The 72089-nt window shown below is 44.7% G+C and overlaps 1 long non-coding RNA gene across 1 annotated transcript; it reads left to right on the forward strand.

The window, feature by feature from the left end:
* Nucleotides 1-12473: 12473 nt before the first annotated feature.
* LOC130356377 (uncharacterized) lies at nucleotides 12474-44527 on the forward strand. Its single transcript, XR_008888869.1, has 3 exons — nucleotides 12474-12576; nucleotides 42861-42904; nucleotides 44382-44527. It is a non-coding gene; the product is annotated as an uncharacterized LOC130356377 (long non-coding RNA).
* The last annotated feature ends 27562 nt before the right edge of the window (nucleotides 44528-72089 follow it).

Genomic DNA, 72089 nt, shown 5'->3' on the forward strand with positions numbered 1-72089 from the left:
TTGGGGGGCCACCCCTAAAGGTTGTTGATACTCAAGCTCACTTCAAGCTCAGGGGTTGATGCAGTACCCCTTGCCCGCTAGTACTTTGCAGATATCTAGTATGGCCTTCTTCATGCTCTTGCTCCTCATTGCAGCTGTTACTTAACACTATCATGTCATACTTAGCTGGCGAGTAACAACACTTTGCAATTTGGGGACTCTCTTTGTTTAAGTGCCATTCAGTTAGGGCCATACAGAAGAGCGACATGAGTATCACTTCTTCCCGGATTCGAGAGTCCATTTATTTGTCATTTTTGGATGCCATGGGAATTTGGGGGGGGGGGAGTCATGATTTAATGGTGCTAAGGGTCAAATATCTGGGCATGACCAGTAGGGTTTCTTCTTAAATAAACAGGAGACTATATATATATATATATATATATATATATATATATATATATATATAGAAGAGAATATAGCGGAGGGTAGCACAACTTGTAAAAAATCTCTGGTGCAGGCAGCCAAAATGGACCCCGGTCCCTTGTCCCCAATGTAGAGATCAAAAAGCGGTTTCAGCACACAAAATAGGTGAAAAAAATGGCGGTAGCTTTAATCCATTATAAATACAGATGCAACGTTTCAGCTGCCAGTGCAGCCTTTATCAAGCATACAGAGTGACTGAACACAAGATATATATATATGGTAGCCAATTACAATTAATACAAATCAGTGTCAAAAATTTATAAATATAAACGTGATAAAAACAAACAATCCATAAGTGTAAGTGCATAACAATATAAGGCATAGGGACAATACACATATTGTCAAGTTAATACAGTGTTACAAATAAAAGTGTTATTAAAGACAAGTGGTAAAAACCACAAATATAGCTTGATTACAAATATAAATACATTAATATCACCTGGAGGACAAGTAATAGCGGCGGGCGCTCACCTGTACATGCTGTAAACATGGAGATAGTACGCCAGAACGGCGTGTGTGTAGGATAGAGGCTGCACAGCAGCCCTAACAGAGGAGACAAGAGTGCACCAATCAGGGGGAAGGATGGAGTCACATGAGTTGCATCGCAGTTGCCGAACGGCGCGTGCGTGCTACGACAGAACGAGTCCCAGTTTGTCATATCTGAAAAGGGCAATTGAAAGACAACAATGTGAATGTGAAAGGGGCAATTGAGAGACCGCAGTGTGAATGCGTGATAATTAGCATGTGTGTAGTGCATATGTGAAGGGAACAGTAAAGCTGTTGCCCATGGTAACTAATAGTGAAAAATCAATATTGATAAAAAACAAAAGTAAAGATGTGTGTGTAATGGTGAAGATGAATGAAAAAAAATATATATATATTTTTTGTATATATTTTTTTCATTCATCTTCACCATTACACACACTCTTGTCTCCTCTGTTAGGGCTGTTGCGCAGCCTCTATCCTACACACACGCCGTTCTGGCGAACTATCGCCATGTTTACAGCATGTACAGGTGAGCGCCCGCCGCTATTACTTGTCCTTCAGGTGCTATTAATGTATTTATATTTGTAATCAAGCTATATTTGTGGTTTTTACCACTTGTTTTTAATAACACTTTTATTTGTAACACTGTATTAACTTGACAATATGTGTATTGTCCCTATGCCTTATATTGTTATGCACTTACACTTATGGATTGTTTGTTTTTATCACGTTTATATTTATGAATTTTTGACACTGATTTGTATTAATTGTAATTGGCTACCATATATATATATATCTTGTGTTCAGTCACTCTGTATGCTTGATAAAGGCTGCACTGGCAGCTGAAACGTTGCATCTGTATTTATAATGGATTAAAGCTACCACCATTTTTTTTCACCTATTTTGTGTGCTGCAACCGCTTTTTGCGGTTGATGCACAAACCTCTCAGCACTACAGAAAGCATGACTAATCAGTGCATGGCAGAAACCACATGGTCTGTGTCTCTCAGGAGGGTGGGGCGGCTTTCAGAGAGGGACTTGGACAGAGACACAGTAGAAGGCAGGATGACATCTTTTTCTTACTTTCTGCATGTAAGTGACAACTTAAACTGCTCTATGTAGCTAATATATGATATCTAGAATAAATAAAATAAGTTGCTGAGAGGTAAATGGGTTTAGTTCCCCAGAGTACTCCTTTAAAGTTATGGTGCCTAGTTAAGGCATTTATTAAACTATAATTCTCTCACATATGTTTTTTTACAGTTTTTTTTTTGCCCCCTTTCAGGCATAACTTATGGCAAGACCAGGGCACACCTCAGGTCGAATAGGTTAGGTATGGATACTGTGCCAGGTATGATACAACCATAAATATATATGCTTAACCCCTTAAGGACGCAGCCCATTTGGGCCTTAAGGGGGTACTCCCACCCTAGACATCTTATCCCCTTATCCCCTATCCATTGCTGAGGACCCCAGCAATGTTGCATGCGGCACCCACCTGTTTCTTGTCCGGAAGCGCTGGAGGGTCTCGGTTGCAACCACTGGAACGGAAGTCTGTGACGTCAGGACTTCACCTCCGTGTGACGTCACGCCCGTCCCCTCAAGCGCTTCCGGACAAGAAACAGGTGGGTGCCGCATGCAACATTGTGGGGGTCCCCAGCAGCGGGACCCCCGCGGTCAGACATCTTATCCCCTATACTTTGGATAGGGGATAAAATGTCTAGGGTGGGAGTACCCCTTTAAGGACGCAGACAATTTAATTTTAACTTTTTCATTTTTTCCTCCTTACCTTCAAAAAATTATAACTTTTAGATTTTCATCCACAGACTAGTATGAGGGCTTGTTTTTTGCACGACCAGTTGTCCGTTGAAATGCCATCACTTTACCATAAAATGTATGGAGCAACCCAAAAAATACTATTGGTGTAGTGAAATTAAAAAGAAAACCGCAATTTTGCTAATTTTGGAAGGTTTCGTTTTCACGCCGTACAATTTACGGTAAAAATGACATGTGTTCTTTATTCTTTGGGTCAATACAATTAAAATGATACCCATGATAACATAGTTTTCTATTACTGTTGCGCTTAAAAAAAATCGCAAACTTTTTAACCAAATTTGTACGTTTAAAATCCCCCTATTTTGAAGACCTATAACTTTTTCATTTTTCCATATACGCGGCAGTATGAGAGCAAATTTTTTGCGTGTGATCTGTACTTTTTATTGATACCATATTTGCTTATATAGAACTTATAATCTATTTTTGCTTTTTTTTTTTTTATAAAATGCTATAAAAAAGCATCTATTTTGGACTTTTTTATTTTATTTTTACGTTCACGCCATTCACCGTACGGTATCATTAACATTTAATTTTAATAGTTCAGATATTTACGCACGCGTCGATACCAAATATGTATATAAAATATTTTTTTAACACTTTTTGAGGGTGAAATAGGGAAAATGGGACAATTTATGTTTTTATTGAGGGAGGGGGTTTTTCACATTTTCTTTACTTTATTTTTTTACTTTTTTTACTTTTATTTTTACACTTTAATAGTCCCCATAGGGGACTTTTTATAGCAATCACTCAATTGCTAATACTGTTCAGTGCTATGTATAGGACATAGCACTGATCAGCATTATCGGTCATCTTCTGCTCTGGTCTGTGGGAAGGCAGATCAGAGCAGAAGATGCCGGGAAGGCAGCGAAGCAAGGTGAGGGGACCTCTGGCTGCCGTGCTGGATGATCGGATCGCCGCGGCAGCGCTGCGAGCGATCCGATAATCCATTTTAGTGACCGCGATTCTGCAGATGCCGTGATCTGTATTGATCACGGCATCTGATGGGTTAATGGCGGACATCCGCGGGATCGGGGGTTTCTGCCATTATGGGCGGGTCCCTGGCTGCGATCAGCAGCCGGGACCTGCCGCGCATGATCCGGGCATCGCTCCGATGCTCGCAGTTATGCTTAGGACGTAAATGTACGTCCTGGTGCGTTAAGTACCACCTCACCAGAACATACATTTACGTCCTACGTCATTAAGGGGTTAAAGTTGGTAAGATAATTTTCCATTACTAATATCTGTATACAGGGAGGAATATTGTCACTAGAGATGACCGAACTTTTGAAAAATTTGATTTGGCCGAAATTTGGTTTGATCCAAATTTATTTGCGGTAAATCTACAGGGTGGGCCATTTATATGGATACACCTTAATAAAATGGGAATGGTTGGTGATATTAACTTCCTGTTTGTGGCACATTAGTATATGTGAGGGGGGAAACTTTTCAAGAGGGGTGGTGACTATGGCGGACATTTTGAAGTCGGCCATTTTGAATCCAACTTTTGTTTTTTCAATAGGAAGAGGGTCATGTGACACATCAAACCTATTGGGAGCATATAGGTAGAAGGGAACAGAAAAAGAAAAGCGCTCTCTAAATGCAGCAGTTTCCCAGTAAATAAATAAATAAATAAATAAATAAAATAAAAGGGTATATAGAAAACACAGGTGGGATTGCTCACGATCCTTGTAGCAGCCTTGCGTCCTGGTCCCGAACATCAGTGATGGCGGTCGTGCAGATTCAAGTAATGGAGAGGTATGTACCTTTCCTTGGTGAGGATCGCACAGCGGTGCTAGCAGGAGGCTGTATTGTCAATTATGCACAGGAACAGCAGTAGTAAAACCAAACAGGTTTATTGGTAGGTATAAAATAAAATAAAAACAGGTACAGAGACAACGCGTTTCGCAATGATCACCTTGCTTCGTCAGGTCTGGGGGGTCATAGGAGTGAGGGGATTTAAATATACATAGCGCGCGGGAAACTTAACAGGACGGAGGTGACGTCACTGATACATCTTGAGACATGCGCATTGCCACAATGGGTTAAACACATGTGTATTTCTTAAAGTTTGAAAACAGATATAATAACAGATAGCTGACATTAAGGGAGTGTGCTTATATTCTGTTCCTTGTAGAAATAGAGTAGTTAGTACTATTATTCATTCAGCTCCGGTGCTCGGAGCTGTACAGCGCACAGCTGTCAGTGCTTCATTCAGCTCCGATACTCGGAGTCTGTATAGCGCTAAGCTGTCAGCGCTTCATAGCAGACAGCAGTAGTAATTAGCTTAGTAGATTATATCTCCGGGATGACCGGCAAGGAGATGGACTGCGCGACCGTAGATAATGTCAGCAGAAAGAGGAAATGTTTACACAGTGGCCCTCATTTACTTGGTTGTAAGTCTATCTTGCTTTCTTACCCGACTGCTTTTTTCCCCTGGTATTTATTATTATGTCGCATCCTGTTTGTCGCATGCGGTTTTTGTAGGTTTTGGTTTCCAACTCCTCTGAGTTGTCAGGAAAAAATCCGCAACAATTCAACAAATTCGGGTTGGAAACCTTTATAAATACGTGGGAAAGCTCAGAAATGTTGGGTTACGCCCCTTTTTCGGGTTTGGGAGAATCCACATCGGGTCCGTCGGGAAAAAATGTCGCATCGTGTCGCAGACTGGCGCACCATGTCTGCGACATGTCGCAGACAAAGATGCGCCAAAAAAACCCGACAAAACAAGTCGGGTTTAGAATAGTAAATGAGGGCCAGTGAGTTCTCTTTGTTATTTTTCTTCCGAGGAGTAATGTAATTGTTCTTGTTCACAGAGGGCTCTGATGTGTTCGTTTTCCGGAGTTCTTCATCTGCATGGTGCAAAGCTATTTGTTTCATCCTTATCAAAGCAGTGATAGTGCACTGCACAGCTGTGGTTCCTGTGGGCAACAGGAAGTGACATTTGTTTAGTTTAATTTATTCAGATTCATTTGTTCCATTTTTAGAGAAGGAGAAGGAGAATACTGCTTCTGTTGCATAGGGCTCAGATACTCAAGGCTCTGCGCTGTATAGCACATAGCTATAGTTAGTTTCATTATTGTCATAATTGTATCTCTAGAGCAGGGGTCCTCACATTTTTTAAACGGGGGGCCAGTTCACGGTCCCTCAGACCGTTGGAGGGCCGGACTATAGATAACAAAACATGATCAAATTCCTATGCACACATATATCTTATTAGTGGACTACCCCTTTAAGTACGCAGCACAGTTCCCCCCACATTAGGTTGTAGTTCCCACACATTAGGGTTGGCAGTACAGTTCCCCCACAATAGGTGCCATACAATTTCCCCACATTAGGTGCAGTACAGTTCCCCCCACATTAGGTGCAGTACAGTTCTCCCCACATTAGGTGCAGTATAGTTCTCCTCACATTAGGTGCAGTATAGTTCTCCCCACATTAGGTGCAGTATAGTTCTCCCCACATTAGGTGCAGTATAGTTCTCCCCACATTAGGTGCAGTATAGTTCCCCCCACATTAGGTGCAGTATAGATCCCCACATTAGGTGCAGTATAGCTCCCCCAAATTAGGTGCAGTATAGCTCCCCACATTAGGTGCAGTATTTTCCCCCACATTAGGTGCAGTATTTTCCCCCACATTAGGTGCAGTATAGTCCCCCACATTAGGTGCAGTATAGTCCCCCACATTAGGTGCAGTATAGATCTCACACATTAGGTGCAGTATAGTTCTCCCCACATTAGGTGCAGTATAGTTCTCCCCACATTAGGTGCAGTATAGTTCTCCCCACATTAGGTGCAGTATTTCCCCCCACATTAGGTGCAGTATAGTCCCCCACATTAGGTGCAGTATAGTTCCCCACATTAGGTGCAGTATAGTTCCCCACATTAGGTGCAGTATAATGTTCCTCCACATTAGGTGCAGTATTTTCCCCCTCATTAGGTGCAGTATAGTCCCCCACATTAGGTGCAGTATAGTTCCCCCACATTAGGTGCAGTATTTTCCCCCACATTAGGTGCAGTATAGTTCCCCCACATTAGGTGCAGTATTTTCCCCCACATTAGGTGAAGTATTTTCCCCCACATTAGGTGCAGTATAGTTCCCCATATTAGGTGCAGTATTTTCCCCCACAGACATACAGCCTCCAGTCAGTGTATGGCTGGAGGCTGTATGCCTGTGTTCTGCCCCACTTCAGTGCTCCGACCACCGCTCCTCCGGTCCGGACATAGCAGTAAGTCCCGGGACCGAAGGAGCGGGGTGGTCGGAGCACCGAAGCCGACCTGCCGCTGGTAACACTTACCTAGCTGGCCAGCGCACGTCCTCATCGCTGCCCCGCTCCTCCGCGCCCCGTTGCTATGGGCGCACGCACGGCGTCAGTGACATCCATGCGTGCGCCACCTTCCCGGCGGCCCCTGCATTTTTAAAGTAAACGTGGGGTTTCCGAAAGCACATCCCTGTGTCCCGAAAACATCTTTCGGGACACAGGGATGTCCTAGGCAGCGGCGGGCCGGAAAAATGTGTTCGGCGGGCCGCATGTGGCCCGCGGGCCGTAGTTTGAGGACCCCTGCTCTAGAGTATCAGTACCAGTAAACTGTGTGGCAATGATTTACATCGGACCTTTGATGCATTCTCTGCTCCGGAGTGTCGTGGCATTGACAGTGGAATGTGTAGCCGGGGTTTGTGATGGCAGTAGAGGGGACTGCTCATGCTGTAAGTTCTCTTTGTTGTTGTTCCATTTATGGGAAAGTGTTTCAATATTATTAGTATTAATATTATGCTATGCATGTGTCAATATTAGAGATGAGCGAACTTTTCAAAAATTTGATTCGGCCGATTCGCCGAATTTTCCGGAAAAGTTTGTTTCGATCCAAATTTTTTTGCGGCAAATCTATATTAAAAAAGGCTATTTCTAGCCTACATACAGCCTCTATAGGGGTATAGAACACTTTGCTGTGTTCTAAAACGCATATGGAGTGTGCTGGGTTAGTGAAATAATACTGTTATTCAGAATAACATGCATATTACCGGCATCGCTTTTAGAATCACTGCCGCACAGCAGCACAATGACAGAGCCTTGTCACGATGCCGGCTGGCAGGTAGTGGATCCTCTGTGCCAGAGAGGGATTGGCGTGGACCGTGCTAGTGGATCGGTTCTAAGTCACTACTGGTTTTCACCAGAGCCCGCCGCAAAGCGGGATGGTCTTGCTGCGGCGGTAGTGACCAGGTCGTATCCACTAGCAACGGCTCAACCTCTCTGACTGCTGAAGATAGGCGAGGTACAAGGGAGTAGACAGAAGCGAGGTCGGACGTAGCAGAAGGTCGGGGGCAGGCGGCAAGGTTCGTAGTCAGGGTGGATAGCAGAAGTTCTGGTACACAGGCTTTAGACACACAAAACGCTTTCACTAGGCACAAGGGCAACAAGATCCGGCAAGGAAGGAAAGGGGAAGTGAGGTTATATGGACAGGGAGCAGGTGGAAGCCAATTAGCTAATTGGGCCAGGCACCAATCATTGGTGCACTGGCCCTTTAAGTCTCAGGGAGCTGGCGCGCGCGCGCCCTAGAGAGCGGAGCCGCGCGCGCCAGCACATGACAGCAGGAGACGGGAACGGGTAAGTGACCTGGGATGCGATTCGCGAGCGGGCGCGTCCCGCTGTGCGAATCGCATCCCCAACGGCCATGACAGGGCAGCGCTCCCGGTCAGCGGGACCGACCGGGGCGCTGCGGAGAGAGAGACGCCGTACGCGCTCCGGGGAGGAGCGGGGACCCGGAGCGCTAGGCGTAACAGTACCCCCCCCCCTTAGGTCTCCCCTTCTCTTTGTCCGGTAACTGCCTCCCCTGGGATGAGGGCACCGGGAAAGGATGGAGGGATTCCTCAACGGCAGGCAGAACAGCAGGAGTAGGAATGGGGAGGGAGGGCAGAGGGCGAGACCTGGCACGGGGCAGTGTGACACCAGGACGAGGGCCATGAGGGGACACAGAGGCTTGCCTGATGGGACTGGGAGGGGGGGAGAGGCATTTCCTGTGGCAGGCAGAGTCCCTAACGACCTTAGGGGGACCGGGTACAGGAGGAACCACAGGGTCACGGCAGGGAGTACTGGGAACCGGTTTAAGGCAGTCCTTGGAACAAGAGGGACCCCAACTCTTGATCTCCCCAGTGGACCAATCCAGGGTTGGGGAATGGTGTTGAAGCCAGGGTAGTCCAAGGAGAATTTCGGAAGTGCAATTGGGAAGGACAAAAAATTCAATTTTCTCGTGGTGAGGTCCGATGCACATTAGGAGGGGCTCCGTGCGGTAACGCACGGTGCAATCCAACCTGGCTCCGTTGACCGCGGAAATGTGGAGTGGCTTGACAAGACGGGTCACCGGAATGCGGAATTTATTCACCAAGGACTCCCGAATAAAATTCCCAGAGGCACCAGAGTCCAGGCAGGCCACGGCTGAGAGGGAAGAGCTGGCTGAAGTAGAAATCCGAACAGGCACCGTGAGACGTGGAGAAGCCGACTTAGCATCAAGAGACGCCACACCCACGAGAGCTGGGTGCGAGCGTGCGTTTCCCAGACGTGGAGGACGGATTGGGCAATCCACCAAAAAATGTTCGGTACTGGCACAGTACAGACAAAGATTCTCTTCCTTACGGCGATTCCTCTCTTCCAGGGTCAGGCGAGACCGATCCACTTGCATGGCCTCCTCGGCGGGAGGCCTAGGCGCAGATTGCAATGGAGACTGTGGGAGAGGTGTCCAGAGATCTAAGTCTTTTTCCTGGCGGAGCTCTTGATGCCTCTCAGAAAAACGCATGTCAATGCGAGTGGCAAGATGAATGAGTTCATGCAGGTTAGCAGGAGTTTCTCGTGCGGCCAGAACATCTTTAATGTTGCTGGATAGGCCTTTTTTAAAGGTCGCGCAGAGGGCCTCATTATTCCAGGATAGTTCTGAAGCAAGAGTACGGAATTGTATGGCGTACTCGCCAACGGAAGAATTACCCTGGACCAGGTTCAGCAGGGCAGTCTCAGCAGAAGAGGCTCGGGCAGGTTCCTCAAAGACACTTCGAATTTCCGAGAAGAAGGAGTGTACAGAGGCAGTGACGGGGTCATTGCGGTCCCAGAGCGGTGTGGCCCATGACAGGGCTTTTCCAGACAGAAGGCTGACTACGAAAGCCACCTTAGACCTTTCAGTAGGAAACTGGTCCGACATCATCTCCAAGTGCAGAGAACATTGCGAAAGAAAGCCACGGCAAAACTTAGAGTCCCCATTAAATTTGTCCGGCAAGGACAGGCGGAGGCTAGGAGTGGCCACTCGCTGCGGAAGGGGTGCAGGAGCTGGCGGAGGAGATGGTTGTTGCTGCTGTAGCTGAGACTGAACTTGCTGTAGCTGTGACTGTTGCTGCTGTAGCTGCGACTGGAGTTGCTGTGTCATGGTGGTCAAGTACGACAGCTGGTGCTCTTGTCGGGCGACCAAAGTAGGGAGGTCGGCGGCAACTGGCAGAGGAACTTCAGCGGGATCCATGGCCGGATCTACTGTCACGATGCCGGCTGGCAGGTAGTGGATCCTCTGTGCCAGAGAGGGATTGGCGTGGACCGTGCTAGTGGATCGGTTCTAAGTCACTACTGGTTTTCACCAGAGCCCGCCGCAAAGCGGGATGGTCTTGCTGCGGCGGTAGTGACCAGGTCGTATCCACTAGCAACGGCTCAACCTCTCTGACTGCTGAAGATAGGCGAGGTACAAGGGAGTAGACAGAAGCGAGGTCGGACGTAGCAGAAGGTCGGGGGCAGGCGGCAAGGTTCGTAGTCAGGGTGGATAGCAGAAGTTCTGGTACACAGGCTTTAGACACACAAAACGCTTTCACTAGGCACAAGGGCAACAAGATCCGGCAAGGAAGGAAAGGGGAAGTGAGGTTATATGGACAGGGAGCAGGTGGAAGCCAATTAGCTAATTGGGCCAGGCACCAATCATTGGTGCACTGGCCCTTTAAGTCTCAGGGAGCTGGCGCGCGCGCGCCCTAGAGAGCGGAGCCGCGCGCGCCAGCACATGACAGCAGGAGACGGGAACGGGTAAGTGACCTGGGATGCGATTCGCGAGCGGGCGCGTCCCGCTGTGCGAATCGCATCCCCAACGGCCATGACAGGGCAGCGCTCCCGGTCAGCGGGACCGACCGGGGCGCTGCGGAGAGAGAGACGCCGTACGCGCTCCGGGGAGGAGCGGGGACCCGGAGCGCTAGGCGTAACAAGCCTGGTGGTGGCATCAGTGTCAGGAGACCATATAGTGACTGAATGACAGTGTGGAGGTGTTGGCAACACGAGGAGACCATTTAGTGGCTGAATGACACAGTGTTGATGTGTTGGCAGCATGAGGACACCATATAGTGGCTGAATGACACAACTTGGATGAGGCTGAAGCATGAGGACACCATATAGTGGCTCAATGACACAGAATGGAGGTGTTGGCAGCATGAGGACATCATATAGTGGCTGAATGGCACAGTGTGGAGGTGTTGTCAGGATGAGGACACCATTTAGTGGCTGAATGACACAGCTTGGATGAAGCTTAAGCATGAGGACACCATATAGTGGCTGAATGGCACAGTGTGGAGGTGTTGTCAGCATGAGGACACCATATAGTGGCTGAATGGCACAGCGTCGAGGTGTTGGCTGCATGAGGACACCATATAGTGGCTGAATGACACAGCGTGGACATGTTGGCAGCAAGAGGATACCATTTAGTGGCTGAATGGCACAGCGTGGAGTTGGCTGATGCACTAGTACACTACACGCCAGGGCTTCACAATCCCCCCCCCCCCCCCCCCAAAAAAGAAAAAAAAACAACACATTATGAGAAGTTTTTGACAAAGATTTCTCATAGGTAGCACTCGCTATCCAAGAATTTGAAATTCCCAGACCCAGGCCCCACTTCTGCAGCATCAGTAACCCATATATTGCCTGAAGGACACAGCCTGGAGTTGGCTGATGCACCAGAACACACCAGGGCTTCACAATCCCCCCCAAAAGACAAGACATTGAGACATTTTTCACAAAGATTTCTCATAGGTAGCACCCGCTATCCAAAATTTTGAAATTCACAGACCCAGGCCACACCTCTGCGGCATCAGTAACCCATATATTGCCTGAAGGACACAGCGTGGAGTTGGCTGATGCACCAGTACACACCAGGGCTTCACAATCCCCCCTCCAAAAAGAACACAATGAGACATTTTTGTCTAAGATTTCTCATTGGTAGCACCCGCTATCGAAAAATTTTAAATTTCCAGAACCAGGCCCCACCCCTGCGGCATCAGTAACCCATATATTGCCTGAATGACACAGCCTGGAGTTGGCTGATGCAAGAGTACACACCAGGGATTCACAATCCCCACCAAAAAACAACACAATTAGAAATTTATGACCAAGATTTCTCATAGGTAGTACCCGCTATCCAAAAAAATCGAAATTCACAGACCCAGGCCCCACCACAGCCAGTGGCGGATCCAGGGGGGGAGCAACGAGGCAATTGACCCCCCACCCCCCCGAGATTGCTGCCCCTATTATTGAGGAGCAGGAGCTGTCCCCGGCTCCACTGTCCCCTCACCTTTCACACGCTGCTCCAGCTCCTGCTGCCCCTTTAAGAGAGGGAGCTGACGGCTGCTACAACTTAGTCCCTGCTCGTCCGACCCCTCCCCCGGCTGCTCACCGCAGAGCTGAGGAGAAGACACTGCCTGCCAGCTGTACAGCCTCTGCGGCCTGTATCCTCCATACCAGCGGAGCTCCGTCCAGTCTGACAGTCTCCGATCTGCAGGGCGGCCATCAGAGGTGAGGAGGTTTGTAGTTAGGTCCCAGTGTCCGGGCATGTCAGTCACTACCTGTATACCAGTGACTGCTGTGCCCTCTCTGGCCTACTACATATAGTATATGCAGTATGGGCCAGTCATTGATATACAGTGATGTGTTTCTCAAACAGGGTGCCTCCAGCTGTTGCAAAACTACAACTACCAGCATGCCCAGACAGCCAACCAGAGTTGTAGTTTTGCAACAGCTGGAGGCACCCTAGTTGGGAAACACTGTGGGGCTATATACATCAGCTGTGCTGTACCACTGCCCTGGCTGCTATAAATATATGCATGTATATAGTAGTCAAGGCTACAATTAATGTATATAGCCCCTCAGTGTTATGTCACTGTATACCAATGTCTGTGCTGTGTTCTCTGCCCTGCCTGGCCCATATTACGTATATAATATATGTATTACGGGCTAGCCAGTTCAGAGGACACACAGCACGTATATAGGGACATAATACTGCAGGACTATATACATCAGCTTATCTGTGCTGTACCCACTGCCCTGGCAGCTATATATATATATATATATATATATATATATATATATATATATATATATATATAGTAGCCAGGGCAGTGGGTACAGCACAGCTGATGTATATAGCCCCGCAGTATTATGTCAGTATATGTCACTGTATGCCAATGTCTGTGCTGTGTTCTCTGCCCTGCCTGACCCATATTACGTATATAATATATGTAGTATGTGTTAGCCAGTCCAGCACAGACATTCGTATATAGGGACATAATACTGTTGGGCTATATACATCAGCTTCCCTGTGCTGTACCCACTGCCCTGGCAGCTATATTTATGCACATAAACATATACATATAGATATAGTAGCCAGGGCAGTGGGTACAGCATAGCTTATGTATATAGTCCCGCAGTATTATGTCCCTTTTCTCACTGGCCTATACCAGCCTATACATGGGGACCAAAAAAAAGTGTAAAAAAAATAAAAAAATACATTTAAAAAGTAATAAATGTGATTTACCCCTTGCCTAATAAAAGTTTGAATCACCCTTTGTTCCCATTTTTTAAATGAAATCATGTAAGGAAAACCCTATACACAAATGTCTGAACTAATAAAATATAATAGTTAAGTTGCACACTGAAAGGTGAAAGCATGAAAAAATATCAAAGTCCAGAAGTGCGTATTTTTGGTGTCTTCAATAACTAAAAAAAAAATGTAATCTAAATAAAAATGGCCCTGACAAAAACTTCAGATCACATCACAAAAAATAAGCCCTCATATAGTACTGTATGCAGAAAAATAAAAGGGTTATAGGGGTGAGAAGAGGACACTTTAAAGCATACTCATTTAATGCCCCCCTGTCATGTGCCACTCACTTATAATGCCCTCCCTGTCTTGTGCCCCTTACTTAAAATGCCCCCTGAGGGTGCAGGACAGGGTGCATTATAACATTACAGGGGCATTATATGTGAGGGGAACATTACAGGGACATAATATGTGAGGGGCACAGCACAGGGGGGCATTATATGCTAGGGGAACAGGACAGAGGGCATTATTATTATGAGGGAGAACAGGGTGGGTCATAGTTATATGTGGGGGCACAGGATGGGGCATTATTATTATATATGAGGGGCAGAGAGTATAAGGAATTTCTGGGGTAGTACGGTTTTCATTAGCCACAATACATCACGGTATTGTATTCAGAGGGCTATTTAGAGCGTACAGTGTGTTGCAGTAATATATTCAGAGGTTACAGTGTGTGTCAGTATTATATTCAGGGGGTACAGTGTGTGTCAGTATTATATTCAGGTGGTACAGTGTGAGGCAGTATCATATTCAGGGGGTACAGTGAGTTGTAGTAATATATTCAGAGGTTACAGTGTGTGGCAGTATTATATTCAGGGGTGCAGTGTGTGGCAGTATTATATTCAGGGGGTACAGTGTGTGGCAGTATTATATTCAGGGGGTACAGTGTGTGGCAGTATTATATTCAGGGGGTACAGTGTGTTGTAATATATTCAGAGGTTACAGTGTGTGGCAGTATTATATTCAGGGGGTACAGTGTGAGGCAGTATTATATTCAGGGGGTACAGTGTTTGGCAGTATTATATTCAGGGGGTACAGTGTGAGGCAGTATTATATTCAGGGGGTACAGTGTGTGGCAGTATTATATTCAGGGGGTACAGTGTGTTGTAGTAATATATTCAGGGGGTACAGTGTGAGGCAGTATCATATTCAGGGGGTACAGTGTGTGGCAGTATTATATTCAGGGGGTACAGTGTGTTGTAGTAATATATTCAGAGGTTACAGTGTGTGGCAGTATTATATTCAGGGGGTACAGTGTGAGGCAGTATCATATTCAGGGGGTACAGTGTGTGACAGTATTATATTCAGGGGGTACAGTGTGTTGTAGTAATATATTCAGAGGTTACAGTGTGTGACAGTATTATATTCAGGGGGTACAGTGTGTGACAGTATTATATTCAGGGGGTACAGTGTGAGGCAGTATTATATTCAGGGGGTACAGTGTGTGGCAGTATTATATTCAGGGGTACAGTGTGTGGCTGTATTATATTCAAGGGTACAGTGTGTGGCAGTATTATATTCAGGGGTACAGTGTGAGGCAGTATTATATTCAGGGGTACAGTGTGAGGCAGTATTATATTCAGGGGTACAGTGTGTGGCAGTATTATATTCAGGGGTACGTTGTGTGGCAGTATTATATTCAGGGGTACAGTGTGTGGCAGTATTATATTTAGTGGGTACAGTGTGTGGCAGTAATATATTCAGGGGTACAGTGTGAGGCAGTAATATATTCAGTGGGTACAGTGTGTGACAGTAATATATTCAGGGGTACAGTGTGTGGCAGTATTATATTCAGTGGGTACAGTGTGTCAGAATTATATTCAGAGGGTACAGTGTGCCAGAATTATATTCAGAGGGTGTGTGCCAGTATTATATTTAGAGGATACAGTGTTTGGAAGGCTTCTAATAATAATTGTTTTCATATAGAGGATGAGAATGCGCTGACATAGTGAGGAGACATCTGGGCAGATTCTGCAGAGAGAAGTTTTAGCTGGACCAGGCGGTATGTACCATCTGAATTAGATAAGGAAAGACTATAGAGAAGACGTCACCTGCAGTCACTGATATCATTATGTAGTGTCCTGACTGTCCCATCACTGGTAAGTTTTGCAGTAATGATGGGTGAAACAACAACTCCCAGCATCCCCTCACCACTACTTAGGTCATACTGGGAGTTGTAGTTTTAAATGGTAAAAACTTCTCTAGCGCTTTCCCATTCTGTGGCAATTGGTGTATTTGATTATTATACTGGATACATTTAATAATATTGTAAGTTCCTTAAGCAACACCTTATTTTCTGTCCGCCAACACAAAATTCTCTAATAGTGCCCATCCCGAGACTAGGCTCTGGATCCGCCCCTGACCACAGCGGCATCAGTAACCCATATATTGGCTCAAGGACACAGCCTGGAGTTGGCTGATGCACCAGTACACACCAGGGCTTCACAATCCCCCCCAAAAAACAAGACCTTGAGAAATGTTTCACAAAGATTTCTCATAGGTTGCACCCGCTATCCCAAATTTTGAAATTCACAGACTCAGTCCCCACCACTGCGGCATCAGTAACCCATATATTGCATGAAGGACACAGCCTGGAGTTGGCTGATTCATGAGTACACACCAAGGCTTCACAACTCCCCCCCCCCCCAAGAACAACATAATGATAATTTTTTGACAAAGATTTTTTAATTTTTTGTGATAAAAACAATCTCAAATGAACGAGTTGATGAGGCCCCAAAATTAAAGACGGTGGACCACCAAAAATCATAATTTTCACCAAAAAGGAAGCAGAATTAATCCCTCTTTGTATTTTTTTAGTAAAATTTTACATAATAAATCACACGCAACAAGCGTTCCGTTGTGTAATGGTTATCCTTCTTGAAATTTCAAATTTACCGTTTCCCCAAATGTAGGACATGTAGGACATCCTCGGAAGATAAAACTTACTATACCATACCAGGACAAGCTGGCTTGCAATGGCATCTTGCACGTTACCCTTTATTCTGAAACGTGCATTCCTGCAAAAAAGTTTCCAGAGAACGTTTGATGCCCGTCAGAAGATTGGCGTGAGACAGATGCCCGTCTGAAGCTAGGCATGAAGGATGCCCGCGAGAAAATGGTCACCAAAGATGCACGTTTCAGAATAAAGGGTAAAGTGCAAGATGCCCGAGAGATGTTGAATTCTAAAAAGCAGCAGGTGGGTTTTGCAGTAAAACCGCCAAAATTGATGGACGCCCGGGAAAATATCAGCCTGTAGAGGAGCGCACCGGCCATCACTATGAACTCCGCCATGGCTCAATGATCCCCATCCATAAACATTACCAAGACCATCCAGATTTCACAGCAGAAAACCATTACCCCAGGTCTTAGTAACAGCGTTAAGGGAATGCAAATACATTTTGTCAACCATCAACTGAATGGCACAGCGTGGAGGTGTTGGCAGCATGAGGACACCAAATAGTGGCTGAATGGCACACCGTGGAGGTGGCTGATGCACGAGTACACTACACACCAGGGCTTCACAATCCCCCCCAAAAAACTACACAAAATGAGAAATGTTTGACAAAGATTTCTCATAGGTAGCACCCACTATCCAAAAATTTTTAATTCACAGACCCAGGCCCCACCTCTGCGGCATCAGGAACCCATATATTGCCTGAAGGACACAGCCTGGAGTTGGCTGATGCACCAGTACACACAGGGCTTCACAATCCGCCCCAAACTCAACAAAATTGTATAATTTTTTTTTTTTTTTATGTATACCTTTGTGTAAGAACAAGCGCATATCCAACATTTCAGAAGACTCTATAATGCAGGATGGTGGACCACCCAAAGACTTTCATCTCAAAAATAATAAACCACACAATGTTTGAAATTATTTACTTTACATTAATAAACCCTTACCTTGCCCGATCAATTGCAAGATTGAGCAATAACAGGTGTGTTATAGCCTCAGATGTCCTGGGCCGCACTAGCGCTTCACTGAACGGATTAGCGAGTCTCTATCTTTCAAGGACAGGTGTGTGTTACACGCTGAAACCAGTACGTGATAGGGATCTGGGATTGCAATTATTTACCCTTAAAACGAGGAATTACCAGTAAGTGAGGGTCATAAGCTCGCGTTGATTAAGTCCCTGCCCTTTGTACACACCGCCCGTCGCTACAACCGATTGGATTGGTTAGTGAGGTCCTCTGATCGGCCCAGGCGGGGTAGGAGAAGGCCCTGGCAGAGCGCCGAGAATTTAACGATCATTGTTGAAATTTGCATTAAGCATGTATTTAGCATGTATTTAGCTGAAAGACACAGAATGAGTCTGGACCAGTCATTCGCAGTACCCAAGAGGGTTTCATAACCCCTTACATTTAAAGATCAATGTTTACATTTTCATTAAGCATGTATTTAGCTACTGCTAAACTTCAAAAAATTACAGGCCCAAGGCTAGAAGCATCAGTTTCCCCCATATTAGGAGCATAGTTGTCCCCCAGATTAGGAGCATAGATGTCCCCCAGATTAGGAGCATAGATGTCCCCCAGATTAGACAGAATAGATGTCCCCCAGATTAGGAGCATAATTGTCCCCCAGATTAGGCAGCATAGATGTCCCCCAGATTAGGAGCATAATTGTCCCCCAGATTAGGCAGCATAGATGTCCCCCAGATTAGGCAGCATAGATGTCCCCCAGATTAGGAGCATAGTTGTCCCCAATATTAGGAGCATAGTTGTCCCCCAGATTAGGCAGCATAGTTGTCCCCTAGTCAGCGCAGGCCGGTCAGAGCCAATCAAAGGGCCGTATGTGGCAAGCGGGCCGTACAATGCCCAGGTCTGCCCCAGAGGGTTTCATAACCAACCACAATAGAGAAAATTTTGTTGTAGGAGCATGGTCAATCTACTCAGACCCATCTGTCATTGGTGGCTAGAAATGCTGGCTGATCCATCCCTGATTCATCTTGACAAACGTCAGTCTCTCCACATTTTTAGTGGACAGACGAGTTCGCCTTGGGGTGACTATGGCCCTGGCCGCACTAAACACCCGCTCTGATGGCACACTACTGGCCGGGCAGGACAGCTTTTCCAGGGCAAACTCTGCTAGTTGTGGCCATAAATCAAGTTTGGCTGCCCAGAAGTCCAGCAGGATCTTCAATGGTTGTTGGCATGGCCATGTCAAGGTATGCCACCACCTGCTGGTTCAGGTCCTGCTCCATGTCTACCTGCTGCTGATGAGTTGCTTCACTATGCGGGTGAAGAAATCTACTCATCAGCGACTGTAGACTCAGGCTGCTGCTGATTGAGCTGGTACTGCTCCTCCGACCCCTCCCCTCCCCAGCAGCCATGGCAGTGGAAGGTGAGTGCAGAGGTCCCCCCGAGTCAGACCTGCGATAGGCATCATCCAACTGACTACGTAGAATCTCTCTGTAGTAGGTCAGTTTGTCCTCCCTCTCAGTGGGTGTAAAAAAGGCCCCCATTTTGGGACGGTAGCGAGGGTCTAATAAGGTGGAGATCCAGAAGTCATCCCGCTGACGAATTTTGACAATTCGGGGGTCACTACGCAAGCAACTGAGCATGCATCGTGCCATTTGCACCAGTGACTCGGAGGGACTACCTGCTTCCATCTCCACTGCATACGGCCACGGTGTGTCTGGGTCCTCTGTCTCAACTTTCTCATAACCCTCCAGCTCCTCTGGCTGCTCCTGCTCCTCCTCTCCTGTCAGAAGACTAGAAACACCGGCCATCTCATCCAACCTAAACTGTGCTCCGCTCTGCCCCTCATCATCCTCCTCCTCCAGTTCAGCCCCCACATGGCTCATGTAGCCTTGAGATGTAGGCGCAACGTCTCCATTGCCGTGACCAGCCATGGTTTCAATCATTTGTTGTAGGAAATGTAGGAGTGGAATTACGTCGTTCATGGCGTAATCCAGGTGACTCACAAATAATGTGGCTTCCTCAAAGGGCCTCAGCAAACGGCAGGTGTCACGTATGAGCTGCCACTGGTTCACATTGAAGTTACACAGGGGAGTACTCCTATCTGCTTGGATCATTAAGAAATCGGTGATGGCTTTTCTTTGTTCGTATAGTCTGTCCAACATATGGAGGGAGGAATTCCAACGTGTGGCAACATCACAAATAAGACTATTTTGTGGGATACCGTTCTGACGCTGCAGCTCAAGAAAGGTGTGCTGAAGTGCATGCACAGTTTCCTTGCCATTTTCAGGATGTTTTGCAAATGGGGTGAAGACTTGAGGAAGTGCTTGACAACCAGAGTCAACACGTATGCCATGCAGGGCGCATGTTTCACACTTCCTTGTCGCAGCGCGGACACAATGTTCTTCCCGTTGTCTGTCACCATGGTTCCCATTTCCAGATTTCGTGGAGTAAGCCATACTCGGATTTCTTTACGAATGAATTTTAGCAGTTCCTCCCCTGTGTGACTCCGTTCGACAAGGCAAACCATGTGAAGAACAGCTTGACATCGCCGTGCCCTACACACATGGTACGATGAATGGCCACCGAGATTTGGATGTGCAGTGGAGGCCGAGGACACGGTGGAGCATGAGGAGGCGGCGTCGCATACTGTAACAGCACCAACTGTCTGGGAGCGAGAGCGTGGAGGAGGAAGCGGTGTGACCTGTCCAAGTTGCTGTTGTGGCTGTGCAGGAGCCACATTTACCCAGTGAGCCGTAAAAGACAAGTACTGTCCCTGCCCGTAGTTACAGCTCCACACGTCGGCGCTGCCGTGCACTTTTGAACACACCAACAGACTCAAGGACTGGCCCACCTTCTCTTGTACAAACTTATGCAGGGCTGGTACTGCCTTCTTCGCAAAGAAATGACGGCTTGGGACTCTCCACCTCGGCTCGGCACAAGCCATCAATTCTCTGAAAGGTGCAGAGTCCACCACTTGAAAAGGGAGGGACTGCAACACCAGAAACTTGGACAGGAGCACATTCAACTTCTGCGCCATTGGATGAGTGGGCGCATACTGTTGTCTCTTGTACATGGCTTCGCCGATGGATTGTTGGCGGAATGGCTGACTAAAAGTGGGAGAAGCAGGAGCGACAGAAGGAGGGTTTGACACACAGCTCCCTTCGACTGAGGTGGTGGAGCCTTGGCTGGATGAAGGAGGGAGCGGATGGCCACTGGGTGATGCAGCAGGCTGGACCACTACATCGGAGCCACGGTTCTCCCAGGCCTCTTTATCGTGGCGAAGCATGTGTTGACGCAGGGCCGTGGTGCCGACATTGGGACCCTGTCCACGCTTCACCTTCTGCCGACAGATCTTGCATGTGGCTACGTGAACCTCCTCCAGATGCTTTATGAAAAACTTCCACACCGCCGAGTAGCTGATTTTCCCACCCGCAGTCCGCACTAATTGACAGCTACTGGCGCCGTCTCCAGGAACCCCTGTTCCACTACCTCCCGGAAAGGAAGGCTGCAGCGAAGCAGGTGGCCTCCCCCGGGCACGTTTGGCTCCTGAATTTCCACTACTGCCACCACGCTGACTGCCAACCGTGCTACCGCCTTGCTGCCTCAAGGGCAACCTGCAACTCTCTTCTCCTGATGATGATGAAGCCCCTTCTGCACCCGGCTCCCAATTGCGATCGGCTTCATCATCATCATCAACAGTTGTGTGCACGTCACTGATGTCCTCCACATGTTCCCCAACAGTGTCTGCTTCAAGACCCTGAACACTTGCAACACCGCCTCCCACGTCACTCTCCGCATCACTACTTGGCCGCCTAGCGGAGAAAGTGGAGCATGTCTCCTCCCCTTCATGGCTGTCCAGTAGCTGCAAACTGTCCTCTATTGGATCGTCCTCAGTAAATAGTGGAGCTGAACCCACAGCATAAGATCCTTGTTTAGGAGAGGGAAAAGCATAGGACAAAAGCAATGGGAGGACACGGACTGCTCCCGTGCCATGCCAACTGACGGTTGTGTCTGATGAACCCACCGACTGTTGACTGGGGGTGTCGTGTTAACCAATCGACGACGGCAGATGGGTTGCTGGTGGGGACACGACCGCTGGTTGATAACGGGAGCTCAAGCCTCTCGCCGCGACTCCTGCTGCCACTCGCCCCAAGTCTGCTGCCAACTCTGCCTGAAGTATTTAGGCCTCTGACACTCCTCAGTGCACTACCTGGCAATTCTCTGCCTGACATACTTATGCGTTTATGAGGGTAATTCAATACGCTACACTACTCTTTATACAGTATTTGTCTAGAACAGCAGCAGGTGATTACTTACAGCTGTCCTTGAACAGTGTGTGGAGCACCTTGGCAGCTTAACAGGTACTAAATGGTACAATACTTGGATGTACGTATGCAGTATGAACTGATCAGGGCAGTAATATGCCTAACTATTAGCAGAAAAAACTCTGTATTTTTATAATACACCAGCCGGTGGATACTATTGGTTGGACTTTGACAGTTTGGAGCACCTTGACAGATTAACAGGTATTAAATGGTACAATACTTGAATGTACCTATGCGGTATGCACTGATGAGGGCAGTAATATGCCTAACTATTAGCAGAAAAAACTCTGTATTTTTGTAAAACACCAGCCGGTGGATACTATTTAGAGATGAGCGAACTTACAGTAAATTTGATTCGTCACGAACTTCTCGACTCGGCAGTTGATGACTTTTCCTGCGTGAATTAGTTCAGCCTTCAGGTGCTCCGGTGGGCTGGAAAAGGTGGATACATTCCTAGGAAAGAGTCTCCTAGGACTGTATCCACCATTTCCAGCCCACCGGAGCACCGGAAAGCTGAACTAATTTATGCAGGAAAAGTCATCAACTGCCGAGCCGAGAAGTTCATGACAAATCGAATTTACTGTAAGTTCGCTCATCTCTAATACTATTGTTTGGACTTTGACGGTTTGGAGCACCTTGACAGATTAACAGGTACTAAATGGTACAATACTTGGATGTACATATGCGGTATGCACTGATGAGGGCAGTAATATGCCTAACTATTAGCAGAAAAAACTCTGTATTTTTGTAAAACACCAGCCGGTGGATACTATTGTTTGGACTTTGACGGTTTGGAGCACCTTGACAGCTACTAAATGGTACAATACTTGGATGCACCTATGCAGTATGCACTGATGAGGGCAGTAATATGCCTAACTATTAGCAGAAAAAACTCTGTATTTTTGTAAAACACCAGCCGGTGGATACTATTGTTTGGACTTTGACAGTATGGAGCACCTTGACGGCTTAACAGGTACTAAATGGTACAATACTTGGATGTACCTATGCGGTATGCAGTGATGAGGGCAGTAATATGCCTAACTATTAGCAGAAAAAAAATCTGTATTTTTGTAAAACACCAGCCGGTGGATACTATTGCTTGGACTTTGACGGTATGGAGCACTTTGACAGCTTAACAGGTACTAAATGGTACAATACTTGGATGTACCTATGCGGTATGCACTGATGAGGGCAGTAATATGCCTAACTAATAGCAGAAAAAAAATCAGGATTTTTGTAAAACACCAGCCGGTGGATACTATTGTTTGGACACGGCGCCACGGCAGCAACGGACGCCACACAGCACCACACCAGTGTGAACAAGGTGTAATAGCACACTTACCATGCTCTCCCAGTCAGACTGGGAGGCTGCTAGGAAAGAAATGGACCTTGTGTAGCTAACTACTACTTATATAGGGTTGGGCTGAGGGGGTGGGGAAGAGTGCAGACACATGTTCAAACAAAAAAAAGGAGGGGGATAGAAAACACAGTGTGAATTCGGGTAGAAAACAGACATGGTGCACATCTACAATCTTGGATGTACCTATGCGGTATGCACTGATGAGGGCCTATTAGCAGAAAAAACTCAGTATTTTTGTAATACACCAGCCGGTGGATACTATTGTTTGGACTTTGACGGTATGGAGCACCTCGACAGCTTAACAGGTACTAAATGGTACAATACTTGGATGTACCTATGCGGTATGCATGCACTGATGAGTGCAGTAATATGCCTGACTATTAGCAGGGAAAAAAACTGTATTTTTGTAAAACACCAGCCGGTGGATACTATTGTTTGGACTTTGACAGTATGGAGCACCTTGACAGCTTAACAGGTACTAAATGGTACAATACTTGGATGTACCTATGCTGTATTCACTGATGAGGGTCTATTAGCAGAAAAAACTCTGTTTTTTTGTAATACACCAGCCGGTGGATACTATTGTTTGGACTTGGACGGTATGGAGCACATTGACAGCTTAACAGGTACTAATTGGTACAATACTTGCATGTACCTATGCGGTATGCATTGATGAAGGCAATAATATGCCAAAACTATTAGCAGAAAAAAAATCAGTATTTTTGTAAAACACTAGCCGGTGGATACTATTGTTTGGACTTTGACGGTATGGAGCACCTTGACAGCTTAACAGGTACTAAATGGTACAATACTTGCATGTACCTATGCGGTATGCACTGATGAGGGCAGTAATATGCCTAACTAATAGCAGAAAAAAAAAACAGTATTTTTGTAAAACACCAGCCGGTGGATACTATTGTTTGGAATTTGATGGTTTGGAGCACCTTGACAGCTACTAAATGGCACAATACTTGGATGTACCTATGCGGTATGCACTGATGAGGGCAGTAATATGCCTAACTATTAGCAGAAAAAAAATCAGTATTTTTGTAAAACACCAGCCGGTGGATACTATTGTTTGGACTTTGACGGTATGGAGCACCTTGACAGCTTAACAGGTACTAAATGGTACAATACTTGCATGTACCTATGCGGTATGCACTGATGAGGACCTATTAGCAGAAAAAACTCTGTATTTTTGTAATACACCAGCCGGTGGATACTATTGTTTGGACTTTAACGGTATGGAGCACCTTGACAGGTACTAAATGGTACAATACTTGCACATACCTATGCGGTATGCACTGATGAGGGCAGTAATATGCCTATTAGCAGAAAAAAACTCTGTATTTTTGTAAAACACTAGCCGGTGGATACTATTGTTTGGACTTTGACGGTATGGAGCACCTTGACAGCTTAACAGGTACTAAATGGTACAATACTTGCATGTACCTATGCGGTATGCACTGAGGAGGGCAGTAATATGCCTATTAGCAGAAAAAACTCTGTATTTTTGTAAAACACCAGCTGGTGGATACTATTGTTTGGACTTTGAGGGTTTGGAGCACCTTGACAGCTACTAAATGGTACAGAACTTGGATGTACCTATGTGGTATGCACTGATGAGGGCAGTAATATGCCTGACTATTAGCAGGAAAAAAAACTGTATTTTTGTAAACCACCAGCCGGTGGATACTATTGTTTGGACTTTGACAGTATGGAGCACCTTAACAGCTTAACAGGTACTAAATGGTACAATACTTGGATGTACCTATGCGGTATGCAGTGATGAGGGCCTATTAGCAGAAAAAACTCTGTATTTTTGTAAAACACCAGCCGGTGGATATTATTGTTTGGACTTTGACGGTATGGAGCACCTTGACAGCTTAACAGGTACTAAATGGTACAATACTTGCATGTACCTATGCGGTATGCACTGATGAGGGCAGTAATATGCCTATTAGCAGAAAAAACTCTGTATTTTTGTAAAACACCAGCCGGTGGATACTATTGTTTGGACTTTGAGGGTTTGGAGCACCTTGACAGCTTAACAAGTACAAAATGGTACAATACTTGCATGTACCTATGCGGTATGCACTGATGAGGGCAGTAATATGCCTATTAGCAGAAAAAAAATCAGTATTTTTGTAAAACACTAGCCGGTGGATACTATTGTTTGGACTTTGACAGTATGGAGCACCTTGACAGCTTAACAAGTACAAAGTGGTACAATACTTGCATGTACCTATGCGGTGTGCACTGATGAGGGCAGTAATATGCCTAACTATTAGCAGAAAAAAAATCTGTATTTTTGTAAAACACCAGCCGGCGGATACTATTGTTTGGACTTTGACGGTATGGAGCACCTTGACAGCTTAACAGGTACTAAATGGTACAATACTTGCATGTACCTATGCGGTATGCACTGATGAGGGCCTATTAGCAGAAAAAACTCTGTATTTTTGTAATACACCAGCCGGTGGATACTATTGTTTGAACTTTAACGGTATGGAGCACCTTGACAGGTACTAAATGGTACAATACTTGCACGTACCTATGCGGTATGCACTGATGAGGGCAGTAATATGCCTATTAGCAGAAAAAACTCAGTATTTTTGTAAAACACTAGCCGGTGGATACTATTGTTTGGACTTTGACGGTATGGAGCACCTTGACAGCTTAACAGGTACTAAATGGTACAATACTTGCATGTACCTATGCGGTATGCACTGATGAGGGCAGTAATATGCCTAACTATTAGCAGAAAAAAAAATCAGTATTTTTGTAAAACACCAGCCGGTGGATACTATTGTTTGGAATTTGATGGTTTGGAGCACCTTGACAGCTACTAAATGGCACAATACTTGGATGTACCTATGCGGTTTGCACTGATGAGGGCAGTAATATGCCTAACTATTAGCAGAAAAAAAATCAGTATTTTTGTAAAACACCAGCCGGTGGATACTATTGTTTGGACTTTGACGGTATGGAGCACCTTGACAGCTTAACAGGTACTAAATGGTACAATACTTGCATGTACCTATGCGGTATGCACTGATGAGGACCTATTAGCAGAAAAAACTCTGTATTTTTGTAATACACCAGCCGGTGGATACTATTGTTTGGACTTTAACGGTATGGAGCACCTTGACAGGTACTAAATGGTACAATACTTGCACATACCTATGCGGTATGCACTGATGAGGGCAGTAATATGCCTATTAGCAGAAAAAAACTCTGTATTTTTGTAAAACACTAGCCGGTGGATACTATTGTTTGGACTTTGACGGTATGGAGCACCTTGACAGCTTAACAGGTACTAAATGGTACAATACTTGCATGTACCTATGCGGTATGCACTGATGAGGGCAGTAATATGCCTATTAGCAGAAAAAACTCTGTATTTTTGTAAAACACCAGCTGGTGGATACTATTGTTTGGACTTTGAGGGTTTGGAGCACCTTGACAGCTACTAAATGGTACAGAACTTGGATGTACCTATGTGGTATGCACTGATGAGGGCAGTAATATGCTTGACTATTAGCAGGAAAAAAAACTGTATTTTTGTAAACCACCAGCCGGTGGATACTATTGTTTGGACTTTGACAGTATGGAGCACCTTAACAGCTTAACAGGTACTAAATGGTACAATACTTGGATGTACCTATGCGGTATGCAGTGATGAGGGCCTATTAGCAGAAAAAACTCTGTATTTTTGTAAAACACCAGCCGGTGGATATTATTGTTTGGACTTTGACGCTATGGAGCACCTTGACAGCTTAACAGGTACTAAATGGTACAATACTTGCATGTACCTATGCGGTATGCACTGATGAGGGCAGTAATATGCCTATTAGCAGAAAAAACTCTGTATTTTTGTAAAACACCAGCCGGTGGATACTATTGTTTGGACTTTGAGGGTTTGGAGCACCTTGACAGCTACTAAATGGTACAGAACTTGGATGTACCTATGTGGTATGCACTGATGAGGGCAGTAATATGCCTGACTATTAGCAGGAAAAAAAACTGTATTTTTGTAAACCACCAGCCGGTGGATACTATTGTTTGGACTTTGACAGTATGGAGCACCTTAACAGCTTAACAGGTACTAAATGGTACAATACTTGGATGTACCTATGCGGTATGCAGTGATGAGGGCCTATTAGCAGAAAAAACTCTGTATTTTTGTAATAAACCAGCCGGTGGATACTATTGTTTGGACATTGACGGTATGGAGCACCTTGACAGCTTAACAGGTACTAAATGGTACAATACTTGCATGTACCTATGCGGTATGCACTGATGAGGGCCTATTAGCAGAAAAAACTCTGTATTTTTGTAATACACCAGCCGGTGGATACTATTGTTTGAACTTTAACGGTATGGAGCACCTTGACAGGTACTAAATGGTACAATACTTGCACGTACCTATGCGGTATGCACTGATGAGGGCAGTAATATGCCTATTAGCAGAAAAAACTCAGTATTTTTGTAAAACACTAGCCGGTGGATACTATTGTTTGGACTTTGACGGTATGGAGCACCTTGACAGCTTAGCAGGTACTAAATGGTACAATACTTGCATGTACCTATGCGGTATGCACTGATGAGGGCAGTAATATGCCTAACTATTAGCAGAAAAAAAAATCAGTATTTTTGTAAAACACCAGCCGGTGGATACTATTGTTTGGAATTTGATGGTTTGGAGCACCTTGACAGCTACTAAATGGCACAATACTTGGATGTACCTATGCGGTATGCACTGATGAGGGCAGTAATATGCCTAACTATTAGCAGAAAAAAAATCAGTATTTTTGTAAAACACCAGCCGGTGGATACTATTGTTTGGACTTTGACGGTATGGAGCACCTTGACAGCTTAACAGGTACTAAATGGTACAATACTTGCACGTACCTATGCGGTATGCACTGATGAGGGCCTATTAGCAGAAAAAACTCTGTATTTTTGTAATACACCAGCCGGTGGATACTATTGTTTGGACTTTAATGGTATGGAGCACCTTGACAGGTACTAAATGGTACAATACTTGCACGTACCTATGCGGTATGCACTGATGAGGGCAGTAATATGCCTATTAGCAGAAAAAACTCAGTATTTTTGTAAAACACTAGCCGGTGGATACTATTGTTTGGACTTTGACGGTATGGAGCACCTTGACAGCTTAACAGGTACTAAATGGTACAATACTTGCATGTACCTATGCGGTATGCACTGATGAGGGCAGTAATATGCCTAACTATTAGCAGAAAAAAAATCAGTATTTTTGTAAAACACCAGCCGGTGAATACTATTGTTTGGAATTTGATGGTTTGGAGCACCTTGACAGCTACTAAATGGCACAATACTTGGATGTACCTATGCGGTATGCACTGATGAGGGCAGTAATATGCCTAACTATTAGCAGAAAAAAAATTAGTATTTTTGTAATACACCAGCCGGTGGATACTATTGTTTGGACTTGGATGGTATGGAGCACCTTGACAGCTTAACAGGTACTAAATGGTACAATACTTGGATGTACCTATGCGGTATGCACTGATGAAGGCAATAATATGCCTAACTATTAGCAGAAAAAAAATCAGTATTTTTGTAAAACACCAGCCGGTGGATACTATTGTTTGGAATTAGACCGTTTGGAGTACCTTGACAGCTACTAAATGGTACAGTACTTGGATGTACCTATGCGGTATGCACTGATGAGGGCAGTAATATGCCTAACTATTAGCAGAAAAAAAATCAGTATTTTTGTAAAACACCAGCCGGTGGATACTATTGTTTGGACTTTGACGGTATGGAGCACCTTGACAGCTTAACAGGTACTAAATGGTACAATACTTGGATGTACCTATGCGGTATGCACTGATGAGGGCCTATTAGCAGAAAAAACTCTGTATTTTTGTAATACACCAGCCGGTGGATACTATTGTTTGGACTTTAACGGTATGGAGCACCTTGACAGGTACTAAATGGTACAATACTTGCACATACCTATGCGGTATGCACTGATGAGTGCAGTAATATGCCTATTAGCAGAAAAAAACTCTGTATTTTTGTAAAACACTAGCCGGTGGATACTATTGTTTGGACTTTGACAGTATGGAGCACCTTGACAGCTTAACAGGTACTAAATGGTACAATACTTGGATGTACCTATGCGGTATGCACTGATGAGGGCAGTAATATGCCTAACTATTAGCAGAAAAAAAATCTGTATTTTTGTAAAACATCAGCCGGTGGATACTATTGCTTGGACTTTGACGGTATGGAGCACTTTGACAGCTTAACAGGTACTAAATGGTACAATACTTGGATGTACCTATGCGGTATGCACTGATGAGGGCAGTAATATGCCTAACTAATAGCAGAAAAAAAATCAGGATTTTTGTAAAACACCAGCCGGTGGATACTATTGTTTGGACAAGGCGCCACGGCAGCAACGGACGCCACACAGCACCACACCAGTGTGAACAAGGTGTAATAGCACACTTACCATGCTCTCCCAGTCAGACTGGGAGGCTGCTAGAAAAGAAATGGCCCTTGTGTAGCTAACTACTACTTATATAGGGTTGGGCTGAGGGGGTGGGGAAGAGTGCAGACACATGTTCAAACAAAAAATAAGGAGGGGGATAGAAAACACAGTGTGAATTCGGGTAGAAAACAGACATGGTGCACATCTACAATCTTGTATAAATGGTACAATACTTGGATGTACCTATGCGGTATGCACTGATGAGGGCCTATTAGCAGAAAAAACTCTGTATTTTTGTAATACACCAGCCGGTGGATACTATTGTTTGGACTTTAACGGTATGGAGCACCTTGACAGGTACTAAATGGTACAATACTTGCACATACCTATGCGGTATGCACTGATGAGTGCAGTAATATGCCTATTAGCAGAAAAAAACTCTGTATTTTTGTAAAACACTAGCCGGTGGATACTATTGTTTGGACTTTGACAGTATGGAGCACCTTGACAGCTTAACAGGTACTAAATGGTACAATACTTGGATGTACCTATGCGGTATGCACTGATGAGGGCAGTAATATGCCTAACTATTAGCAGAAAAAAAATCTGTATTTTTGTAAAACATCAGCCGGTGGATACTATTGCTTGGACTTTGACGGTATGGAGCACTTTGACAGCTTAACAGGTACTAAATGGTACAATACTTGGATGTACCTATGCGGTATGCACTGATGAGGGCAGTAATATGCCTAACTAATAGCAGAAAAAAAATCAGGATTTTTGTAAAACACCAGCCGGTGGATACTATTGTTTGGACACGGCGCCACGGCAGCAACGGACGCCACACAGCACCACACCAGTGTGAACAAGGTGTAATAGCACACTTACCATGCTCTCCCAGTCAGACTGGGAGGCTGCTAGAAAAGAAATGGCCCTTGTGTAGCTAACTACTACTTATATAGGGTTGGGCTGAGGGGGTGGGGAAGAGTGCAGACACATGTTCAAACAAAAAATAAGGAGGGGGATAGAAAACACAGTGTGAATTGGGGTAGAAAACAGACATGGTGCACATCTACAATCTTGTATAAATGGTACAATACTTGGATGTACCTATGCGGTATGCACTGATGAGGGCCTATTAGATACTATTGTTTGGAATTTGATGGTTTGGAGCACCTTGACAGCTACTAAATGGCACAATACTTGGATGTACCTATGCGGTATGCACTGATGAGGGCAGTAATATGCCTAACTATTAGCAGAAAAAACTCAGTATTTTTGTAATACACCAGCCGGTGGATACTATTGTTTGGACTTTGACGGTATGGAGCACCTCGACAGCTTAACAGGTACTAAATGGTACAATACTTGGATGTACCTATGCGGTATGCATTGATGAGGGCAGTAATATGCCTGACTATTAGCAGGGAAAAAAACTGTATTTTTGTAAAACACCAGCCGGTGGATACTATTGTTTGGACTTTGACGGTATGGAGCACCTTGACAGCTTAACAGGTACTAAATGGTACAATACTTGGATGTACCTATGCGGTATACACTGATGAGGGTCTATTAGCAGAAAAAACTCTGTATTTTTGTAATACACCAGCCGGTGGATACTATTGTTTGGACTTGGACGGTATGGAGCACCTTGACAGCTTAACAGGTACTAATTGGTACAATACTTGCATGTACCTATGCGGTGTGCACTGATGAGGGCAGTAATATGCCTAACTATTAGCAGAAAAAAAATCTGTATTTTTGTAAAACACCAGCCGGTGGATACTATTGTTTGGACTTTGACGGTATGGAGCACCTTGACAGCTTAACAGGTACTAAATGGTACAATACTTGCATGTACCTATGCGATATGCACTGATGAGGGCAGTAATATGCCTAACTATTAGCAGAAAAAAAATCAGTATTTTTGTAAAACACCAGCCGGTGGATACTATTGTTTGGACTTTGACGGTATGGAGCACCTTGACAGCTTAACAGGTACTAAATGGTACAATACTTGCACGTACCTATGCGGTATGCACTGATGAGGGCCTATTAGCAGAAAAAACTCTGTATTTTTGTAATACACCAGCCGGTGGATACTATTGTTTGGACTTTAATGGTATGGAGCACCTTGACAGGTACTAAATGGTACAATACTTGCACGTACCTATGCGGTATGCACTGATGAGGGCAGTAATATGCCTAACTATTAGCAGAAAAAAAATCAGTATTTTTGTAAAACACCAGCCGGTGAATACTATTGTTTGGAATTTGAGGGTTTGGAGCACCTTGACAGCTACTAAATGGCACAATACTTGGATGTACCTATGCGGTATGCACTGATGAGGGCAGTAATATGCCTAACTATTAGCAGAAAAAAAATTAGTATTTTTGTAATACACCAGCCGGTGGATACTATTGTTTGGACTTGGATGGTATGGAGCACCTTGACAGCTTAACAGGTACTAAATGGTACAATACTTGGATGTACCTATGCGGTATGCACTGATGAAGGCAATAATATGCCTAACTATTAGCAGAAAAAAAATCAGTATTTTTGTAAAACACCAGCCGGTGGATACTATTGTTTGGAATTAGACCGTTTGGAGTACCTTGACAGCTACTAAATGGTACAGTACTTGGATGTACCTATGCGGTATGCACTGATGAGGGCAGTAATATGCCTAACTATTAGCAGAAAAAAAATCAGTATTTTTGTAAAACACCATCCGGTGGATACTATTGTTTGGACTTTGACGGTATGGAGCACCTTGACAGCTTAACAGGTACTAAATGGTACAATACTTGCATGTACCTATGCGGTATGCACTGATGAGGGCCTATTAGCAGAAAAAACTCTGTATTTTTGTAATACACCAGCCGGTGGATACTATTGTTTGGACTTTAACGGTATGGAGCACCTTGACAGCTACTAAATGGTACAATACTTGCACGTACCTATGCGGTATGCACTGATGAGGGCAGTAATATGCCTATTAGCAGAAAAAACTCAGTATTTTTGTAAAACACTAGCCGGTGGATACTATTGTTTGGACTTTGACAGTATGGAGCACCTTGACAGCTTAACAGGTACAAAATGGTACAATACTTGCATGTACCTATGCGGTATGCACTGATGAGGGCAGTAATATGCCTAACTATTAGCAGAAAAAAAATCAGTATTTTTGTAAAACACCAGCCGGTGGATACTATTGTTTGGAATTTGATGGTTTGGAGCACCTTGACAGCTACTAAATGGCACAATACTTGGATGTACCTATGCGGTATGCACTGATGAGGGCAGTAATATGCCTAACTATTAGCAGAAAAAACTCAGTATTTTTGTAATACACCAGCCGGTGGATACTATTGTTTGGACTTTGACGGTATGGAGCACCTCGACAGCTTAACAGGTACTAAATGGTACAATACTTGGATGTACCTATGCGGTATGCATTGATGAGGGCAGTAATATGCCTGACTATTAGCAGGGAAAAAAACTGTATTTTTGTAAAACACCAGCCGGTGGATACTATTGTTTGGACTTTGACGGTATGGAGCACCTTGACAGCTTAACAGGTACTAAATGGTACAATACTTGGATGTACCTATGCGGTATACACTGATGAGGGTCTATTAGCAGAAAAAACTCTGTATTTTTGTAATACACCAGCCGGTGGATACTATTGTTTGGACTTGGACGGTATGGAGCACCTTGACAGCTTAACAGGTACTAATTGGTACAATACTTGCATGTACCTATGCGGTGTGCACTGATGAGGGCAGTAATATGCCTAACTATTAGCAGAAAAAAAATCTGTATTTTTGTAAAACACCAGCCGGTGGATACTATTGTTTGGACTTTGACGGTATGGAGCACCTTGACAGCTTAACAGGTACTAAATGGTACAATACTTGCATGTACCTATGCGATATGCACTGATGAGGGCAGTAATATGCCTAACTATTAGCAGAAAAAAAATCAGTATTTTTGTAAAACACCAGCCGGTGGATACTATTGTTTGGACTTTGACGGTATGGAGCACCTTGACAGCTTAACAGGTACTAAATGGTACAATACTTGCACGTACCTATGCGGTATGCACTGATGAGGGCCTATTAGCAGAAAAAACTCTGTATTTTTGTAATACACCAGCCGGTGGATACTATTGTTTGGACTTTAATGGTATGGAGCACCTTGACAGGTACTAAATGGTACAATACTTGCACGTACCTATGCGGTATGCACTGATGAGGGCAGTAATATGCCTATTAGCAGAAAAAACTCAGTATTTTTGTAAAACACTAGCCGGTGGATACTATTGTTTGGACTTTGACGGTATGGAGCACCTTGACAGCTTAACAGGTACTAAATGGTACAATACTTGCATGTACCTATGCGGTATGCACTGATGAGGGCAGTAATATGCCTAACTATTAGCAGAAAAAAAATCAGTATTTTTGTAAAACACCAGCCGGTGAATACTATTGTTTGGAATTTGAGGGTTTGGAGCACCTTGACAGCTACTAAATGGCACAATACTTGGATGTACCTATGCGGTATGCACTGATGAGGGCAGTAATATGCCTAACTATTAGCAGAAAAAAAATTAGTATTTTTGTAATACACCAGCCGGTGGATACTATTGTTTGGACTTGGATGGTATGGAGCACCTTGACAGCTTAACAGGTACTAAATGGTACAATACTTGGATGTACCTATGCGGTATGCACTGATGAAGGCAATAATATGCCTAACTATTAGCAGAAAAAAAATCAGTATTTTTGTAAAACACCAGCCGGTGGATACTATTGTTTGGAATTAGACCGTTTGGAGTACCTTGACAGCTACTAAATGGTACAGTACTTGGATGTACCTATGCGGTATGCACTGATGAGGGCAGTAATATGCCTAACTATTAGCAGAAAAAAAATCAGTATTTTTGTAAAACACCATCCGGTGGATACTATTGTTTGGACTTTGACGGTATGGAGCACCTTGACAGCTTAACAGGTACTAAATGGTACAATACTTGCATGTACCTATGCGGTATGCACTGATGAGGGCCTATTAGCAGAAAAAACTCTGTATTTTTGTAATACACCAGCCGGTGGATACTATTGTTTGGACTTTAACGGTATGGAGCACCTTGACAGGTACTAAATGGTACAATACTTGCACGTACCTATGCGGTATGCACTGATGAGGGCAGTAATATGCCTATTAGCAGAAAAAACTCAGTATTTTTGTAAAACACTAGCCGGTGGATACTATTGTTTGGACTTTGACAGTATGGAGCACCTTGACAGCTTAACAGGTACAAAATGGTACAATACTTGCATGTACCTATGCGGTATGCACTGATGAGGGCAGTAATATGCCTAACTATTAGCAGAAAAAAAATCAGTATTTTTGTAAAACACCAGCCGGTGGATACTATTGTTTGGAATTTGATGGTTTGGAGCACCTTGACAGCTACTAAATGGCACAATACTTGGATGTACCTATGCGGTATGCACTGATGAGGGCAGTAATATGCCTAACTATTAGCAGAAAAAAAATCAGCATTTTTGTAAAACACCAGCCGGTGGATACTATTGTTTGGACTTTGACGGTATGGAGCACCTTGACAGCTTAACAGGTACTAAATGGTACAATACTTGCATGTACCTATGCGGTATGCACTGATGAGGGCCTATTAGCAGAAAAAACTCTGTATTTTTGTAATACACCAGCCGGTGGATACTATTGTTTGGACTTGGATGGTATGGAGCACCTTGACAGCTTAACAGGTACTAAATGGTACAATACTTGCATGTACCTATGCGGTATGCACTGATGAAGGCAATAATATGCCTAACTATTAGCAGAAAAAAAATCAGTATTTTTGTAAAACACCAGCCGGTGGATACTATTGTTTGGAATTAGACCGTTTGGAGTACCTTGACAGCTACTAAATGGTACAGTACTTGGATGTACCTATGCGGTATGCACTGATGAGGGCAGTAATATGCCTAACTATTAGCAGAAAAAAAAATCAGTATTTTTGTAAAACACCAGCCGGTGGATACTATTGTTTGGACTTTGACGGTATGGAGCACCTTGACAGCTTAACAGGTACTAAATGGTACAATACTTGCATGTACCTATGCGGTATGCACTGATGAGGGCCTATTAGCAGAAAAAACTCTGTATTTTTGTAATACACCAGCCGGTGGATACTATTGTTTGAACTTTAACGGTATGGAGCACCTTGACAGGTACTAAATGGTACAATACTTGCACGTACCTATGCAGTATGCACTGATGAGGGCAGTAATATGCCTATTAGTAGAAAAAACTCAGTATTTTTCTAAAACACTAGCCGGTGGATACTATTGTTTGGACTTTGACGGTATGGAGCACCTTGACAGCTTAACAGGTACTAAATGGTACAATACTTGCATGTACCTATGCGGTATGCACTGATGAGGGCAGTAATATGCCTAACTATTAGCAGAAAAAAAATCAGTATTTTTGTAAAACACCAGCCGGTGGATACTATTGTTTGGAATTTGATGGTTTGGAGCACCTTGACAGCTACTAAATGGCACAATACTTGGATGTACCTATGCGGTATGCACTGATGAGGGCAGTAATATGCCTAACTATTAGCAAAAAAAAATCTGTATTTTTGTAAAACACCAGCCGGTGGATACTATTGTTTGGACTTTGACGGTATGGAGCACCTTGACAGCTTAACAGATACTAAATGGTACAATACTTGCATGTACCTATGCGGTATGCACTGATGAGGGCCTATTACAGAAAAAACTCTGTATTTTTGTAAAACACCAGCCGGTGGATACTATTGTTTGGACTTTGACGGTATGGAGCACCTTGACAGCTTAACAGGTGCTAAATGGTACAATACTTGCATGTACCTATGCGGTATGCACTGATGAGGGCAGTAATATGCCTATTAGCAGAAAAAACTCTGTATTTTTGTAAAACACCAGCCGGTGGATACTATTGTTTGGACTTTGAGGGTTTGGAGCACCTTGACAGCTACTAAATGGTACAATACTTGGATGTACCTATGTGGTATGCACTGATGAGGGCAGTAATATGCCTGACTATTAGCAGAGAAAAAAACTGTATTTTTGTAAAACACCAGCCGGTGGATACTATTGTTTGGACTTTGACGGTATGGAGCACCTTGACAGCTTAACAGGTACTAAATGGTACAATACTTGCATGTACCTATGCGGTATGCACTGAAGAGGGCCTATTAGCAGAAAAAACTCTGTATTTTTGTAATAAACCAGCCGGTGGATACTATTGTTTGGACTTTGACGGTATGGAGCACCTTGAAAGCTTAACAGGTACTAAATGGTACAATACTTGGATGTACCTATGCGGTATGCACTGATGAGGGCAGTAATATGCCTAACTATTAGCAGAAAAAAAATCTGTATTTTTGTAAAACACCAGCCGGTGGATACTATTGTGTGGACTTTGAAGGTATGGAGCACCTTGACAGCTTAACAGGTACTTAATGGTACAATACTTGGATGTACCTATGCGGTATGCACTGATGAGGGCAGTTATATGCGTAACTATACACAGAAAAAAACGTTTAAAAAAAAAAAAACAGCTGGTGAATAGTATTTTTTGGACTTGCACAGTATGTAGCCAGCCCCTTGACAGATTAACAGGTACAAAAGGTGCAAATGCACTACAGTCCACTGAACAATCACGTATTTCTGAACAGCAGCAGGACCCAACAGTGCAGCACCACAAAAAAAAAATCCAGGGATTGAACCCTAAATTGCACTCTGTCACACAATTCTGAGCAGCAGAAGTTTTGTGGAGCAAATAAAAATAAACTCAATTGGGCTGAACAATGAGGAGATAAGATGTTTGATAAAGTTCAGGCAGCTTGGAGATCTGTATGAGGCAGCTGACAGCTATCTGCCCCTCTCTGCTGCAATGCTCAATAACGTGAATAGGAGTTTTAGCAATCAATGATCCTTCTCAGAGTAACAGCTCAGCACTCTGCACTCCTGCCTTTCCCTAATGCTGATGTGACTAGCAGTTGCAGTGTAACGCTGTGGTATGAGCTATTCACACACACGCAGTCCCGTCCTCTCCATCTGAGTGCATAGATTAAATGAAAAGAGGCAAGATGGCCGCCGATTATATAGGGGCTGTGACATCACACTGGTCAGTGAACACTGATAGGCTGTATCTCACATGTGATTCAGGGTCAGCCCGCCTATCTTCATTCTCGCCGCTGTTTCCCGCCCTCCCATAATCCCCTGCCCCCTGTCCTCACATGTGGATCCGCCATCTTAGGTCCCCAATAGCCTGGAACGCTGTAAAATGGAGTTTAATGAAGCGATTCGTGCAATAGAATCGCGGCGATATTCGTATTGCGTATATCGTTGCGAATCTGATTTTTCATGAAATTCGTAACAAATTCAGGTTCGTCAACTTCGATTCGCAAATTTCTAGTCAATATCATCAATATTAATGTTATAATCTGCATGCCTTGTAGTGCATGTGTCCTGAGGGGATAGTATTACCGGATAAGTGTATATTTGTAATTATAATGGAGCCGTATCTTTATGTCACAGTCGTCCTGGTGTGTGGAAGTTGTTAACCCCCGCATTGCTGGTCAATAACACCAATCGAATTATATTCCATAATAAATATTTCATTATGGGAAATGAGGTTTTGCTGTCAGATGTACTGCATAGAAAACTAGGGGGAAGAGGGCGGTAAGGGGAGGAGAGGGGATTTGTGGTTAAGGGTGGGGGTAGGTCTCTGGCTTTGGGCCCAGGCCAGTCTATAGCCCCAAAATGTGGGATATATTCATAGCGATTTGTTCAGATAAATATAGGATTCCAATTATGGGTACCATAATGTGATAATGGACGGATAGGGAGGGGATTTTGTGTATATTAAACAAAGATATATGTATACACATATATATATATATATACACTAGGTGGGAAGGGATAGTGTATAGAAAAATGTGTTTGGTTATCATTTTAATATTTCTATGGCTTCGTTCAGGTCTCCCTTGCGAAACTCGTTGTCTCTGTACCTGTTTTTATTTTATTTTATACCTACCAATAAACCTGTTTGGTTTTACTACTGCTGTTCCTGTGCATAATTGACAAGACAGCCTCCTGCTAGCGCCGCTGTGCGATCCTCACCAAGGAAAGGTACATACCTCTCCATTACTTGAATCAAACTTATTGGGAATTTAACAAGACAAACAATGATGTGCTTGGTTTTAATGTAACTTTATTCTTTCATGAGTTATTTACAAGTTTCTGACCACTTATAAAATGTGTTCCATGTGCTGCCCATTGTGTTGGATTGTCAATGCAACCCTCTTCTCCCACTCTTCACACACTGATAGTAACACCGCAGGAGAAATGCTAGCACAGGCTTCCAGTATCCTTAGTTTCACGTGCTGCACATCTCATATCTTCACAGCATAGACAATTGCCTTCAGATGATCCCAAAGATAAAGGTCTAAGGGGGTCAGATCGGGAGACCTTGGGGGCCATTCAACTGGCCCACGATGACCAATCCACTTTCCAGGAAACTGTTCATCTAGGCATGCTCAGACCTGACACCCATAATGTGGTGGTGCACCATCTTGCTATGGGTGTCAGGTGATAGAGCGGCACAATGACAGAGCCTGGAGGTGGCATCAGTATGAGAAGACAATATACTGGCTGAATGACACAGCTAGTGCTACCATAACAACATTTTTATTCCCAGACCCAGGCCCAGCAGCATCAGTAAACCATATATTGCCTGAATGACACAGCTTGGAGTTGGCTGAAGCAAGAGGAGACCATATAGTGTCTGAATGGCACAGCCATAAGTTAGCAGCAGCATGAGTAGACACTAGGGCTTCACAATCCCTAAGATTAAAAGAAGAATTCTGAAAGTTCAACAGAAGATTTTGGGTAGCTAGTGCTACCATAACAATTTTTTTATCCCCAGACCCAGACCCAGCAGCATCAGTAAACCATATATTACCTGAATAACACAGCCTGGAAATGGCTGAAGCATGAGGAGACCATATAGTGTCTGAATGGCACAGCCTGGAGTTGGCAGCAGCATGAGTAGACACCAGTGCTTCACAATCTCTAAGAATAAAAGTCGAATTTTGAAATTTAAATTGAAGATTTAGGGTAGCTAGTGCTACCATAAAAAAATGTAGGCCCAGACCCATGAACAGCAGCATCAGTAAACCATATATTGGCTGAATCACACAGCCTGGAGTTGGCAGAAGCATAAGGAGACCATATAGTGTCTGAATGGCACAGCCTGGAGTTGGCAGAAACATGAGGAGACCATTGAAATTTTTGATTTTAAAATTTAAATATAAGATTTTGAAATTTAAATTAAGGATTTTGAAATTGAACTTTTAACTCCCAAGTTTTAGTGTCCCGGGCCCCGGCTTGTGGGTACATAGGACAGAATCTAACAAGGAGTCACATGTCACATGGCAGTACAATGACAGAGTCTGGAGGTGGCATCAGTAGGAGGAGACCATATAGTAGCTGAATGGCACAGCCTAGGAGTTGGCTGAAGCATGAGAAGAGACCATATAGTGGCTGAATGAGACATCCTGGAGGTGGCATCTGTATGAGGAGACCATTTAGTGGCTGAATGAATGCCTGGAGTTTGTGACAGCATGGGGAGACCATATAGTGTCTGAATGGCACAGCCTGGAGTTGGCGACAGAGGAGGAGACAATAGGGCCTCACAATCTCTAAGAATAAAAGATGAATTTTGAAATTTCCATTGAAGATGTATGGTACCTAGTGCTAACATAAACATATATAGGTAATGTCCTAGGCCCAGCAGCATCACTAAACCATGTAGTTGCTGAATGACACAGACTGGAGCTGGCTGAAGCATCGGTAAACCATATATTGGATGAATGGCACAGCTTGGAGGTGGCTGAAGCATGAGGAGACCATATAGTGGCTGAATGAGACAGCCGGGAAGTGGCAGCAGCAGCATCAGGAGTCCTGAAAGTGACCCGGTGACAGAGTGGGGCAGTGGGTGGCAATATCAGTACCCGGTGACGAAGGTGGGTGAAAAAAGGTCTGATGCGGAGGAATGTTTGTAACTGGGGAGCAGCGCCTTAAATTTCTTTGGCACTATCCATATTTGTAAAGTGTAGGTGTGGCACCATGGTCAATCTACTCTCATGCATCAGGCATTGGTGGTTGGAAATCCTGGCTGATCCATGCCTGATTCCTCTTCACAAAGGTCAGTCTCTCCACATTTTTCGTGGACAGATGAGTTCTCCTTGGGGTGACTATGGCCCCCGCCACAATAAACACCCACTCTGATGGCACACTACTGGCCGGGCAGGACAGCTTGTCCAGGGCAAACTCTGCTACTGTAGTTGCGGCCACAAATCAAGTTTGGCTGCCCAGAAGTCCAGCAGATCTTCAAGGTGTGTTGGCATGGGCATGTGAAGGTATGCCACCACCTGCTGGTTCAGGTCCTGCTCCAGGTCTACCTGCTGATGATGATTTGCTTCACTATGCGGGTGAAGAAAGCTACTCATCAGCGACTGTAGACTCAGGTTGCTGCTGATGGAGCTGGTACTGCTCCCGCCACCCCACCCCTCCCCAGCAGCCATGACAGTGGAAGGTGAGCGCAGAGGGCCCCCTGATTCAGACCTAAGGAAGGATGGACGATGGTGCCGATAGGCATCGGCCAACTGACTACATAGGATGCCTCTGTAGTAGGTCATTTTGTCCTTCCTCTCAGTGGGTGTAAAAAAGCACCCAATTTTGTGGCAGTAGCGAGGGTCCAATAAGGTAAAGATCCAGAAGTCATCCCGCTGCCGAATAGTGACAATTCAGCTGTCACTACGCAAGCAAGTGAGCATTCATCGTGCCATTTGTGCAAGTGACTCGGAGGGACTCCCTGCCTCCATCTTCACTGCATACTGCCACGGTGTGTCTGGGTCCTCTAGCTCCTCTGGCTGCTCCTGCTCCTCATCTCCTGTCAGATTACTAGAAAATCGTCCATTTGACGAAACCTAAACTGTGCTTCACTGTTCATCCCGTAATCCAGGCAACTTACTAATAATGTGGCTTTCTCAAAGGGCCTGAGCAAACGGCAGCTGTCACGCATGAGCTGCCACTGATTCACATTGAATTTACACAGGAGAGTACCCCTATCCGCTTTGAGCATCAAGAAATCGGTGATGGCTTTTCTCTGTTCGTACAGTCGGTCCAACATATGGAGGGTGGACTTCCGTGTGGCAACGTCACAAATCAGACTATGTTGGGGGATACCATTCTGATGCACAGCTCAAGGAGGGTGTGCTTTGTGGTGTACAAGTGGCTGAAGTACATGCAAAGTTTCCTTCCCATTGTTAGGATGTCTTGCAAATGGGGGGAACACTTCAAGAACTGCTTCACAACTAGATTGAACAAGTGTGCCAGGCAGGGCGCATGGCTCAGCCTTCCCAGTTGCAGCGCATGCAAGATGTTCTTCCCATTGTCAGTCACCATGGTTCCCATTTCCAGTTTGTGTGGAGTAAGCCATGCTCCGATTTCTTTAGGAATGACTTTTAGCAGTTCCTCCCCTGTGTGACCCTTTGCGCCAAGGCAAACCATGTGAAGAACATTGTGACACACATGGTATGCTGAAGGGCCACTGATACTTGTCTGGGCAGTGGAGGCTGAGGACACGGTGGAGGATGAGGAGGCGGAGTCGCACACTGTCACAGGACCAACGGCCTGAGAGCGTGGAGGAGGAAGCGGCGTGATCTGTCCAAGTTGGGTTTGTGGCTCTGCAGGAACCACATTCACCCAGTGAGCCGTAAAGGACATGTATTGTTCCTGACCATAGTTACAGCTCCAGATATCAGCACTGCCATGAACCAGGTACCTCGACTGCGGAGAGGGGGTGACCAACGTAAGACACTCAAAAGACGGGAGGCCTATTGGATTCCCACCTTGCAAACTCTTGAACCCCATGGCCTTAATAGAGAATATGAGATCACACAATTGACATAATTAGATACTAATTGCTCTGTTTCTCTCCATGTACTACTATAGGCCTCTTGAATTGCTGCGGAGATGGATTTCCCTTTGATTTGGATGTATCCTTTATCACAAATAATTTTTTCCATAGTTTGTCCCTGGTATCTCTGTTTTCTTTTTGCATTCTTTTTTTATGTTGTTTTCTTCTTCTCTATCAAACCAACCTCCCCCCTCCCCATTTTTGTTTCCATATTTTTTCTATTACATTCCCCATCTTCTACATTATGTACCCCACCTCATATTGTTGCTAGACATTGCCATATTAGCAGGTTATGTTCTCTATTTTTCTCTATCCTTTCCATTCATCCATTTCCACTAGTATTCATCTATACCGCTTTCTCACAGTAGCTCATTGATTACACTCATTATTTTACCATATACGTATTATTATCATTATACATTATTTCACACTACAACATTCCTCTGCGCCTTAGTATGCCCTTTTAAGCCTATCATGATTTTTAGGATTAGTATTGCCATTATTTGTGTACTATTGCCATTTTGTCCCTTTTTATTCTGTCTTCTATTATATTCTTGTTTTTCTTGTTTTCTTTCTTTCAGCCCCCATCATTAGTTAAGTTCCCATGCTCTCTACTATTTGCGTTCCACGTGACGCAATTGTCGGTCACTGTGGAACGCATCTACACCCACTTCTGGTTCCACGATTTATTTCCACACTCCATTTTTTTATTTTTTCCATTCATCCCATCTGAACTTTATTCCTATCGATACACACCTAGTGCTTCCGCTATCTAACTCTTTTTTTCTAGCCTTTTTCATTACATTCCCCCGGATGCCGTACTGGAAGTGGCGTCGCGCTGCTTGCGACGTGACTTCCGGTCGGCTCCGATATGTGCCTGCTTACTCTAAGCTGGGCAGATGCCTTAGCGACTGCGGTCGCTCCTCATATGACCCACGCCACAGCGGTTTTAGCCGCGTTCTCCAGCATTTACTCCGCAGCAATCTAGGTGAGTCTCCCACCATGGGTGTTATCTCTGTTATTGATCCCTGATATGTTCTATGTATACTACTGTATGCAATTGTGATCTTTCTCTGCCTATAGATTATTCTATTAACCATGTCTTGAGTGCTTCCCCTGTTATATTTATGTACTCCAATCAGCTCAATACCTCATTTACTCATATTCCAGAGTTTCTTATGTGCTTTTGTAGATGATACCTGTACTGTGTTGGTTATCCACTGCTATCAATGCTTTCCATGTTTCTGTAAACCTCCATTATGATCATTTATTTAATATAATATAATATAATAGATCTTGACAGTTATGAGTTGTGATTGAACTACATACCCCACATCAGGTTTCCATTATACCTAAGTTGATGACATACTGTGTGTCTCTTAAATTTAACAGACCCTATTGGCATTGCTTTGCCACATTGCATAGAATGCTTTTCTATATACTATTTGTCACAGTGTACTGCTCTCTCATTGTTCATTCACTTTATTACTTATGCAATTTTGATTACTTGGGATATCAAATGTACTGAATTTATAGTCCCTTACCATATAGTTTAGATATTGATCTGTCATCTCGATATGGATTTGTCACCTCGGTTCTTTTTATAAGATGTGTTTCACCAATCTATTTATCACTTATATGAGAATATTGATTTCATATCCTTTAGATCTGATGAAGGTCAATGCCTGACCGAAACATTATCTACTTGGATTGCGTATGAAATAAATTACACACAAGCATATTCTTGAGTGCCGAGTCATTTGTTTTATTTTTATTGACTGTGGGTGTCAGATGTTACTTGTGATGAAGTGGATGACCGTATTATCCAATTGACAATGGCAGATGGGTTGCTGGTCGAGACACGACCGCTAGCTGATAATGGGAGCTCAGGCCTCTTGCTGCAAATCCTGCTGACACTCGCCCGTAGTCTGCTGCGACCTCTGCCTGAAGGATTTAGGCCTCTGCCACTCCTCTGTGAACGTCCTGGCACTTTTCTCCATGACATACTTAGTGCGTATATAAGGGGAGTACAATACGCTTCACTACACTTAAAACAGTTTATGTCTAGAACAGCAGCAGGTGCACTTTTGGCTGGCCTTTCACAGTATCTAGGCCCTTGGCAGATTAACCGGTACAAAATAGTACACTACTTAGATGTAGGTATGTGGTATGCACTGACGAGGGCAGAAAAATGCTCTACAGTACACTTTGAAAAGTATCTGAGTACAACACCAGCCAGTGAGTACTTTTGCCTGGACGTTCACAGTATGTAGGCCCTTGACAGATTAACAGGTACAAAATAGTACACTACTTAGATGTAGGTATGTGGTATGCACTGATGAGGGCAGAAAAAATGCTCTACAGTACACCTAAAAACTCTGTATTTTTGTTAAACACCAACCAGTGATTACTGTTATCATTCCTTTCACAGTATGTAGGCCCTTGACTGATTAACAGGTACAAATTACTACACTACTTAGATGGACATATGTGGTATGCACTTATGAGGGCAGAAATATGCGCTACAGTACACCTAAAAACTCAGTATTTTTGTAAAACACCAGACGGTGATTACTTTTTCTGTCCTTTCACAGTATGTAGTCCCTTGACAGATTAACAGGTACAAATTTGTACACTACTTAGATGTACGTATGTAGTATGTACTTATGAGGGCAGAAAAATGCACTACAGTACGCCTAAAAACTCTGTATTTTTGTAAAACACCAGCCAGTGATTACTTTTGTCTGTCCTTTCACAGTATGAAAGCCCTTGACAGATTAACAGGTACAAAATACAGTAACCCCCCCCCCGACATGCGATGGCCCCGACATGTGATCAAATCGACATACGATGGCCTCTCAGAGCGCAAAATGCTTAAGCTGCTGTCGGACAGCAGTTTAAGCATCCCGGACAGGTTCACTTACTTATCCCCGCTGCTCCGGGTCCACTTCGCGATCCTCCGGTGTCTTCTGCATCTTCTCTGGGGTCCGGGATCGCTTTCCGGCATCGATTTTACATCACTGCGCACGCCGTGCGTAATAACGTCACCAGAAAGCGAGGCCCAGACCCAGGAGAAGATGCGGAAGAAGCCAGAGGATCCCAAAAAAGATGCCGGAGCAGCGGGACAGCATCGGGAGCACCTGGGACAGCATCGGGAGCGGTGAGGATGCGGTCCGGAGCGGCGGGGACAGGTGAGTATTAAATGCACTTTTTACATTGCATGAATCCCTCAACATACGATGGATTCAACAAACGATGGGTCATTTGGAACATGTTGAGGGACAACTGTAGTACACTACTTAGATGTACATATGTGGTATGCACTTATGAGGGCAGAAAAATGCGCTACAGTACCCTTAAAAAAAAACATATTTTTGTTTTAAAAAAAAACAGCAGTACACAACAGTGCTGCAGCCAAAAAAAGCTGTGTGCTAAACACAAAATTGCACTCTGTCAAAGACTAGGAATGGACTGCTGTGTATTATACCATCTACAGACTAGTATAACCAGCAGATGATTTTTTGTGGAACAAAGACACTGAATTGCGCTGAAAAATTATTCCTGCCTCCTCTGCTAAGGTTTATGAAGTTACATAGTTAGTACGGTCGAAAAAAGACATATGTCCATCAAGTTCAACCAGGGAATTAAGGGGTAGGGGTGTGGCGCGATATTGGGGAAGGGATGAGATTTTATATTTCTTCATAAGCATTAATCTTATTTTGTTCCAGGAATGTATCTAATCCTGTTTTAAAGCTGTTAATTGTTCCTGCTGTGACCAGTTCCTGAGGTAGACTGTTCCATAAGTTAACAGTTCTCATGGTAAAGAAGGCGTGTCGCCCCTTGAGACTAAACTTTTTCTTCTCCAGACGGAGGGAGTGCCCCCTCGTCCTTTGGGGGGGTTTAACCTGGAACAGTTTTTCTCCATATTTTTTGTATGGGCCATTAATATACTTATATACGTTTATCATATCCCCCCTTAAACGTCTCTTCTCAAGACTAAACAATTGTAACTCCTTTAATCGCTCCTCATAGCTAAGATGTTCCATTCCCCATATTAGTTTAGTCGCGCGTCTCTGCACCCTTTCCAACTCTGCAGTGTCCCTTTTATGGACAGGTGCCCAAAACTGAACAGCATATTCCAGGTGAGGCCGTACCAATGATTTATAAAGGGGGAGTATTATGTCCCTGTCCCTTGAGTCCATGCCTCTTTTGATACATGACAATATCCTGCCGGCTTTGGAAGCAGCAGCCTGACATTGCATGCTATTCTGTAGTCTGTGATCTACAAGTACACCCAGATCCTTCTCTACCAGTGACTCTGCCAGTTTAATCCCCCCTAAGACATACGATGCATGCAGGTTATTAGTACCCAGATGCATAACTTTACATTTATCCACATTGAACCTCATTTGCCAAGTGGATGCCCAGACACTTAGTCTATCCAAGTCATCTTGTAACTTATGCACATCCTCTATAGACTGTACTGTGCTACAAAGCTTGGTGTCATCTGCAAAGATAGAAACAGAGCTGTTAATACCATCCTCTATATCATTAATAAATAAATTAAACAACAGCGGTCCCAGTACAGAACCTTGGGGTACACCACTAATAACCGGGGACCAATCAGAGTACGAATCATTGACCACCACTCTCTGGGTACGATCCATGAGCCAGTGTTCAATCCAGTTACAAACTAAAATTTCCAAACCCAAAGACCTTAACTTACCTGTCAGACGTCTATGAGGGACAGTATCAAATGCTTTAGCAAAATCCAGAAACACTATATCCACAGCCATTCCTCTGTCAAGGCTTCTACTCACCTCTTCATAAAAGCAAATTAGATTGGTTTGACAACTTCTATCCTTAGTAAACCCATGCTGGCTATCACTTATAATACAATTATCCCCTATGTATTCCTGTATGTAATCCCTTATAAGTCCTTCAAACAATTTACCCACAATGCACGTTAAACTTACCGGTCTATAGTTTCCTGGGGAAGACCTAGAGCCCTTTTTGAAGATTGGCACCACATTCGCCTTGCGCCAGTCCCTTGGCACAATACCAGACACCAGAGAATCTCTAAATATCATGAACAGGGGTACAGATATTACTGAAGTTGAAGCAGTTTGTTGAAATGTATGAGGCAACACACAGCTATCTGCCCCTCTCTGTAATACTATGCCGAAGAAAGTGACTGGGAGGTTAAAGCCTGCAGCTGCAGTAAAAATCCTTTTCAGTGAAAAAAAACAATTCTCTCCATCCAAGAGAATGCTGATGTGACTAGGAGGATGTTAAACACTGCTGGACTGTGCTTTTCTTTGCTGAAACATTCACACACAGGCTCTGCGTCCTATGATCCTTCTTCAGTGTATTGTAATGGAGTGAGGAGCTGGAATTATGGTTGACGATTATATAGGGCTGTGACATCACAGCGGTAACTGGCTGCTGATAGGCTGCATCCTGCATGTGATTCAGGGTCATTCCGCCTACTTCCCTTCCCGCTTTGCTTTCCCAGCGTCCCTTGCCCCATTGACTGACATGTGGATCTGCCATTTTAGATGCCCTGGAGCCTGCACCATAGTAAATGGAGTTACTGCGGCGATATTCGCATTCGTTGCAAATCTAATATTTCCTGAAATTCATAACAGAATGGACAATATTCATGTACACCTACTATCAAAGGTACTATATATTATATATCTATCCTAAGTACTCCTTTTAGTCACCTCATTATCTCACTATTTTATATATCATATATCATTTAGGTGACAACATACCGTGTATCACAAATGGAATGATAATCTATCAGAGCCTTTGTTACTTTTGAGGTAGGTAGTTCAGCTCACATATGAGTTATCCACAATACATCCTCACACACTATCATCTCATAGTAATTATTTATCTTTGTAGAATTTCGGTGGCTTTACCTGGAACTATCACCTAGGTCCATATTTATCATTGGGCATTGTATACAAGAATCTCCTACATTGATACCTCCTTAAATAATCTGAGTGAGAAAGCGGTCGCAGATGTCAATACCTCCTCTGCTCATCTGCACCCATATGCACCACTCCCTGATGAGTTGTGCCACCCTGTATTTGGCAACAACGAAACGCGTTGGATATTGATGCAATTGTTGTTATATTGTTTGCAAGTATTACTAAATTGTGTTATCTGTATACTGCAACATATCTATCTTCACCAGTGGAATGGAGGTTTATTAACTACATACCACTGTTGACCTTAAACCCTCCTGTCTTGTTCTTACACTAGGGTAAGATAGGAGGTACCGGTTGCAGGCTGGCCGTCGCAAGGAGGGCCTCTTTGCAGTAATAGGTAGGGGGCCTTGTGCGGTAGCAGGGTCAGCATAGACCGGGTCAGAGTGGTAGGCCAATATCTGTGGCCATTTGTAACTACACTTGTAATGCACTTATATTTTATGTTTGTTTGAATAAAAGCTATATTTTATTATCTGTGTATTGCTAATTTCTGAAATTCATAACGAATTCTTGTTCGTCAGCTTCAATTCACTCATCTTTAATTATCACCATACATATTACCATCATGTTGTTACTGACCAAGTCGGGCACTTTCTGCAAAACTGACTGACTGTGAAATGCAGTGAATCGTTATTGAAATTGCAGTGGAAGATATTTACCATTTGTGCCTTTTTAGAAAAAAAAAAGTGTACAAATATGTGGTGTCCCGACACCGTATTTCATACTGTGCCTTGATAAGGGGGGTCCCCAAAGTCAGAGTCCCTAGGACTGTCGGGGTCCGCTTCCCTAGTTAGCCCCTAGTCACCCCTTAGTAAGTTAATATTTATAACAATTATCATTGTAAATATGTATATCGCATTACTCACTTGTTTGGCGTCGCAGGACCTTAGGTCATGTGACCCGTTACTCAGAACTCTATGGTATGTTGAAGGACCTTAGGTGGTTCTTGTGTCACATGTTCACCAACAATGCCGTGTAACGGTGAGTGACAGTTGTTATGGACCAATCCAAAATGGCCAGCCCCTGCCCATATAAGGGAGCTGCGGCCATTAATCGCTCTCTTGGGTTGCTGTCACTGAACGAGGTATTACCTCCGCAACTTGCAAGTACGTTTACACGGCCAAAGCCTTGCGGCCTCGGTCTATACCAAAGCTGTTATACTTCAATAAATCCCCGCTACTCTCCGCAAGATCACTGGACCTAAATGCACTACTAAATCCAGCGGATCTATGCTATGGAATCTACTAAAAGCTAAATTGAGCTTATCTGATCCCAACCAACTGTCAATCGCTGATCAACTAGAAATAGACTCTGTTATCTGGACTGTTATTGTTATTGCCTGCTTCAGAAATCTTCAGTAAAAGTTCCTGCAAGTTTTCCGTTAAACAGTGGTTGTGGACAATCCATTTATTTTGCACTCACCTATCGCTCTTGGGAAGGGTGGCGATAGGCCCTAGCAACATTACAGTATTTAACCCTCACCCTGGCGTCACAAGTGACAAGGGTTAACAGTGACCTTTATTATCCAGAACAGCAACACCCCAACTACCCTACACCCCCCGAGGCGTACCACAAATGTTAAAAAAAAAAAAATCTAATTCATACCATGTTTGCTGCTGCTGCAAAAAGAAAAAGAGAGAAAAAAAGAAGGAGGAATGACTGCAGACTATTCATCACCCAGGGACTGACTAATCCACCATCCTGGTACTGAATAAAATCGCTTTATAAAGACCACAATTTCTCCTCACCTCTACACCAACTCCCCATCTATAGGCCCTCAAACTGTAATAATGCCCCCTTGATGCCGGAAACAGTAGAAGTAGGTAAGCTAGTATGTCCCACATTATGAAGCTACATCACCCTCAGAAAAAGTTAACCAGACCATGGCATAGCTACACAATTTTAGAAAAAGCTTCTAAAGCAAAAGCCCAATGAAAAGTCTCTAAAAAGCAACTGAGACAAATCAAGCGACAACACCACAAAAACAGGGTTAAAACAATGATTAATTCCAACACCCCCCCCCCCCCCCAAGTGTCCTGATTAAATGGCCTGTTGTGTTCTAAAACTTGTGTCCCTGATCTTTTTCAGATCCTAGCAACAGCGCTGCCATTCAGTATACTGAGGGGTTATTAACAAAGGCACCACTCATGTTTAACCCCTTAAGGACCAGGGGGGTTTTCCGTTTTTGCATTTGCGTTTTTTCCTCCTTACCTTTAAAAAAGCATAACCCTTTCAATTTTGCACCTAAAAATCCATATTATGGCTCATTTTTTGAGCCACCAATTCTACGGTGAAACGGAAAAAAAATCATTGTGAGACAAAATTGAAAAAAAAACGCAATTTTGTAAATTTTGGGGGCTTCTGTTTCTACGCAGTAAATTTTTCGGTAAAAATGACACCTTATCTTTATTCTGTAGGTCCATACGATTAAAAGGAAACCCTACTTATATAGGTTTGATTTTGTCGTACTTCTGAAAAAAATCATAACTACATGCATGAAAATGTATACGTTTAAAATTGTCATCTTCTGACCCCTATAACTTTTTTATTTTACTGCGTATGGGTCGGTCTGAGGGCTCATTTTTTGCGCCATGATCTGAAGTTTTTATTTAGTGTTTTGTATTGATCGGACTTGTTGATAACTTTTTATTAATTTTTTCATGATATAAAAAGTGACCAAAAATACACTATTTTGGACTTGGCGTACGCCATTGACCGTGCGGTTTAATTAACCATATATTTTTATAATTCGTACATTTCCGCACGCGGCAATACCACATATGGTTATTTTTATTTTTATTTACACAGTTTGTTTTTTTAAATGGGAAAAGTGGGGTGATTCAAACTTTTAATAGGGGAGGTGTTAAATGATCTTTATTCATTTTTTTCACTTTTTTTTTGCAGTGTTATAGCTCCCATAGGGACCTATAACACTGCACACACTGATCTTTTTCATTGATCACTGGTTTCTCATAGGAAACCAGTGATCGATGATTCTGCCGCTTGACTGCTCATGCCCGGATCTCAGGCACTGAGCAGTCATCCGGCGATCGGACACCAGGAGGCAAGGTAGGAGACCCTCCTCGTGTCTAACAGCTGTTCGGGACGCCGCGATTTCGCCGCGGTGGTCCCGAACAGCTCCCTGAGCTAACCGGCATGGTTTCACTTTCACTTTAGACGCAGCGTTCAACTTTGATCGCCGCATCTAAAGGGTTAATAGTGCGCGGCACCGCGAACACTGCCGCGCGCTATTAGTCACGGGTCCCGGCAGGGCAGGTTTTAGACTAAGTGTGGCCCTGGGCAAAAATGGAAAATGGGGCCCCCAGATTGCGTGACCAAAGATCACTATGTTGTGCCCCCTGAATTGTGCTGCATCTCGGCTGATGCGAGTAAATGAGATTGCGCTGCAAACCACAAATGGCTGCGACTACAAAATGAGAAACGTAATGATTCCATCCAGGATCAATTTGTGGCTGTGGTAATTTGGGGTTGCAATGTGATCCCATTTAGTGCAGATGAGCTCAGCCCCCCCCCCCTTTGGAAGAGCGAAGTGCACAGACAGCTGTGGAGCCACGGCAACTTGTAAGGACAAGAAATCCAGCGCAAAACAGCATCATAAAATGTATGGTCACAGAAAACCACAGGGTCACAGGAAGCCACAGGGTCACAGAAAGCCGTACATTTTATGATGCTGTTTTAAGGGTTTAATAAACCCCCCCAAAGAGCAAGAACTGATTTGTGCTGGATTTCTCTACGTGTGACCACATTTACTTACATTAGCTGAGATTCAGCATGATTCAAGGAGAACAACATGGCGATCTTTGACTGTGTGACCTATTTTTGCCATGTAGCCCTAACCTTATATTGTAACCTTGTTCTTTATACAGTAATAGTCACTGCACACAGATAAACAGTGATCTCAATGCTGCCTATCAGTAATAGCGCCCACATATACTATAAGGCTAAGTTCACAGACAGAATGTCCACATGGATAATCTCCGTGTAGATATTCCGCAAACTGCAGGACACCAAAATATTATGCCAGCACTAGGACTGCACAGGAATGCAGCGTCTCATAGAAAGCCATGCGTTCTGTGGGGACACAAAAAATGGAATTTCTGTGCCAGAAACATCTGCGGATCCGCCATTGACCCGACCCATTTTGTGCCTCCAGCTGTTGCCACCCTCCTTCCCCGCCTCACCCACCCCTGGCCTGCTGAAAATGTTCCAAACAGTGGGGCAGTGGACTACCCCTTTAAGTACGCAGCATAGTTCCCCCCACATTAGGTTGGCAGTATAGTTCCCCCACATTAGGTTGGCAGCATATGTCCCCCACATTAGGTTGGCAGTATAGTTCCCCCACATTAGTTTGGCAGTATAGTTCCCCCACATTAGTTTTGCAGTATAGTTCCCCCACATTAGGTTGGCAGTATAGTTCCCCCCACATTAGGTTGGCAGTATAGTTCCCCCAACATTAGGTAGGCAGTATAGTTCCCTCCACATTAGGTTGGCAGTATAGTTCCCCCACATTAGGCCGGCAATATGTTCCCCAACATTAGGTTGACAGAATAGTTCCCCCACATTAGGCCGGCAGTATGTTCCCCAACATTAGGTTGGCAGAATAGTTCCCCCACATTAGGCTGGCAGTATGTTCCCCCACATTAGGTTGGCAGTATGTTTCCCCACATTAGGTTGGCAGAATAGTTCCCCCACATTAGGCTGGCAGTATAGTTCCCCCACATTAGGCTGGCAGTATAGTTCCCCCCACATTAGGTTGGCAGTATGTTCCCCCAAATTGGGTTGGCAGTATGTTTCCCCACATTAGGCTGGCAGTATAGTTCCCCCACATTAGGCTGGAAGTATGTTCCCCCACATTAGGCTGGCAGTTTATTCCCCCACATTAGGTTGGCAGTATATTCCCCCACAGACATACAGCCTACAACCATATACAGTGTATGGCTGGAGGCTGTGTGTCTATGTATTGCCCTGCTTCAGTGCTCCGACCACCGCTCCTCCTGGCTTATAGGCCATAGCAGTAGGGGCAACCTTGTGTCCCGAAAAGATCTTTCAGGACATAGGGATGTCCTTAAAAGTGATGGGGGAAATTATACCTGGGGGGGGGGACAATATCCCCGTTGCCAATCCCTGTAACATTCCTCCTCCTCATGTAATCTTACTACTGGGGTGACACACTGAACAAACCTCCATATGTAATCTCCTTACTACTGGGGTGACACACTGTAACATTCCTCCTCCTCATGTAATCTTACTACTGGGGTGACACACTGTAACAAACCTCTTACACACATCATACATACATACATCATAGATACACATCTAACACACATCATACATACACATAAATCTATCATGCACACATCATACAAAATCATACACATACATATATACAATACACATCACCAACCCAAAGCCTCTCCTTACCCCCAGGAGGTGATTGCTGGAGATCGGGTTGGCTGAGGCTGCGTTGCTTCTGCCCCAGGGTCACGTCAGTAGGAGCTCCCAGCAGCCCCTGGCCTCCTCAGCCCTGCAGGGCCGCAGATAGTAGAAGTAAATAAAAAAAAGTGCTGGCCCGGGCCCCGAGCAGTGGAGCGCAAGCAGGATGTGAGGGGGATTCACTAGTGGAGTGCTGCCTGCCGCTTCCTCCGAGCATGGTGATGTCTGATAAGTGGAGCGCAAGCAGCGCTCCTCCAGAATGCTCAGGACAGGGGGAGGAGTGTTAGTACCTTATGCCCTGAATACTGCATTTTACACAAATTCGCAGTAAAATCGCGGCAAAAACGCAGCGATTTCGCGCAAAATGGAGTATTGTTAGTACTGCCTTAAAGCTTTTCAGGGGCCCCCTTTTGGATGGGGGCCCTAGGCAATTGTATAGGATGCCCCCCCTAACGCCGGCCCTGGGTCCCGGCCGTTGTTAGAGGCCGGGCCCGACCCGCTATGACCCACTTATAGAAAGGGAAAAGACTCCTTAAGGGGTTAATCTCTCTTAGGCGGGGCTATTTTATTTTAACCCATTAAGGACACATGACGTACTGGAACGTCATGTGTCCGCTCCCGATCTATAACGCGGGGCCACGTAGCGGGTCGGGCCCGGCATCTAACAACGGCCAGGACCCGTGGCTAATAGCGTGTGGCATTGATCGCGGTGCAGCGCGCTATTAACCCTTTAGACGCGGCGTTCATAGTTGAATGCCACGTCTAAAGTGAAAGTATGCCGGTTAGCTCAGTGGGCTGTTCGGGATAGCCGCGGCGAAATTGCGGCATCCCGAACAGCTAACAGAACAGCTGGAGGATCCCTACCTGCCTCCTCGCTGTCCGATCGCCGAATGACTGCTCAGTGCCTGAGATCCAGGCATGAGCAGTCAAGCTGCAGAATCATCGATCACTGGTTTCTTATGAGAAACCAGTGATCAGTGATAAAGATCAGTGTGTGCAGTGTTATAGGTCCCTATGGGAGCTATAACACTGCAAAAAAAAAAGTGAATAAAGATCATTTAACCCTTCCCTATTAAAAGTTTGAATCACCCCCCTTTTCCCATAAAAAAAAAAAACACAGTGTAAATAAAAATAAACATATATGGTATCGCCGCGTGCGGAAATGTCTGAATTATAAAAATATATCATTAATTAAACCGCACGGTCAATGGCGTACGCGCCAAAAGATTCCAAAGTCCAAAATAGTGCATTTTTGGTCACTTTTTATATCATGGAAAAAAATGAATAAAAAGCGATCAATAAGTTCTATCAATGCAAAAATGGCACCGCTAAAAACTTCAGATAACGGCGCAAAAAATGAGCCCTCATACCGCCCCATAAACGGAAAAACAAAACAGTTATAGGGGTCAGAAGATGACCATTTTAAACGTATTAATTTTCCTGCATGGAGTTATGATTTTTTCCAGAAGTCCGACAAAATCAAACCTATATAAGTAGGGTATCATTTTAATCGTATGGACCTACAGAATAAAGATTCTAGGTAAATGTAAAATGTACTAGGTAGAAACGTAAGCCCCCAATTTTGAGTCACAATGATTTTTTTTCCCGTTTCGCTGTAGATTTTTGGGCACAATGACTGACGTCATTACAAAGTTGAATTGGTGGCGCAAATCATATGGATTTTTAGGTGCAAAATTAAAAGAGTTATGATTTTTTAAAGGCAAGGAGGAAAAAATGAAAATGCAAAAACGGAAAACCCCTCGGTCCTTAAGGGGTTAAAAACAGTCCAAAAACTGCTGTTTTACGGCTACCAAAATACCCCAAAAAGTCAGTTTTTCTACACTGAATTCAATAGAAAAACACCTTAATATTAATATTGTAATTCTTAGACATCGTAAGTGCTAAGGCCTTTTTTCAGCCATTTACATGACAAACTGTATTCCTATTTCCACATGCATATTGAGACATACTGTGGATATAGGACAAAGCCTATATCAGTGGTCCCCAAACTGTGGCCCTCCAGATGTTGCAAAACTACAACTCCCAGCATGCCTGGACAGCCGTTGGCTGTCCAGGCATGCTGGGAATTGTAGTTTTCCAACATCTGGAGGGCCACAGTTTGGGGACCACTGGCCTATATCATGTATAGGACAGACAGTACACACCTTTATTTGCCTGACTGCTGGGTGCCAGAGGCAGCTGTTGGGTTAATATCCTGTCTGCCCCCACCCAAGCTGTGCACGTCACATGTTTTGAAGCAGGGAAGAGAATTTGCTGACGCTGGCAAAAGGCACGTGACAGCTGACGGAAGGGGAAGCTGAGTCCTTTTATGGCTCCAATGAGCTTAGCATTTCTAAGGCCTCTTGTACTATGCATGTTTACAGACACAGAGGAGTGTAGCTATGGGAATACACCATGTTCCTTACACTTTACTGGATTATGGGCAATTTACAGTATGTGAATCTAGTAATATCTGGTCAGGACTTTAGTGTTTTAGATACAATTTGTTCTTCGGATCAGTTTATTTTCAGTAAAGTATGTAATATAAATCATTAAAGTTAAGTATTTTACCAATCTGTCTCCCCAAAGAAAATTAATATAAGCTATCTATCATACATGTAACATGTAAATGTGAAGAATTAATAATTGATAATTTAGTGCCACACTTAGAGCCTTATACAGGCTCTAAGTATTAAGTACAGTATTATGGATTTGTGTTACATATGTGGTGACCCAGTACAGAATCATGTGTTCGTTCAGTACTCCTGCCCATCCTGTGTGGTAGATGCTGCTTCAATGTCCATCTTAGGCCCACTGTCCTCAGGCCTCTCTATAAGTCACAGTATAATGTAATGTTATACAATGGTTAAAGGGGTACTCCGGTGAAAACCTTTTTTCTTTTAAATCAACTGGTGCCAGAAAGTTAAACATATTTGTAAATTACTTCTATTAAAAAATCTTAATCCTTCCAGTACTTATTAGCTGCTGAATGCTAAAGAGGAAATTCCTTTCTTTTTGGAACACTGATGACATCACGAGCACAGTGCTCTCTGCTGACATCTCTGTCCATTTTAGCAACCGTGCATAGAAGATGTATGCTAAGGGCAGCATGGTGGCTCAGTGGTTAGCACTGCTGCCTTGCAGTGCTGGGGACTTGGGTTCAAATCCCACTAAGGACAACAATAAACAAAGAGTTATTATTATTATAATGACGTCAGCAAAGAGCACTGTGCTTGTGATGTCATCAGAGTGCATTCCAAAAAGAAAAGAATTTCCTCTGTAGTATTCAGCAGCTAATAAGTACAGGAAGGATTAAGATTTTTTAATAGAAGTAATTTACAAATCTGTTTAACTTTCTGGCACCAGTTGATTTAAAAGAAAAAAAGGTTTTCACCGGAGTACCCCTTTAATGTATTGGTACTTTCTATGCACTTGTTACTCTAAGAAATCTGTTGTCATGAACCTTGTTGTTAGGGGAGTATGCAAAGGTGAACTAGGTGACTTATCAGGCCAATGGGATCTCCAATGCTCCCATATATAGTGAGGTCAGGGTTCTGCAGTAGAGCTCTGAGGTATAGTTGAGAGAAGTGTGGAGTCTGTCTGTGAGGTGATTCTAAAGGAGGCCTGAGGCCTAGTCCAGCAACCATGCATCTACTACCAGTTAACCCCAGTATCCAGGTGAAAGTCAAAGCCTTACAGTAAGCACTAAGTCCAGGGATCAATTCAAGTCAAGTTAGTAAGTCCAAGTCATTACAGTCTAGCGTGGGTTGCATACAAGTCAAGTCAGTCATATACAGCACAATCAACTATAAGTTCCAGAAACCCAATAAGCTTCCCAAAGTTCACCCTATATCTCCTTCAAGCTAATCTGAGCTGTAACGGATTGTACCATCTTTCCAACCTCAGAAAAGCAAGCCAGTTATCCGTAACCTTATGTCGGAGTGATTATTTGCCCCATGCCTTGGACAGGAGAAGCTGGTCTACCTCGGGTGGTGTATAGGTCAACCATGCCCTGGCGTCATGAAAAGGTTAATTCACACATTACCCTCACCCGACACCACACATAATGTTGATCACTGTTGTGGGTCTACACTGTGCCCATCAAAGTGCTTCTGAATCTATGAAGAGCCACATGGTGGTTTTCTGTAAGAAAAAAGTGTTGCATGCTTCAATGCATGCTTTTTATGGATGTATTCTTCTCTACAAGCATAACTTCAAGGGCTTAATGCTTCATGGAGACATTATACATCAGCATACAGAATGCCTATGGGTCTATGATATGGGCCTTGATGACTTTGCATGCCACGTTATCATATCTGGGCTAATCGTGTGCATTAACCCTTAACAACTAGATCTTAATACAAATTTAAAAAAGAAACAAAACTTGGGTAAAAAGGAAATACACATTTTAAATTATCATTTCCCTTTTAAAAAGGGGAAATCACCTGTAGTGGTAACAACTGCAACCAAACTGTTCAAATAGCTCTACTTTTCTTTGAAGGTGCCATAGAGACAAATAGTCTAGACATGCATTACATGTTGTATCTATCTGCATTAGATGTTTCCAGGTATTTCATCATGAATGCCTGGAAACTTGCTTAGTATTACATTTTTTTATAGATGCATTTGGAAAATGGGGAACAAAAATGTTTGCAAATGTGGACATATACTATTAACGCGGACCTGTCAGCAGAAAAACAGGGATGTATCAAGCAGATGGCTTGATTGTGCCAGCCATTGGCGAGATATAAGCCTTTTTTGTTATTATACAAATGCAGCTGAAGTGTCTAGGGGGCATTCCCCAGCAGGGCAAGAGCCCAAGTAAGTCCAGCCCATATACTCTTTTTAGTGGCAAGCAGGATCGATGGATCAGTCAAACAGGTTATACAGATTTTTTTTTTTTTAGATATACCGTATTTATCGGGGTATACCACGCACCGGCCTATAACACGCACCCTCATTTTACCAAGGATATTTGGGTAAAAAAAGTTTTTTACCCAAATATCCATGAAAAAATTAGGGTGCATGTGTGCGCGTGTATACCCCGATATACCCCCAGGAAAGGCAGGGGGAGAGAGGCCGTCGCCGCCCGCTTCTCTCCCCCTGCCTTTCCTGGGGTCTAGAGCGCTGCTGTCGGCCCTTTTCACCCCCTGGTTATCGGCGCCGCTGCCCGTTCTTTCCCCCTGACTATCGGTGCCGGCGCCGATAGCCAGGGGGAGAGAAGCGGCGCCGACAGCCACGGGGAGAGAAGGGGCAGCGGCACCCATTGCCGGCGCCGCTGCCCCGTTGCCTTCCCCCATCCCCGATGGCATAATTACCTGAGTCCGGTCCGCGCTGCTCCAGGCCTCCGTCGTGCGTCCCCAGCGTCGTTGCTATGCACGGCGCAGCGCTCTGACGTCATGCGCCGCGCCGTTCAGCGCATAGCAATGACGCCGGGGACGCACGATGGAGGCCTGGAGCAGCGCGGACCGGACTCAGGTAATTATGCCACCGGGGATGGGGGGAGGCAACGGGGCAGCGGCGCCGGCAATGGGTGCCGCTGCCCCTTCTCTCCCCCTGGCTGTCGGAGCCGCTTCTCTCCCCCTGGCTATCGGCGCCGGCACCGATAGTCAGGGGGACAGAACGGGCAGCGGCGCCGATAACCAGGGGGTGAAAAGGGCCGACAGCAGCGCTCTAGACCCCAGGAAAGGCAGGGGGAGAGAAGCGGGCAGCGACGGCCTCTCTCCCCCTGCCTTTCCTGGGGGTATATCGGCGTATAACACGCACACAGACTTTAGGCTAAAAATTTTAGCCTAAAAAGTGCGTGTTATACGCCGATAAATACGGTAATCTATTTTTATTGTTTTAAATTAAAAACACTTACACAGCAACATTCTTATACAAAACCAACAGAAACATTGGTTGTGTCACTTAAATCTCAATGGGGGCTTGAAGGGCAAAACTTTGTCCCGGCGCCTCCCCCTTAAATCTGTAACCTTGTAACTAAAGCTTATCCTTTGCTATATAAAGCTTTACCCCAGCTAATGTGGCGTCCCTCCCCTTCTAGCCCCTCTAAAAACCTCCTATATGACTAACCCAATGTTTGCACACCACAACGCCTAACAGGAGAGAGAATAAAAGAATACAGATTTTTTTAGTCTTGCAAGGTGGGGTTCCCAAAGAGTTCTGTCTTAAGCACATCTCATAGATGCTTGATTGGATTGTGATCTAAGGAATTTGACAGCCAAGTCAATGCCATGAACTGTTTGCCATGTTCCTCAAAATATTTCTGAACAATTTTTGTACTGAGACGGGTACATTACTCTGACAAAACAGGCCACTACTTTTAGAGAATATGATTGCCTTGAAGGGGTCTGCCTGGTATGCAGCAATGTTTAGGTACATGGTACATGTCAAAATAACATCCACATGAATGCCAGGATACAAGTTTCCCAGAAGACCATTGCTCAGAGCATCACACTGCCTCCATTGCCTTGCCTTTTTCCCATAGAGCATTCTAGTGTCATCTCTTCTTCCTGCAAGTGACAAACATGCACCCGGCCATCTCTGATTAATCAGATCAGGCCACCTTCTTCCACTGCTTCATGATCCAGTTTTAACATTCATGTACCTGTGGTGTCCCATCACCAAAGGCTGTCTTGTAGGTTGCGGATGTTCTCGGTCATGCCTGCTGTTCCTGTGTTGGACCCACGGTTATATTTTTTACTATGGTTATGCACATTATATTTACTGTATTCACTATATTATTGTATTGTATATACACTGTACCTTTAAGGAGATACAGAGTGATCAGGTGACCCCTGTTATCTAATGGGAACCCCCAAATTGCCCTATATGTAGTGTAGGAAGGAGTTGCCACAGTTTAGTCTAAGACCAGTAAAGGTTAAAGGGGTATTCCAATAAAAAAACATATTTTTTTATATCATCTGGCTCCAGAAAGTTAAACAGATTTGAAAATTACTTCTATTAACAATCTTAATCCTTCCAGTACTTATCAGCTGCTGAAGTTGAGTTATTTTCTGTCTGACAACAGTGCTCTCTGCTGACACTTCTGTCTATGTCAGGAACTGTCCAGAGTAGGAGCAAATCCTCATAGCAAACCTCTTCTGCTCTGGACAGTTCCTGAGGCAGACAGAGGTGTAAGCAGAGAGCACTGTTGTCAGACAGAAAAGAACAACTCAACTTCACCAGCTGATAAGTACTGGAAGGATTAAGATTTTTTTTTTTTTTTTTTATAGAAGTAATTTACAAATCTGTTTAACATGCTGGAGCCAGATGATATAATATTTTTTTTTTTTTTTTACTCGAATACCCCTTTAACCCCTTAAGGACGCAGGACGTAAATGTAGGTCCTGGTGCGGTGGTACTTAACGCACCAGGACGTACATTTACGTCCTGTGCATAAACATTTTACCCCCAAAAAGCGTAAAAAATTAATTTTATAGACATTTGGTATCGCCGCGTGCGTAAATGTCCGAACTATTAAAATAAAATGTTAATGATCCCGTACGGTGAATGGCGTAAACGTAAAAAAAAAATTTCCAAAATTGCTACTTTTTTAATAAATTTTATAAAGAAAAATTATAAAAAATGTATTAAAAGTTTTTTATATGCAAATGTGGTATCAAGAAAAAGTACAGATCATGGCGCAAAAAATGAGCCCTCACACCGCCGCTTATACGGAAAAATAAAAAAGTTATAGGTCATCAAAATAAAGGGATTATAAACGTACTAATTTGGTTAAAAAGTTTGTGATTTTTTTTAAGCACAACAATAATATAAAATAATGGGTATCATTTTAATCGTATTGACCCTCAGAATAAAGAACACACATCATTTTTACCATAAACTTTACGGCGTGAAAACGAAACCTTCCAAAATTAGCAAAATTGCGTTTTTCGTTTTAATTTCCCCACAGAAATAGTGTTTTTTTGGTTGCGCCATACATTTTATGATATAATGAGTTATGTAATTACAAAGGACAACTGGTCACGCAAAAAACAATCATACTAGTCTGTGGATGAAAATATAAAAGAGTTATGATTTTTAGAAGGCGAGGAGGAAAAAATGAAAACGTAAAAATTTTATTGTCTGAGTCCTTAAGGCCAAAATGGGCTGAGTCCTTAAGGGGTTAAGGCCTTGTTCTGAGCAGAGCTCCATGTGAGCTGTGGTGTGGAAAGGAGTTAGGAGAGTAAGCCTACAAGGCAATCTCTCAATCAAATCAACCCTGCCATTCTGCAAGTTTTTCCCCGTCCAGGTGTCGGTGAGTCATACCCTGGCGGTGTTCGTGAAATTGGACCTTAGCAGAATCCTAGTCAGCGTGGCATATCTCCTAATATACAGGTCCCAAGCATATCTTATTCAAGTCGGTGCAAAGCACTAAAAGTCCCAGCAAGGCATTAGGGCTCCCAAGGGTTACACTGCATCCCTTCTAATTTGCTCTGTACTGCATGTGTTATACAATCTACCCATGCCTCAGTAAAAGACAGTAATCCATAACCCGGCATGTGATTATTGCCCCGTGCCTGGCCCAGGAGAAGCTGTCTCCACTTCGGACCGTTTATAGGCTAACGGTGCCCTGGCGTCACAAATTGACAAGAATCCCTTACACCCCTGTGTAGCCACAACTTTGGGTCATCACAAACAGGATAATTTCTAATCGTGAACCAACGCAACATACCTGCTATAGCCATGATGAAAGGAGCAAGGGTCAGCATGGGCATACTGACCAGTCCCATATGCAGCAAGTTGTGATGCACCTTATGTTTTGACAACTTTGTTTCACACTAAGGCTATGTTCACATGGTAGAATGTCCACACGGAAAGTTTCTGTGCAGACATTGCACAGACAGTGAAGTACTGCCAGAACATTCCGGTGCTAGAACCGCTCGGAAATGCATTACCTTGCGGAATCTGCAGAAAGAATAGACATGTCTATTCTTTCTGTGGACGCCGGAATCGGAATTTCCGTGGCAGAAACATCTAGTTCAGGAATTCTGCCATTTGAACAGGGCAGCAGAATCCCATTGAAATCAATGTGACTCTGCTGCAGCGGAATGTCCGTGCGGAATTCCCCCGTGTAAGCATAGCCTAACTGTTCTCTGGGATTGAATCAGATATGAAAGGCTTCACTTCCCATGCACGTTATTGAGGCTTAGGGTGAGCATAACAGAAACAAGTACCGTATATGCCCTGAATAAAATTAGTAAAGCACATGAAAAATATATGAAGCAAGTATAAAGAGAACAATATCAATAAAAGAATAGAACAATGAGGGTTCAGATCCCGTGGGAAGATGTCTATAGAGTCTAAAATTCAGCTCATAAATTACTAAATTGAACTGTTTCAGGTTCAGTACACATTCTGACTTTATCTCTCCACTCCAAGGGCAGGGGACGCAGGAGATTAGGTATTATCTGAAACCAAATAAGCCTGACCCTCCCATCTTTTGTAAACCAGCATTCTGTGTGCAGGGTGGCCCTATGACACACAAGCATAATGGATTACTCATCACTTTATATGAAGTAAATCTACCCTGTATATATATATATATATATATATATATATATATATATATATATATATATATATATATCTGTGTGTGTGTTCGTATGTTTGTGTATATATAATGAAAAGAAAATGTAACATTGTTCAAAATGTTATATACAGGTACACAAGTAATGAACATCATATTTAATGTAATAAATATTTATGTGGACAGTTATCTTTACTTGTTAAGGGGTTCCAAAATAGAGAAGAGTATTTGTCCAACTAAAAAATGCTTTTTAAAGCCTCCAATGTGATTTTTCATCAGCATTAGCATTTACCTATGGGAGTCAAATAAACTTGCACATGTATGTGCTGTTTCATTAATTTGTAGTTTTGCAATCTTATAAAAATATTTCAAGCCCAAATCACATACACATGAACAAGCATGTATACAATAGAACAAGCATGTACACGATAATAATAATATAACAACAATGATAATAAATTACAAGATTCAATATCGCAATGTGAAGTGCAATATATCACTGCAAAGCCCTGATCTAAGAAATGTGAATTTCATCAATGATATATATTGTAGTTAGAAATGCCAATACTTTTTTTTTATATATTTGCATGTAAATGCAGCCCCCCCACCCCCACCCCCCACCCCCAAGACCAAAGTCTTTGGACCTGGTAACTGATGTGCAGCTATTTTTTTTTACATTTTCTTTTCACTGGCAAGTTGGTGATGAGTTTTGTCTTTTAGCATGCCCTCACATGTATGACATAGCATTTGCCTAAGAAGAAATTGAAAATAATACTAACATGACTATGGCAAATGCTATTCATACAATATATCTTCAGGCTGTTGTGAATATAAGAGGGTGGGGAGTTGCCTCTGTGTTATCTTACTATCCCCCACCCTTAACATTCTTGTCACTGAACACTCTAAGCCCCCTCGTAGACATTCAGGGAATCTATAAATGACTTTAAAATAACAATGTTCTGTGTATATATGTTGGGAATACCTCTAAGTGCTTGAAACAACATTGAAAACCCAAACAATAGATTCTGGGAGAATAGAACAATTATTATTATTATTATTATTTTTTTTTTTTAAACCTTAAAGCGTACCCGTCAGATCACTCAAAAAAGCAAAACTGTTATATGTTGCTCAGTATCTCATCCTGATCATGTACATGTACTTTGTATGTGTCTGTGACCTACATTTCTCTCAGAATTAGGTTTATTTCTGAAATACCTTAATTTTATCCCCCAGAAGCAGGGGGCGGGTACTCACTGTGATAGCCACTCCCCCTCCCTCTCCTCAGTCCAGTGCTTCCCAACCAGACTGCCTCCAGCTGTTGCAAAACTAAAACTCCCAGCATGCCTGCACAGCCAAATGATGTGTGGGCATGCTGGGAGCTGTAGTTTTGCAACAGCTGGAGGTAACCCCCCTTTATCTCACACACACACACACACAGGCTTCATATATTTTTACACATACACATTAGATAGACACACTGATATGCACGCATACACATATTTACACACACACACACACACATACTTGGACACTTACTGTTTCATCTGCAATGCATGTTTCTGCCTCTCTCATTGATGTCTGCTGTGGGAGATCCCGGCAGCAGTCTTCCTGCCCCTCCCCTTCTCTTCACATGAGTCTCTGCAGTGTGTACAGCCCCTCCCCCCTCCAAAATGTCCTGGAGTCCAGGACGAAGCAGTGTTCACAGAAGCACTGAATGCATTCCAGGAGACAGAGGGGGCAGTTCTTTGACTGTCTTTTTCACTATGAAATACTGAACATTTTCTAATGAAAGCAATTGCAAAACCTATTGGTTTTGCATGTTTTACAACATATTAAAAGTTTTTATATCTGACAGTGCCTATTTAAGCCTCTGGTAAAGATTTTTCCAGATAGTAATTGCAGCTATACATATATTTTCCATACATAGTTACAGTACAGATTATGCAAAAATATACACGTGGCTATAACCCAGTGCCGGACTGGGACCAAAAATAGGCCCGGGCATATTAGACTATGCAGCCCATTTTTGTTTAGGTGTGGGTCCCAGCAGTCAGACCCTAACCAAAATAAAATGGACTGCATAGTCTAAAATCACCACAGTTGAAGTGACTCTCCAGTTGTCGTAAAGCTATGACTCCCATAATGCCTGCAGAGTTTCAGGCATGATGGGAGTTGTAGTTTTATAACAGTTGGAGAGCCACAGATCAGTTCATAGTTTCATCCATCATCACTTCAGAAATTATAAGTGACCTCAGCAGTGATGGGACAGTCAGGCAGAATACATAATGCTATTATGACTAACAGGTGACTCTGTTGTTGTTCCTTTTCTTCCTTATCTGGTCCAAACATCAGGACTTCTTCCAGTTACATCTTTTTTGGCAGAGTCTGACACCGGACATCATTGGTTTCTCATGCTCATACTCTGTATAAAGACAATAATCATTATAACCCTGCCTGACACTTTGCCTCCTGAATATAACTTTACCACACACGTTTCTTCTGTTTAGCAGAATCTCACCCCTGTACTCGTCCACACTGTGGACATTAAGCCAGCTGAATGTCTGCTAGGCGCCGCTAAAGTCATTGGACCTCCTAGATGGTATTGCCGTCTGGTGGAATTCAGCCCAAAGAATGAACATGTTCATTCTTTGGGCAGATGTCCATTCCACTGTGACGATTATGCACTATGCACAGTGCAGCCAGCAGAATCCCATTGAAAACAATGGGATTCTGCTGCAAGTGGATTTCTGCCGACAGACTGTCTCCAGTGTGAACGAGACCCAGGTCCCCCCAGACCCACCTCTTCCCTCTTCCTTTAGACCCCTAAGTCCCCCAGACTCCTCTGCCCCTGCCATCCTCCTTAACACTTTTCTGACCTCCCCCCAGACCCCTTCCCCCCATGACTAGGGGATATACTAGCTGCTTACCTTTAGACCACCACACACCCCTCGAATAACGGCTGACACCAGTTAGTGGTATAAAAGGCCACAGCAGCCCATATTTATTAAACCTTTTACAATTTAAACATTGTTTAACAACAAACAGTATGAACATCATACAACCAATAATCCCTAACCCCAACTTATGACAGTTCTTAACCCAGTAATGCGGAAGAAGAATCTGGAGGCATAGTCCCCTTTTAGACCTCAATTAAACCCGTGTATTAGGCCTCCTACATTTGCTCCTGGCCGTAATCACCAAACCCCGGGACACAGTTTCAGAGGCCCAACCTTTCCCAGGGGCCCATGCCCACAGAGAATTATCCACCAGGCTGATTACTGTCCCCAGCCACTCACCAAAACACATTTTAACCAGCATAAATTGCCACTCCTGCCTCCAAATCCTTCTCCCGCTACCGCTGCTATGACACCAACAAAACATTTAGGGCGGGCGGGTGGGAACTTGCCTGGCTACGTGCCACTGACCCTTTCCCGCTAACCCCCTCCTCCTTATATCACCTCCTGACTCCTCCCCTTATCCCTTCCTTGACCCCATGTCCAGCCCCAGTCTCCCCCTGTCATGAGCCCCTCCGCTCCAATTTTCTACACTACAGAGCTTTCTTGACTAGGGGATATACTAGCTGCTTACCTCTAGACCACCACACACCCCCTCGAATAACGACTGACACCAGTTAGTGGTACAAAAGGCCACAGCAGCCCATATTTATTAAACCTTTTACAATTTAAACATTGTTTAACAACAAACAGTATGAACAATATACAATCAATAATCCCTAACCCCAACTTATGACAGTTCTTAACCCAGTAATGCGGAAGAAGAATCTGGAGGCATCTTCCCCTTTTAGACCTCAATTAAACCCGTGTATTAAGCCTCCTACATTTGCCCCTGGCAATAATCACCAAACCCCGGGACACCGTTTCAGAGGCCCAACCTTTCCCCAGGGCCCATGCCCACAGAGAATTATCCACCAGGCTGAGTACCGTCCCCAGCCACTCACCAAAACACATTTTAAATTGCCACTCCTGCCTCCAAATCCTTCTCCCGCTTCCGCCACAACTCCACTGCTCGCTGAACCACCTCCTTAATTTCCAAAATCCACAAATCCATCCCCATAGCATTTAGGTGAACGCCATCACGGGCCAAACATTCAGGGGCACTCCCTTCAAGTTCACGGTGGCGAACCACCAATCCACCATGTCGGGCCACAAACTTCCCCACCGCCTTGCTCACCTTGAGCCCTGTTCACCCCAGCCACGGACCGAGCCAACTCCCACCTCTTCCTAGCCACCATGTCAGACCAGACTATAAGGACCCCTGGAAACGTGGCCCACAACCTGAGCAAATCTACTTTTATATCACGCATCAGGTCTTTAGACCTCCAGACCCCCAAGTCTTTCCCCCCAGCGTGAATGACTAAAATGTCTGGAGCCCTATCCATCCCCACAAAAAACTGAATATGTGGCAACAAACCCGCCCACAACAAGCCCCCTTTACCCAGCCAGCACACATGCGCTGCCGATCGAGGGAACCCCAGTTGACGACCATCCGGCCGAACTTCCGCCCGAACTCCCCCTCTCCACATAGGAGTGACCCACCATCCAAATGAGACACTGCCCAGCACCTACAAAAGAGAACGAAAAATACAGGCAACACATGTGAACACAGAACAGCAAAATCACAGCAAATGAGGCCGCACATAAAGCCTAAACCTGTCCGACTCCCACCTCCCAATTCGTTTATGACGTCAGCATGCAGCCCCCACTGAGCCGCCTCCGTAGCGGCCCCAATTCGAAACGAATGGGAGCAGAAATCCTCCGGCACTCTCCCCAGCCTACCTAAACACAAACGAAAAACCCTCACAAATTGATAGCGAGATAAAAATGACCCATCCGCATGCATCAGCAGAGGCCCACCCCCCAATGGGCGATGGTCCCAAAAAAAACGATAACAAGCCACAGGGCACATTGCCGACCCACCAACGACGCCAGCTTTACCAACACCCCCCCAGCCATGCGGGTCTGTCTTAGACCGGCGCACTATACATTCCAAACCCCCAACCCCCACACTGACATCACCCACCAACAGACCCCCAACCGCCACTCTGCTCTGGGCCACCAATTCCGAAATGCGGAACGCCCCAAAGAAAGCCAAAGTAAATGCCAACTTAAACAAAGCCACCTCATACTCAGAAAAACAACCCCCCCCCCAAAACAACACCTTGCCAAAGCAAAAGCAAAAAGATACCGGCCTACGAGTATCCCTACTACCCGCCCCTTTCCGAAAACCTTTAATCGCCTGCCGCACCAAAAAACTTTTCGGAAAAACCTGCAAACCCCGCGCCTTAAACCAAAAGGCCAAGGCCGACAGCCGCCGGCCCATACTGGCCGCCGAAACACCCTCACAAAAAGCCCTCCCCAAGTAAAACAACAAAGCAGCCTCCCAATCCACCCCCGTACTAAGGCTGCCCAGCTGCCCAACCACTGCCTCCCAAACCATCCACCACCTGCGGTAGGCCGTCCAGGTAGCCCCCCCTCACAGACCGACAGACCAAGCCCATGGCCACCGTCAAGCCAGCTTCCACATCCAATCCGGGCAAGGGATCCCCTCCTCGTCTGCACTGGGCGCCAACTCCCGAAACCGCTCTCACTGAAAACGAGAAAGAGCATCAGCCACAACATTCTCAACCCCCGGCACATGCAAAGCCACAAACTGCGAACTCCAGACCCTTCAAAACCAAATGCCTCAACAAACGCACCACCGGCGGGGAATTCGTCATTTGGGCATTAATAGCCTGCACCACCCCCAGATTGTCCCAGTAAAAAATTACTTTCCTGTTCGCGAAACGCGCCCCCCCCCCCCCCACACCTCAACCGCCACAATGATCGAAAACAGTTCTAACAACGCTAAGTTACGTACCAATCCAGCCTCCCGCCAAGCCAATGGCCATTCCCCCGCACACCACTGGCCCCCCAGATAAGCACCAAAAACCCCTGCCGCATCTGTAAACAACTGCAAGTCCTGACTAGAGACAGGACAATCCTGAACAACTGATCTCCCATTATACTTCTCCAAAAAAAAACTCCACACACACAGATCCTCCCGTAGATCAGCCGACAACCGCACAAAATGGTGCGGTCGCCTAACACCCGCCATGGCAGCCGCCAAGCGCAGAGAAAAAATTTGCCCCATAGGCATAATGCGGCATGCAAAATGAAGACGGCCCAGCAAAGACTGGACCTCCCGTAGGTGCAACTTTTTTAAACTGCATGCCCGCGACACCTCCTCCCTCATCTCCACCAACTTCTCCTCGGGCAGCCGACAAAACCTGCGACTCCAGGCGCACAACCCACTCCAAAAAAGTACTGAACTGTTCAAAATAAGTGCAGGAAATAGAACAGCCCATCGGCAAGCAAAGATCAACAAAATAACGCCCCCCACAACAACACCCCAACAGCGGAAAACTATCCGGTGAACCGGCAACAGACGGAAAGCCGCTTCCACGTCAGTCTTAGCCAGAAGGGCCCCCCGCCCCTACCGCCTCACCCACACCAAAGCAGCATCAAACGTGTATGACACCGCACACAGAGCTGGATCAATACCGTCATTCACCGACTCCCCCGCCAGATGCGAGAGGTGGTGAATGAGGCGAAACTTGTTTGGTTCCTTCTTAGGAACCAGACCAAGAGGAGAAATAAGCAAATCAGCCAAAGGTGGGGACACAAAAGGCCCCGCCATCCTACCCAATGCACCTCTTTAGGCAATTTCTCCTCCACTAGCGCAGGCTGCGCCAAAGCCGACACCAAGTTACGCACTACGCCCCCCCAGATCCCCCAACAACACTAGAAACAACCTGGCAGCCTGCCTATTTGGGTACTGATCGAGGAAAGGAGCCATCCTTTCCATCATCACCGGCATCGCCCCCCTTCTGGTCAGCACCCACCTACCTTTCCCTTTTCGGAAGCACCGAGACAAGCCATGGGTGCCCCCGCAACCGGAGCACTCATGTTTGAAACGGCAATCCGCTCCGAACTTGCAGCTGCCATCATTAAATTGCCAGCACACTCCCTTTCCGGCCGACGCCGACCGCCCTGAACCATAGCCGCCGGCGCCCTCCCGAAAGGACTGTTGCCCCAGACCATCCCCCTTTGGCGTCGCCATCAGCCTCATCCATAGGCCGATATCCTTATGATCCCAGCGCAAAGACGGGCGCACTGCCATCCTTTGCCGAAATTGCTCATCATAGTGGAGCCACGCAGTGCCTCCATATACCCAATAAGCCTCACCCACCGAATCAAGATAACAAAAGAGACCGGAACAATGTTCCGGATTCTTCTCCCCCACCACACTAGCCAAGATAGCAAAAGCTTGCATCCAATTAGAGAACGTCCCCGGTATCAGCCGATACCGCCGACGCTCCTCCTTTTCCTCCTTCTTTTTACTATCCTCCGGCTTAACCCTATCCAAATAAAAATTTTCCAGCAAAAGGAAGGAAAAATTCTCCACGTATTCCCTCCTCCAAATTTTTTCCCTCACTTCCGCCTTCAGATGAACCCCCAGGGGACCCTCAAAACACACATACACCTCCCCCAGGGCAGAGTCAGCCAGCCGCACATCCGTCCCCACACAGCAACAGTCCCAGAGGCCGACACCCCCCCCCCGGCGCACCGGGCCCCATATCCTCAATCCCCGCCCCCGCCCCAGCGCTAACCCACACTGATCCCCCACTACATCCAGGCGCCGGCACCACCGCCGGAGCCCCCCCCCCCCGACCTCACTAACCCCAGCAGGCCCTGTCCCCAACCCACCAGACGCACCCCACACAGAAGCAGGAGAACCTGCGACCCCCACACTACTACTATGCAACAGCGCCTGCATCCCAGCCAGAAAAACTTGCAAACCCGCCACCCCCCCCCAAAATCCCCCACCCCAAAGGAGAGGAGAAGGTGGTACACTCACCAAACCCACTGGCCGCCACCGACCCAGCAGCCGTCACTCCCGTACCCGACGGACTCCGGGCATCCGTCACTCGACTCGTCGCAGGAACGTCATGGGCCAGGCGCAGCCCACCCACCACAGCAGATCCGGCAGAAGACGCGATGGTCCGCCCAGCAGAAGAAACTCCAGCCGACACCACACCAGAAGAAGCAGCACCAGCCGATACAGCAGCCACCTGTTCAGGGGCAGTAGCCACCGCCATGCCAGCAGCAGCCGTAGCATCATGGGAAGTCTCTCTGGCAGCTCCAAAGGTCCCAGGCACCACACTATCCTCATCCTCAGAGTAAAGGGGAATGGATCCCCCGTCATCCAGCAGCACA

This window comes from Hyla sarda, chromosome 2, assembly GCF_029499605.1.
Source record: "Hyla sarda isolate aHylSar1 chromosome 2, aHylSar1.hap1, whole genome shotgun sequence".
In the NCBI taxonomy this organism is placed as follows: domain Eukaryota; kingdom Metazoa; phylum Chordata; class Amphibia; order Anura; family Hylidae; genus Hyla; species Hyla sarda.